The sequence below is a fragment of the Anoplophora glabripennis genome, unplaced genomic scaffold (assembly GCF_000390285.2).
Source record: "Anoplophora glabripennis isolate ALB-LARVAE unplaced genomic scaffold, Agla_2.0 scaffold1007, whole genome shotgun sequence".
In the NCBI taxonomy this organism is placed as follows: Eukaryota; Metazoa; Arthropoda; class Insecta; order Coleoptera; family Cerambycidae; genus Anoplophora; species Anoplophora glabripennis.
Genome location: NW_019417082.1, coordinates 2478 through 74566, shown reverse-complemented (window position 1 = coordinate 74566; position 72089 = coordinate 2478). Strand labels below are relative to the sequence as shown.

The 72089-nt window shown below is 32.4% G+C and overlaps 1 protein-coding gene across 1 annotated transcript; it reads right to left on the bottom strand.

Annotated features, from left to right (window-relative positions):
* Window positions 1-35676: 35676 nt before the first annotated feature.
* On the bottom strand, window positions 35677-70494 carry LOC108913108 (sodium- and chloride-dependent glycine transporter 1-like). The gene is made up of 6 exons (XM_023455906.1): window positions 70470-70494; window positions 54164-54302; window positions 41849-42127; window positions 39216-40369; window positions 36435-36590; window positions 35677-36383 (listed from the first exon to the last, which is right to left on the bottom strand). Exons 1-6 carry the CDS (start codon window positions 70476-70478, stop codon window positions 36252-36254), a joined length of 1869 nt encoding a protein of 622 aa, XP_023311674.1. The 5' UTR covers window positions 70479-70494; the 3' UTR covers window positions 35677-36251.
* Between the last annotated feature and the right edge of the window lie 1595 nt (window positions 70495-72089).

Below are 72089 nucleotides of genomic sequence, written 5' to 3'. Positions count from 1 at the left end.
GAGCTAGTGAGGTGGGGATCGAGACGGCAGACGCCAGAAATGCTATTTGATCGGGGACGGCTACACACACGACTCTCCCGGGGGTTTACTCAGACGAGCTAGCGAAGAAATGGCTTGAAGAAATGGCCCTTNTATTGCACCCTTTGTTCACTAAGTCCGCCAAAATTAAATTGGCTGATATAGGTTGCTGCTTTATAAAAGGCTGGCCGATACATTAATAACATATGAGGCACGTTAACATTGCATATTTCATTTCTCTAATTAAAATAAGTAATCATTTGTTAGAAATGTTTCTTGTACGTATGTACGTAAATATTTAATAAGTTTTACATTTATACAGAATGTAAATTAAATGCTTGACCAAACTTGGATGTAGATTCTACGCCTTATTTTTATATCTAAACATAGCGACATCTTCTACTGTAAGAAGACTAGAATCATCATGTTGCTTTAACCGTCCGTTGTTCTATTGGTAAATCGTGAGCCATGCGCAAACGATTCCATCCTGACTTGAGCTAGTGAGGTGGGGATCGAGACGGCAGACGCCAGAAATGCTATTTGATCGGGGACGGCTACACACACGACTCTCCCGGGGGTTTACTCAGACGAGCTAGCGAAGAAATGGCTTGAAGAAATGGCCCTTACCGGCTGGACCCAGCCAGGACAGGAGGAGGCCTAACGAATTGATCGAATCCGACTGCGTTGACAGTCTGTGACGGCGTAGAATGGTCCTGCCTCTACGAGGCGTCCGATTCTATACCGATATGGGTAAAGAGCGATAATCCCGCTCGACATATATCCAGCCAAGAATATTGGCACGCTCAGAAACGATAGTTCGCGACAAGAACTCGAAGTCACCAGCACCAAGAGCCACTATCGATGATCAGGAACCAGCTTCAGTACCGAGCAAGGAGACAGCAATAGCAGCAAATATATTTTTCTGTTTTACTTGTCCTGCCACGGTATGTCTAGCCTAGTTTGAATTCTAAGTGCTGGATTGTACGGCAACATCATTGTCAGCGGGAGTTTGACTGTGAATAATACCGGCCCTGTTTTACGAACGTGGTATAGCACCTTCCTGGAAACCGCTGATTTGGCTGTGCATAACATCGCCAGTAGCAGACGTGAAGTGCTGGTCGTGCAACGACGGATAGACCCAGCTGTATAACACCGCTTCCAGGTGAAATCTGTCACCCGCTACTATACCGAACGTGAAACTCCGACAGACTGTACCTCCTTTTAACCGAAATATAATTTCCACTTGCTTATTGATAATGTTGTTGTACTGCACTGTTTACACTTTGTCCTTGGCTGATAATAAATCCGCTTAATTTATGTTGTTTATTAGAAACCGCTCATTCATATGTAGATTTAGAATAACTCATAACTTCTGTTTTCATTTTGTTTGGAACAGCTATACACAGGGTGGCCAATTTTGGGGTGATGCTTACCCTTGCTTTGGGATGAAAGTGGCGGAGTCAAAAATACCAGCAAAGAATGTTTAATCTAAAATCGACGGGTCTGAGCGTTTTCCAAAAATCTTGACGCAGTTCCTGAAAATGGTTCTGTTTCGTTTTCATTTGGCCACCCTGTATATTGCTTATTAACTACTGTGAACTATTAAATGTTAAATCATAATTCTAAGTTTTATTTCTAGAACCGACCGAAACTAAAACCGAATATTTTGTTTATTACTTACCGATTTTTGATTATACAGCCCCACAAAAAAGAAAGTTCTGTACCAGATACATGAATACATAAATTTTGTGTATTTTCTGATGCTGAATCCGCAGACCTAAAACCGATATAGTAAAATGCTAAAACCACCTCTAAAATAGGGTAAGGATCAGGTAAAGCTTTATAATGAAATGCAACAATTTATAAATATTTTAAGAAAACATATTAAAATAATATTTTGAGTTTAGAAAGGAATATATGCAAATTAGATTCACCTCTCAAAAAGTGGGCAAACTAATTTAAACAAATTAAACAGAAAAAATGTAAAAAATATTATCAAATATACAAAAGGTATCTGATCCCACAGACAAGGCTCTTAACTGCTGATAAAGCGGGAAACAACTACTCTATGCCCCGCCCAAATATCATTGGATTACACCACGCTAATACTCAATAAAGAAGTAAATAATAGTTATCCAAAATGAAAAGTAAAAATTATATTTGTAAATATTAGGCTATTGATTATATACAAAAAAAAAAAACAGGGTTAAAGGGAACTATGACGTTCAAGCAATTTTATTGCATGAATCGTTCAAAGGGTAATGATTAGATGAAAAAACCGCGGAGTCCTATTAAATTAAAGGGTGGAAAATGCACCCCTTTCAATTTTTTTATTGTAGCTCGAAAAGGAAACAAAATTTGGCTATAGTTTATAGAAAAAATTATTTAATGAATTGAATTTCCCATCAAATGGCTTATTTAAAAAATTTAAAAGGAAAATTTTATGCAAAAAATCGTTAATAAACAATTTGAAAAAAAGCAAAAAATTTTCGATTTTTTTATTTTTTTTTTACTTTTTTGCCTCTAGTTTTTTTTTGAGTAAAGATAGGTATAAGCATTGCTTCATAAAAAAAGTATATAAAACTTCCTTCAAAATAAGATGTAAAGTATTTTTGGATGAAAATTGACTGATATATGGCCACTCAAACTTCGCCAATTTTTCGATTTTTGTCGCGTTTACCCTTATACGTTTTAATTCTCATTTTTTTGCAAAAAGGAAGGAAAAAAGACGTTCAAAGATTTTCTCACGACTTGTTCGAAGGGTCATTAAAAATTAAAAAATCGCGGGGTGCTATTAAATTAGAGGGTTGAAATTGAAGAAAAGCGTGCACTTTTGCAGTTTTTTAAATATAGCACGAAAACGAAGCAAAATTTCGGTATAGTTCATAGGAAAAATTTTGTAGAGAATTGAATTTTCCATTTCCCGAAATGGTTTATTTAAAAAATTTAAAAGAAAAATTTTATGCAAAAAATCGTTTATAAACAATTTTAAAAAATTCTAATATTTTTTTTGTAGAAATACGCAAAGAAAATTGCTGTACAAAAAACTAGATGAGATTCCCTTCAACATGATGCTATTTCAAAAGTTTTTGGACTAATACTGACTGAGTTATAACCGGTCAAACTTAAATATTTTTTATATTTTTGTCACTTTTAACATAATAATGATTATAATTCATGTTATTTTTTACAACATTGTTTACTTAATAAAAAATTATTTCAAAAGTTTTATTTGTTAATAATAAATAAAGATTTTCACAACTCAAAAAATCGAATTTTTTGCTTTTTTCAAATATTTTATTAACGATTTTTTGCATAAAATTTTCCTTTTAAATTTTTTCAATAAGACATTTCGACGGGAAATTCAATTCTCTGAATAATTTTTCCTATGAAGTATAGCGAAATTTTGCTTCGTTTTCGAGCTACAATTAAAAAACTGAAAGGGATGCATTTTCACCCCTATCTCCAATTTCCACCCTCTAATTTAATAGCACTCCGCGGTTTTTTCATCTAAAATGACCATTTTAATGATTCATGTAATAAAATATCTTGAACGTCCTTTTAAAATCCTATAATCAATAGCCAATAATTAGGCAATACAAAAGCACATATCCGATATATCGAAATTGTTAAATAATGCAATAATTCAAAGAAAAATCCTGTATTCTTGCTCCTTGACAAAGCCTAACCACGTAAACAGCTAGAAACTCTTTTTGTTTCCACATAAAATAGTAAATGCGAGAGGTAATAATAAAATAAATGTTTTTTAAAAAGAAATCCCAGTAACACTGCAGTAATCTGTAAGAAAATATGACGCAACAGTGGTTTAAATTTAACTTCAGATTGAAGACAGACTAATAAAATCCTTTAACGTTACTGTTGGAAATGCTGCATTTTATGCACGTTATTCAAAAGTTATTCAAAAAAGTTAATATTGACTCATTAAATAAGAAAAAAAATTAATTTTTTCAGGGTATCATTTATATTAGGTATATTCAATTTTTATGACTGGGGTAGTTTAGTAATGCATAAAGCAAATTTTTTGGAATTTCGTAAACTGAAACGATTGAAACATTGTCGGTGAAAAAATAAGGAAAATTGGAGGACTAAATTTATAAGTTTCTTAATTAAAACAGTAAACACCTAAATTTTCATAAATGAATGCAGAAATCTGTATACCTCCGAGCGTCACCTCTGTGAGTGCTGTAAGGTGCTATTTTAGGCCTTTAGTATATTCTCTATATAATTCCATTTCACCATTCTAAACACCGTTTTGTGCCGAGGATTCCCGGATATATTGTTTTTTTTTTTTAATTAGCTGAACACGATACTGACTTCAATCAATAAACAGTGATATTGAGAACTTAGTCATTACGTCAAAAAAATTGTATCTACAGATTAATCCTAACAAGTCTTATATCCTCCGTTTTAGTCCTGAGAAAGACAGTAAGAAAACGTATAATGAAATTAAAATTAATATTCAGAAATATGTAAATATTGCCAATTCTATTATACATATTGATTATAAGATTAAACTTAATGAACGTGTCAATTTTATGATTAAACGCTTATTCCCTAATCTTAGACTATATGATTGTCGTAAAGAGCTATATTAAGGGTCAAAGATTAATAGATATTTTTAATTTATTGGTATTATTTCATTTTAATTTTGCTCATGTAGTATATTATTCATATCTGTCCCCTTGGCAAGCTTACCGCGTACATAAAATTTAGAAACATTAGTCTGATGCATCATCGGACTAATTTTTGATTTGAGATGCTTTTCTCATGTAACATCAAGATTACAAGAGATTAAACGGATAAATATGAAACATACGTATTTAAATCACGTATATCCCAACAGTAGATGTGAATTTAAGTTACATCATCATTTTCTTATAACGTCACAAGTGTAGAAATTAAAAGTGATGTGTTTGCGCAACTACGTGCACCCAATCCACGGACACACTGTATATAGCAACCTGTTAGGGAAGTAACTATATCATTCGTGAACTTACCCCACTCACTGTTAACGTAGCTTGTGAACAAAAAAACTGTAAATTCATCTCGTGTTGCAAAATAAATTATTCTTCTTTTGTAGTATGGTCATGTTTAACATATATCGGAAATTCAATCTACTTGATGATTAAATTCAGATCATGAGACAACCTAAATAAATAAGCCATTAGGGGGAATATAAGAAAATTTATATGGAGAAATATTAGAAATCGGCCGTTACAGATGGTCGGAGTATTTACAATTCAAAGAGAAACTTTGTAGGTTCACTCTTCACTAGCAACACGTTGGCTAGACCGGAAGAACAACTCGGCAACTATTCACCAACTGTTACCATAAATCTTTATTCCCTTTGCGACTTTATGGCTACGTAAGATTGATCTTGAGTTAACTCGTTATATAAGAACGTTATTGCTTTACTGCTTCCAAGGAATTATTCATCAAAGTAGGTACTCTATTTTTGTTAGAGAGATATTTTATGTAGCACTGTTGTAATATTGAAATCGGCTACATATTATACATTTTTAAATAGTGTTAATGTTTTTCTATTCATTCATTAGGGCAGCTGTATTTGCAACCCAAAATGCAAGAATATCGATGTAATTTCAGTTAGAAATTTTCAGTATCATTAAAAATTGTAAATAATAATAATCCAGTATTAAAAACTATAACATTCAGTTGAGGAGTCGATATAATTTATATTGCTAAAATGTGATCTTTCATACGTAATACAGTTATTAAAAATGTCGATTTTTATGGGATTTCAGCAAAAATTTTGCCACACTTAAAATCAAAATGATGATATTGAAAACCATCTAACATCTTACATACAGGGCTGGAAAATCCACATGGTCCATCTGCCTTTACATGAGAGCGACAAAGTAAAGTAAATAAATCCGTTTGATAGACAAGGATGGCTATAGTGAAGACATTTCATAATCTGAATAGTCACCGCCCGTTTCGGGTTAGAACTATTCAGATTATGAAACGTCTTCAATGTAACCATCCTTGTCTATCGCACGGATTTCTACGACTTACTTTATCGCTCTCACGTAACGGCCGATGAACCATGGGGACTCTCCGAACCTGTATATTTCACGGCAACGAAATAAAGTACCCCTGTTTTATAGAGAGACACTAAATAGTCTCTTAATTAAAATCTCTATTTTGTAAATATCAGCAACAAGACATATTTAATGATTTTCCGTTATAAAGACCGTTATAAACTATAACTAATAGCATTTAGTTTTTGTAGTTACCTTCTTTGTACCTTCTAAGCATTTCGCCATATACTTCACTTTGAATAACTACCGATAGCGAATGATAGGCAACCAAACATGCAATAGTGTTAAATATTAACATAAAATTCTCTAACGATTAATCATTAGAGCAAGCCAGTGATGTTGCTAAATTTAAAAATAATTTAACTGTATGAAATATATTAAAATAAACTGATTAGGGTATCATTTTTTTAGTGCAATGTGGACCTCAGTATACAGAGTTTCCCACAAAGATTGGGACTGGTTCGATCATAGGCTCTTAGGTCGAAATAAGTATACAAAAGTTATTATAGCCCGCTCAATGTGGTACCACCACGCCATATTTTGTAATATTGCTGTAAAACTTTTTAAGTTAGAGGCTCCTTAAAATAATGTAGAAGGTGTTATTTTTGGAGGTTCTCTCCTCCTTAACCATCCATTTACTTTTTATAAGCACGTCTATGTATATCTAATTTATATTTTTTGATACAACGTTGGTTTCTAGAGATAATATATTGTTTCTGGTCAAATTTTGAAATGTGCTTAGAATTTCGAATATCTTTAATATGAAATATATTGAAATACACAGTGTGTAGTTATATTTGTAGGAGCAATTCTACACATGAAAATAAGAAAAAAATTGTATGACTATAATTTCTAAAATGCTTTCGAAGTATTCTGCTGCCAGTATAACATATGGAATATAAAATAAAATTAAAATTAAACATTTTGAACAATCTTTAAACGGCCATAATACCGTTAGGAACTTTAAACATGAAAATAAAACGAATTTTGTATATACAGGGTGTCCCGAAATTCATGCAACAAAATTTGGCCACAGATTCTTAAGACAAATTTAGTGGACCCGTATTTTTTATTTTTGCCAAGTGGGCCCCTCTTCGGAGTTACAGCCCCTTAAAGTCCACCCCTAAGAATAATGTTTTTTTTATATCTCATAACTCTGTTGTACGAGAATCACTAAATTTGGTACATAGGGTTTTATGACATGTGGAATCTGATGGTGCTACGTTTTTTGGCGAGGAACCCCCTTAAGACAATTTTTCGTGGGCCCCTTGTCTTTGGAGCCAAAAAAATTTGGTCGCATATTTAAATTTCTTAAAAATTATCAGTCCACTAGAAAACCATTAAATTTAGAAACTTTTTGTCTCTTTATACTTTTTTCGTAAAACGCAATGTTTTCGAGAAAAATTTCAAAATGTGATCGAATGCATATCGTGATTCGCCATTTTCCTCGAAAACATTGCGTTTTACGAAACAAATATCAAGAGACAAAAAAGTTTCTAAATTCAATGGCTTTCTAATAATTAAAAAAAAAAATTAAATTTGCAACCAAATTTTTCTGGTTGCAAAGACACGAAAAAGTGTCTTCAGGGGATTTTTCGCCAAAAAGCGTAGCACTGTGAGATTCCAGATGTCATAAAGCCCCTGTGTACCAATTCTCGTACAACATGGTTTTGAGACATAAAAAAGACTTCTTAGGGGCAGATTTCAGGGGGCTGTAACTCCGAAAGAGAAAATACAGGTCCCATAAATTTGTCTTAAGATCTATAGTCAAATTTTGTTGCATGAATTTCGGGACACCCTGTATTAGTATAATCCTAATTCCTAAGTACATTGCTCTCTAGTTGAAATGGTAATACTTTCAGCGGGTTATATCTCAGTAGGCATCAAAGTTTGTATATACATGATGAATTGTCTAAATCGTCTTGTTACGATTGAAGTTTATGGTGATACAACCTTTCTGGAATACCTTGTGACTAAAACTGTTTCTGTAATAGTATCCTTCGAATTTGTCAAATATATTTTTTCTTTTTTCTTTTATGTGATGATATAATAGTGTGACTTCAAAATAATGACCATGTAGTATATATTTTTATCATATACTGAAATTTTACCCAACACAGAAACTAAAAGCAAGAGATATAAGTCTCACCTACACTGATTCAATGTTTATAGTTAAAACACCAAAATAGTCGGATCATTCGTCAATTGTCCCACCTATAATTTATTAAAGAAAACTAATAAGTTCGAAACCAGTGGATGGATTCAGCTGACAAATGATCATAGCTGTTTACTATTATTGTCGGTATAATTCAATGATGATAGAGGCTTTAATATGGAGAGTAATTATTTCCGGCAATAGCATCAATTAAAAATTGTTTCGCCTGGTGGTCTTTGCTTTCATAGTACCTGCAAAGAAGTAGGTCGCTCTAAATCAGTTTAGCCGTTTAAAGGTCTAGACTTTGAATGGCAAGAACCATTCATATCTTTTACATCTCACCTACAGTCACTACATGTTTGTAGTTAAGATAAATAAATCAATCATTCATCGGTTGTCCTACTTGAGGCATACTGATTAAAACTGATAAATTGAAACCAGTGGATGTCTAACGGACTCTGGTGACGAATAACACATGCCGACAAAATTTGTCCCACCCTATAACCCAAAAGGCACAATGTACTTTGCCGAAGGATTTTGGTGCACTGAATTCGAATCCGAGGTCCAAACTCAATTGGCTCTGGTTTTCGAGATATCCTAACCTAAAAGTGTCAAAATTGCGATTTTTTGACATATTTGAGGTTATGTTACATGGATAGGCAATTTTTTTTGCTAAAATGGTGTCCTAAAGTACTATACTTACTCTTTAAAATGCACTTGGATTTATCCCGATGTGATTTTTCGTCTTTGAGAAATCACTTGTTGAAATTTAATAGTTTGACATTTCTCGATTTTTGAATATACTGACAACACAACACCACAAACCTAAATTAATCAATATCCGGATCTTACATGTTTTTGGGGTCGCTGATCATGAATCTAAACTCCAAACTACTCTATCACGTCAAATATTGCAATAAACTTAAAAAATGTCTAAAAATTCGATATATGGCCGATATTTTATATAATTTAATATAATATAATTATTAATAATAATAATAATAATAATAATAATAATAATAATAATAATAATAATAATAATTACTCCTTATTTTAACTACGAGAGTTAGCCCAGAAGTCGGAGACTTGTGCGGGAGAGGAGGCGGCATATTATTATTAAGTAGGCCGCATTTGCGTTCAGGAACGACTTATGTTGGTAGGCCCTAACCACCATTCAGTGCAGGAATCAGGGAAACCTGGAAATCGTCATTAATTAGTTGGGGTTGTCAAATGCTAACCGGTGTCAATCTCTCACATTGACCCAAGCCAACATTCTTCCACCCTACCACACTTGCACAGAGGGTGCCAATCCTCCGTACAAGCATAGCTAATCTACGGTCTACCGGCCGCGGGATTCGAAACCCGGGCAGATAGCACACATCGATTGAAGTACTGACGCCTTAAACCGTGCGGCTATCGACCGATAATAATCAATCTGGAAATACATTTACACGCAAAAGAGGCTAATACGCTCAATCCCGAAGTCATAAACCCTAAGCCCACTAACCCATGAGGTTTATGGGGCTATATATTCAAAAATCAAGAAATAAGTCAAACTACTACATTTTAAAGAGTAAGTAAGACGCCATTAATGGTTTCAGTAAAAAAAAAATACCTTTCCATGTAACATAACTGTCAAAAAATCGCGATTTTGGCACTTTAGGTTAGGATATCTCAAAAACCAGAGCCAATTGAAAAATTTGGACCTCGGACTCAGTGCACCAAAATCCTTTGGTGCATTGATATTTGTGTTGTTGGCCTGTGTAATTCTTCTAACTGTTTATTAGATATTGCTGATACAAATCAACCCTGTTTTATTTAATTTCCGCTCCTCGGACAATAGAGCAGCCTCTGAGTCATTTCGTAGTGGCCTGTGTAACTGTTCGCATCCAAACATAGAAGCGACGCGACGCCGACGTGGGCTACGGCATAACAACCAGAAGAACCATTAGGTATATGTTTAAATGTTTTTTGCATTGATAGAAGACTACGATTTGAGATCAAATAAATAGATTAATAACAGTTATTTCTGAATCTTAACAATGTCTGTTCCATTCGAGCATCACAGTTACCATTTGAGTTAATTTTAAAATTGTACTTGGCAATTATAATCAGATACTTTTTAGTCTCAGTTTTAGCACTTGAGGATTTTACAGCTTTACAGTTTTACACATCCATCATGCACATCCCCGAGCTCCTGCTACCTCGACGTCTTATTACGCACATTGTATCAATAGATACACTCGGAGAGCATATTCATTTATCTTTAAAAAATGGACATTTTTTGACCCTAACATCAAAAATCTGCTCTAGAAAAGAGTTTTAAAGATTTCAAATTATCTTGAGAAGTCGGTGATTGGGAAAACATTCGAATTCATGATCTCATTGCACCATAACTTCGTATCTTCATAACGATGAAATTCTAAGACAACTTAGACATCACACATCACGTATCCGAAACTACATACTTGACTGTGAGTTAGCAGGTTTTCATAACCCCATAACCCCTAACCCCATAACCCTAGGTGTATAATCACAAAACTGCACGGAATTGAGTCTGTAGTCCTGTTGTAACTCCGTAATCCCCACCCGGACTGAGACAGAACACAGCCATTCTAAGGAGCTCATGGTGTATCCTTCGAAGGAAAGAGCAAACGATTTACTGAGCTTGAACAAAATCCGGCTCAGGAGAGTGACAGGACTCATAACGGGTCACTGTCACTTTAGGAAACATCTACATTAAGCTAAAACTTGTAGACAGTCCGGTCTGTCGAGGATGTGAATCAGCGGATGAAACTTCTCTGCATATCCTGGGCGAGTGCCCGGGATTTGCACCTAGTAGAATGGCGCTCCTGGGGTGACCGTATTTGGAACCCAAGGAACTGAGAGAAGTGTCAGCAAGGAAGCTTTTGGACTTTGTTAAAAGGGCAAATCTACTTGCTGAATAAGACTAGTAGTGGGCCTAATTAGGCCGCGGTGCTATGGGACTTATTAGGACCAACCATTAGGAGGAAGAAGAAGAAGAAGAATCCCTACCCGAGGCAAGGAAGCGTGTGCAAACCCATGATGCAGATCGAATAAGTTTCTTACTCAGGTTACCGAAGTTTCCCTTTTTTCTCATTGTAACTACAATGAAAAAGGATAGCAGTACTTTATTGTCTGAACAATCAGTGTTTTTGCGATCAAATTCGTTCAAATAACAGGTTACGGGAATATGAGATAATAGGATGATCATAAATCAATGAAAATATGTGAACATAGGTAGTTTCAATGGCTCAAGAGCAGGGCACTAAAATTTTATCCATTAGGTTGGATTTTAAACGTGACTTACGACTTTTTTCGGTCTTCTCAGCTGCAGAGGGCCATCCGTCTTTACTCCGGTAATGAGAGAAGGATACACCCAGAATTGTGGCACACTGAGATTTAAATTTGGGTATTTTACAGCAAAAATGTATTATATGATAGATAGTTTCTTACTGATCTGTGTGTGTCAGTCACAAGCCTGTATCACGCAAGTACCTACAGTTTAGGAAAAATATAGTTAACAAACATACATTTAAACTGAACACCAATATTTTTCCAATCACTAACTACTCAGTTTCTTGATGTTAGAGTTAAAACACGAACTGATCCTGGAATTTTAGACTCAAACTCAGCTGGTTGAAATACTATGGGTCACAACGATCTAATTCAGCACTGTGCAATTTATAGCATGTTTATAAACTCATCAGAAGACATAACATAATTGGATATCTACCATACCAATGATATTTATAGCGTACCAAAGATAAACCTAATTCCCAATAATAATTATGATAGTACTCGTACATATTTCCCCCTTTTACAAATATTTAGTTATTATAGTTTCTTTTTCTGACACATTTTATGATCTCGAAGGTACTATTAAAATTAAGTTTTCTTTAGAAATTTAAATAAAATCTTAAAAAACAACAACATTTTGATTTGCTATACGTATTTGTAATATTTTCTTCCCCTTCATTTTGATCAGTGTTTTCGGATATTTCTAAATAACTTTGAGAAAACTAAATTTTTATAGATAAATGCAACTCTCCTTGCGACAGTATGTAATTAAGCTATTAAAAAAGATTGATTTATAATGGTTCCTAGAGAACGAGTTACGTGTTCAGTATAAATAACGAACTTTAGCTAGTTTTCGATTATCAAAACTTTTCCGTTTGAAGTTTCAAGAAATCCGTGGTAAAGTAATTTAACATTGTGCCGTTGGCTTTAGCCCGAACTTCCAATCAGTCACGAGCTGATAAAGGGTTTAACGATTACAAAGCTCCCTTCATGTTCTTTACATGAAGTCAAATAGTCCTTATATATCCGTATTCGAGAACAGTGTTCGATGGTATCTGTAGTTTTTTACCTATAAAGAATGTTCTTATCCTAGTTAAACGTATCTACCACATATTAACTTCATTTTCAATTCACTTAATTCTTAATTTGACTTTAAATCAAGTCAAGAACTATTTGTATAAGTAAAATAATGTAATATAAAAAAATAACATAAAACTAATGATTTTCGTTAACAGTAATTATTAAAATGGATAAAAAGTTTTAATATACATCCCAGTAAAACCTATATTTTTATGGCCTCATCAGCAAAAGCTAGCTCGTTAATAAGTTTATAACTCTTTTTCATCAGTATATAAATAAATATTTGGTGGTTTTGATCGCATCGAATGCTTCCAAACATTTCGCTGTTCTTCATGGTCTTTATCTTCAGTGGTGCTTGTGCAAACGCTTCGACGCGGCTGAGGGATGCCTTAAGCGTGCGGTAGCTTTTAATTAATTATAGAAGCTACCCACTATGTATCAGAGGACCACTATTATCTGAAGAACGATTCCGTCCGTAGCGACCTTAGAACCAATAAGATAAGATTTGAAGATCGTAAAGGTTCTAATAACGGTTCCGCTCTCACAGAATCTAGCCCCAGAAAAACTACGGCTGGTAAAGGATTCTAACTAATGCTAAAGAAACCAATGTAAGTCTGAAACTGGCGGCTACCAGGAACATAGGCCACAGCATAATAACCCAAAATGCTGTCTTTCAACAAAAGCACAAAATAACGACTTTAGTAAAGTAACAATAATCTTATTTTTCACTTAGGAGATGTAACTTTTTTATTACTAGGAAATGGAATAGGAAAAAAAAGTCATATCACTCTAGGGCGAAATAAGTGGACCTAAATATTATTGCCCGCATTTTGACCCTATTTTGTACCCTTCTTTTCAAGTAAATAATAAATGTGTCTTGAATAAATGAAGCAGACAAATGAAAGTACAAATTTTATTAATATTAATATTTGATATATAACAATAATTTGCTTTAAATTAATAACAAAAATCATTTACAACAGTCTTTAAAAACGAAAGTTAATTTGAGAAAGAACATTTATCAGTAACAACAGAAAAGCTACCTAAATTTTCTTTGACATCGATTGTTGTTCATTTTCCCTCACAATCAATTCAGAAAAATTGTCATCACTAATTCTTTCGACTTCTGCTATTAAACGAGATATTTTGTTCTTGGACGTTATGCTATCTTCTACATATCCTGATCACATCCATTTTCCATGTCTTTTCAATGTTTTCGTATCTTCACCTGCATATACGACAAGAGTTGCCGATGTACGACGCAAATAATGACCTGGGTACATTTTAGCATCTGCATAGTCGTGACGTTTTCCAAACCCAGACGGTATGCTACCGAAGGTATTTTTACCTACTGATTGCGCAGTACATCGACCATTCCGATATGTCAGAAAGTAACGCCGTTCTTTAACTTCTTTTGGTCGCAAAGATATACTCGTATACTGTCGATACAATTGGAGAGCGTGCGTTTCATTTTCTTCCACAATAGTAAACGATTTTGGTTTTTGTATCGTTAATTTTTACTACAACTACGATTGCTTTGTCATCTATATCATCTATCGAGAGCTTTACCAACTCATCTCTTCCTAATCCTCCAAGAACACCTGTTACTAGAACAACCTACAATAACAAAAGCCTACTAAGCACACGCAATAAGATGTCCTTTCCATATTTGCTTCAAATAAGCCTCTAATCGATGATATTCTCCTATATTTTCTACGAACTAATAATGAATTCTGAACATTGAATACTTTGTCCGCAATGTGTTAGGGCTGAATTATTCTGACTAAAAGATATATAAAAAATATAAATTATCAAAAATTATAAATATTTATTTAAAGTGATAAAAGGTAATACACACCAGTTCTTGGAAATATCTCATTAATATAGTTTCACTAACAGCTGTCACTGGATTTGTGCTTGTCCAAGAGTCAAAACGTTTATATTCTTTATCATAAAGAAATATAAAACCCAAACCAGTTTCCAAGTCCTAAGTGGAAACTCTTATAAGTGTAGTGCTCCAACGCGACGGCCTGTTTGCTCGAGCAACAAATAAATTAGATCGCGGAATCTCCTCTTGAGTATAGTCGAACTCAGGACTATGTCGGAGGACAGGAAGACTCACCTCCCCTGGATGATGACCGCAGGGCCGTTTATAATGAGGGAGACGACAGAGGTACCAGGAAGCCCTCTAGCCGCCGAGATAGCGCCCACCACGCTAGCACCGGAGGTGAAGAGGGACCCTGGGCTACCCAACCCTTCGCATCCCATCATACGGGTATCGAACCCGTTGAAGATGCTCAGGGGAGAAGCTGGCCTCACCAGCCGAGACTACTACAGGAAGCTACCATCCCTGAAGCAAGCAATACACAACTGTGACATGGCGCCTAACGTGGGGCTACGTCGTCATATGAAACGGAAACCACGGTTAGCGTTCCGAGACATGGCGCACAACATGGGGCTATGTCGCCACCCGAAATTGAAACCACGGCTAGCGTTCCGCGACAATATCATACCTACATATTTTGCGATGTGTTAAAAGTGTTTCGAGATAACATATATCAAATAAATTTAGACTTAGCGCATAGGAGTACAGATTTGTGCAGTATTATTAAAATCATAATTGTTGCTTGAGGGGTAGTTTTAATGTTGGAAAATTATAATACCCTATGAAAGCAATTAGGAATAAAATAATTATTATTTCATATCCATTTTTTTTTAATTTTAACCCACTTTAATGATGCTTTAAATAACATTAATACCTTAAAAATATAGATAAAATCGTCCCATTTTTAAAAAATGCTATTTAAAAAAATTTGTATATTAATAAAAAAATATAAATATGTTTTCATTAAGTATCGGTATTTATGTTATAGCCGACCGTTCACGTAAGAATTTTATATGAGCACGACATCAAAACCGTATAAATTTCAACGGAACGCTAACAATTCTCTTTATGTGTTTCGTAACTCATCAAACACTTAGCAGCTCGTTATAGGCGACTACTGCGTAGCTGCGACGGCGCTTATAATCCGGGATTCAAGTGTTCCCGGTGACCGGGGCATCGCAGGAATGGCGCGTTGACAGCCACATGCCAATTAAATTTATATCACCGAATATGAGGTAATTTCCTGAAGTATCGCGGACAAAGCACAAAACGGATAAATAAAATTCATATGTCTGCTGCACATGCAGACAAAAAAATCTACGAGTTTTCAGGGAATCATGTAGATTGTAGAGTATAACCTGCATTAGTTTAGAGACAAGATATACACTGATAAAGATTCTAGAAATTCATATACGATTTTTAGATATTTGTAATGCTGTTTATACCCAAAAAATGTAAATGAATTGAACATACAGATACATTGTGTAGAATGACACGTTTGAGTGTATATTTTCTTTTTGGATGTATTCTTACCTTCTACGTTGTACTTTTACATTTCTAACGTATTATCCCCAATCCGTTATGTGTTTTTACCATATTTTTGTAAATATATGAATAAAAGTGTGAATTTACATGACCTGATTTGCCTCATAATGTGATCACCCTAGGGATCACACTAGATGCAAAGCCCGCGAAGATGTAGTCAACGGATCAAAAAGGAAGGAAGGTGCAAGATGTGGAATTTATTCTAGATCCTTGCATATTCAATAACAGGAGGCAATGGATAGGCATGCTACCGTTGTACAAACGGAATTAGCAGATATAACCATAGCCGCTAACGAAATCACCCGTAGGCATACTGCGGGTAAAACCATCAGAATCTACACAAATAGTAGACAAGCATTACTGATCTTACGTAATCATAAGATAATGACTAGGTCAGTATGGAAATGCCACCAAGCACTGGTCGTGGCCTCAGTTTCCAACAGCATATCTGAATGCTCGGTCAAGGGATACGAACTGTGCAATGACAATAAAGAAGTGCATCGGGCCTATTTTTGGACCCGGTCATTCCATTGTGCTTCCGCTGTCTGTACTAACTGAAACTATTAAGGAAAACACACACAAAGAATTTCTGAAACGGTAGGATGATACAAAAAGTAGTCACTTTGCTAAAGAGTTCTTAGAATACCCTAGCAAGAATACAGCCAAAAAAATGTCTATGTTAAATCTTCACCTAGTGACAGATATTCAAACTGGACACTGCTGGCTAAGGAAGCATCTTCGCAACATGAAGAAGTGTGAAACATCTTTTTGTAGGAGTTGTGAAGACGAGACAGTACAATCATGTACTATGTGAATGCACTGCCGTTTTGTCAACAAGAGAATCCGTGTTGGGAGAACATTGGCCTTCTATAATGAGAGCCTGGCCTTCTATATTAGAGAGATTTCCCTGAGCAACGTCACCACTTTTTTCTCTGTAATAAGTTGGTTAGCGGCTCAGGTTGATTTATCTCCTAATGGGGGCTTAAGTGCTGTAGCTTTTTAAGCTACCCTCCCTAAAATTCGAGATGCCAGATTCCACCCGGTGTGGTGTTACCGCGCGTGTGCAGAGAACTGTGCTAGTTGTTCACTAGGCATGTTAACATTCATTTGTAGTGTAAAAATATAGCACATTGTTTTAACTAAGTACATGAATACTGAGGTATGTAAATAATCTGACTTTGTTGAATTTATATAAATCTCTCCGTATATCTATCCAAAGTTGTTGAATAGTGTGAGAAATATCAATAATAACCATACTGAACTTTGCCTAACCTTTACACACAGACATCCATGTTGTAACTTACTGTTTAAGACCTGTTTTACTTATTTTTTTACTTACAGTATATTTTGTTTTCAGTTTAACCTTAAATGTAGTGGTCATTGCTCTTGAAATGATTCGAAGACTGCACCTCAAAATGCACCTGGGCGTAAGAAAAATTTTCGTCCAGAAGAAATCACAGTAAAACTTTTCCGATAAAATGAGTATAATATGATCAACAGTGTATACAGTAATATTTAAATATTCTATACAGGTCACTTAATAGGTCACTTCTTGATGCCAAAAAGATACTTTGTGCAATTGCAATTAAAATGTGATCTCACAATTAGTTTGTAAACATATTATTGTTACAGAGACTCACCTACCTTGTTAATTTCTTAGTTGATTGTATAACCCGAAAAGGACAAGGGCAAACCGCCGAAATTACAGATATTCTGGGAATGCACTTCTATGGTTATGATAACCTCAAATAAGGTGGGATATTGGATCAAGAAGAGTAATGTTAATAATGAAGTACTTTACCGACACGATAGATTCTAAAAAAATTGTTAGTAATGCCACGCCATCTATACAGAAAGATTTGAACTAACAGTTCTAACTACAATTTGAAGCTATGCGGGGAACCTAACAACCCCAGTTTCCAAAACTAAAATAAATTTCTTAATTTCGGAGATATTGGCAACGGAAGTGTTAAATGGCACACCCTGTATAGAGATTAAAGATTGATAAAAACAAAATTATTATTAAACTCAACAAGTTTCTACAGATTTTTGAAAAAAGAACATATCTTTCCTTTTGGGAAAGGTTATAATTTTAAAACACTGTAAAAATCTCACCCACCATATTCAGTCCGTTCTGCATTCTGCAGTCCTACAAACATGTTCCAGTTTTACTCAAAACCGAAACACTGCTAAAGTCGAAACATCTGTTGCAGAATCTTGTTTAAAAATTGTGAAACAGAAACGTTAATATTATACAGGGTGTTACAAATTAGTAGGTCAAGCAGTTAACCACATATTCTTTTGACTAACATAGTAGGACTTTGTCTTATGCCACTTTTCATTTCGGAGCTCCAGAAAAAATAGTAGATCCATGGTTACTAAAACCCCCTCCCCTCTGTTCGCGCTTTGATATTTTAAACCAAAATTATACAAAAACTGTGCCGACTTAAGATCAAAGTATGTGCTAAATTTCAAATAAATATCTCTATAATCACCGGAGTTATCAATAAAAATCATTTTTTAAATTTTAATTTTGACACCCCATATTTTGAAAATGGAGCTCCGAAATGAAAAGTGACATAAGAAAAGTCCAATTATATGTTTACGGAAGACATCTCTTTTGCCTATTTACTGACTATTTGCTTATTTGCTCTTCTATACTGTTTTCCAGTAGTAATAAACATAAAATCTTATCCAAATCCAGATATTGAAACAGTAAATGGTCTTGCAAACTTCTCCCGTATGTCCATTGTAGAGGTGGCCTCATCTAGTTTGTGGTGGCCTTACAGAGATATTTACTATTTCTGTTTCTCTAGATTTTTGACCAAAGTAAGAGAAAAAACCGAGGCAAACTAAACCTTGCATATTTGTCATAAATTAGTTGCAAAAGCACGCTACCTTCTGTAGGGAAACATTATTATTATTTATAATCTTTGAGTGCTTTCAAAGTAAGGGAGAAAGGGAGAACTCATAAATATAGTATCTATGCTGTCTAGTCCTTAACAGAAGTATCAGTTGCAAATAAACTCTGTGCCACGATACACATCTTTCACATTCATAGTTCACATTAGAGGTGAAGATCAACTTCCAAAGTCTACCAAAATTTCTTCATCAGTCTTTCCTGACAAGAGTCATCACAAACTGCTATTTTTCTAATCACATATAATTTTATGGTGAATTAAATCTAAAATGAGCACATCAAATAATTTTTTTTGTTTAATGCCTTCCATAGCACACATTATTTTTAAAAATTTAGTACAGTTTAAATAATTTAGTACAATTTAAATTATGTAAAACAAATATACAGGAGCTAATAATTTATTAAATACTTATTTAAAAACATTTATCGGGATTTTATTCCAAAATGTCTATAGACTTTTTTTTTAACTAAACAAAATCATTATTGTGTCTGAGATCTTGGTAACACCTTAATTCGGATCGTGAACTATACGTTATATTAACAGAACAAACTAAATTGGAAAAGAAAAATAAAGCACGGGAAATAAGGGCTGACTTATCTTGCTTCAGCAGACGTTTATTTTCTGCGATGTTACCTGAGTAAATCAGCAGGAGTATTTAAATTAAGTTGTTCATATATTAAATCCACGAACGGCTTTAGTACAGCCCCTTACTTAGGATACGGAAGTAATAAAAATTTGTTTCAGTAGGATTCGTCTTCCTAAACATATACCTAACAACTGTTTGCAATTTCCATCCTTGGGTTTAAATTTTATTAAAGGTTAAGAGGAAACTCTGTTGATTTAAGTAAATGGAATGTCTTGAGAGAATAACATTAAAATTAAATTTAGTAATTGGTAGGTAGGTAGGTATTGTAAAAAATATAACTGACAAGGAATATACCAAAAACTATTTTCAGGTAGATTTGTTTTGTGAAGAAAATTGCAAATTAATAAAAATTAATACAGGATCAAGATCAAGAATGATCGGAACCTACGTAACCAGAACTATCAGACAACCTAACTTATAATACAGGCAATAATTAACACAAAATTCCCCAAGACACACAATGGTCCAGTGGAATACATATTACATTTTTTTACAAATATTGAACATTATTCTGCAAAATATCTATTTTAATTATAAAAATCATTTTAAACAGTTTCACTTATAAAATAATTATAATTTAAATTGAAAACGTATTTTGTTTGAAAAAGATTAACTTAGGTCTTTTGTAATCCACTTTCATTCTAAGGTAATATAAATGTTAAAACTACAAAAATTGGAGGTAACAGTTTTATAATTTTTTTTTCAGTATTTAAATATAGATTATTTTGTAACTATAACTTACGTCGGCCTATTTCTGCTACTGTAGCTAAACACAGACGTGAGGAGACGAGCAACACCCAAACCTGGATATTTTGCCGAACCCCACTTTGTCGTGGGGCAGGGATCTTTTATTTGCCTAACATTGTTTAGATCAACGGTTTACAGCTTTCCCGAGTGATCACACTCGCCCTTTATTCAAATTTATAATAGATTTTCAAAATGATCTTAGGGCAGTACTACCAAATGCTCCTTCAACATGCACTTAAAAGTATATCTTTGTACCCCAGTACATACTCAACTTTGCCTTCTGCACTGACTGCTTCCTTAGGATCTCCTGAGAAGGGCGTTAGATTTTAGAAAAAAACAAGTGTCTCCTCCATTAAACATATTTTGTTAATTTCCGCGTTAGAAAAAATTAAATAATTCGAAAACCATGCACTTATCTTCTTAAAAATAGAATAGGAAACATATTTTTTCTTAAAAATAAATAATCAAAATAGGGAGTTATCATCCTAAATCTCCGCAATATACCGTTTTAGTAGTGACGTCACATACGTCAAATAACAGGCAACCCCATCAGTGCACATTGTCATGAAGAATTTCTCAATATTTTTACGATCGATTTTCGACCTTATGTACCTACTTTGGACATAAGTGCCAAAAAATGACTTCTTTGTCATTACCTTAAATATCCCGATATTCTGGCAATATTAAATATATTTAAAAAGTTTCAAACCCCAATGACAATGTAATATAATTATAGAATTTATATATATTAAATTTATAGAACAATATTGACTTTTATAGTAATTGACAAATTAAAATTATATCAATGTTACTGAGCATGCGGATTAAAGATAATTTCATGTAAGTGAAGTAGCCTCGCAATAGGATATCATTCAAGAAGAAGTTTGGTTGTGGTTAAGAGTACGTTTAATAAATCATTTGAAGAAAAAACACCTTATAAACACACTGACACCGTACAACACCTAGAAAAACAATAAAAATACTTAGTAGAACTAGAAAAAGTCAAGATTAAATAAAACAAGAGAAAATACGCTAATGATAACAGCCATGATATATCAACAAGATCTCACCTGTGTATGAGGCTATTTTTTCCGAGCATGAGCATTAGGAATATCATGGCTAATGTTAAATTTTTACTTTATCTAACTTTAGAAATATTCTCTTATATCGTTTTTTGTACGTTTTTAAGGTTGTTTTTAAATACTGCCAAATCCTTGTAAAAATAAATTAATTTGAAGTTGATCTTTTTTATAGTATCTATGTAAATAGTATCTACACAAGGATCAGATGCAGTCTGTATAATTTTAAGTATGACAATTTGTTGTGGATTGCCTAAGTATGTGACGTCACACTAAAAGAGTCTATTGGTACATAATATATCACTGAGCACTGGTATGTCATAACCTAAATCATTATAGTACAAAAAATAGTATAACTTTAGACCTCACAAATTTAGAAATTTGTCTTAGGACATAAAGTAAACTTAAAGATTTTATTTTCTTGTTACGAAGAAACAAAATACAAAAATAAATATTTACTGATTGCTTCGATTAGGAATAAATTCTATTTTATCCTAAAAACATTAATTTTCATAATTCCCGAAAGAGGATGATGAGATTATTGATAATTGTTTTCTCACAAAGAGCCCAATTGAGGCGAAAAAATTGCATTTCCTAAACAATTCTTGTTAAAAAATTATTTGGTATCTTCATTAATAATTCAAAAATATTCTTCAGTCAATAAATACATGAAACAGCATTAAATTAAATAGGGCCTAATGACAACAAGAAAAATTCTCATTAAAACTTATTGAGAACATGTGGATATGTTCATGGGAATATAATTGTCCATGACGTCATAACGCCTATTTTAAAAATTCTGGAGAGGAATATTTTTTATGTAAAATAAACTGAATTTGCAACCATAAGTTACACTTTAAATTTTCGTTTTTTGTTTCCCCATGCAGATTTCTATAAGAATTGAACAAGTTATATAAAATAAAAATATAAACGCGTATATAAAATTAAATGTAGTAACAAAATGGCTTAAGCGCGAGTAAACTATTTTATAAAGGAAGATTTTTATTTAATTTATGCATAAGATGCAGTAATGAGATATTGAGCTGATATGGGGCGCAATAATGAGATATAATATTGATGTCATTTTTTTATTAGTTTTCTTTTATGGGTATTTCTGACACACTGGAAACAAATACATTTTAAATAAATAATCCCTTGCATAAAAAAAAACAATTTTGGGACACATTGTAATTACCTATGTCATATTTTTTATTATTTTGATCAATTTTAGCAACATTAGATTTAAAGTCATTATTTATCGTTGCAATTTAAATGATCAGTTAAGAAACATTGCTGAAAAAATATTTTTTATTTATTCCATGAAGTAATTCCAGGTCGCCTGAATGGCAACCGCCTCCATGTGATTTATTAAAAGTCCTATACGTAGAGCGCTAAGTTAAATGTTAAGCAATTAACCAAACGTCAACAACAAATGAATCATGAAAAGAGGAATTGATGACGTTTCCTCCTTACATAAATTTGTAGTCCCAATCACAATGGGTTTTCTCATTTATTTATATACTCTCTGTCTGAAATGGAAGCCTTCACAGCTAAAATCGATTGGTAAATCTTGACTTGCATTGAAAATGTTTTCCAAGGGAGTGTTTTCCATCAATTTGGAATTTGCTGTGTTTCGCTTAGACATAGGCTATCGCTAAGTTTGAAAAAAATACTGGGAACAAATCGCTGTCTCTTTTAATCAGTATAGACCGCGATTATTTTATTAAGTGGTGAAAGGCGCGCTTTAGATTTTCCTGTGATTTTAGATCCTTGTTGCCTAAAAAACTAAAAGAAGCAGTAATAGAATATGCATGTCTGCCATGGACACAAACAAATAAACAAATTTAAACTCCCAAAAGTAATTTAAAACGGAGCAGTATTCCAGGTTTTGAAAACTAAAATAAATTAAATGACGATTTGATGTTTTTACTCTTTTTTCTTATTCAGCCGAATCACTGTTAGACATCTTAAATTAATCCAAAATAATTAAGGCAGCAATACAGTTAAACCCTGAATAATACGAACGAAATGAAAACGAGATACGATGTGCTTGGCTCAGTGAGCGCCAGCAGTAGTTTCGCTGCAAACACTGTGCAAAACCATACTTATCGTATCAACTTCGACGTCACCTGTTACATGGGTGTTGTATAATAATGAAAACGTAATATTGACAGTTGGTAGAAGGAAGCGCAAAAACAAGCACTTATAGGTGGGGAATTCTGGAAGAAACCAAAATAGTTGAAGTGAGAACAGTGTGAAGATGGGAGCAAGACGATCGGTGTACGGTGAAAATATATATGTAGTGAAAAATTAAAGTTTTTAACCGGTATTAGTTAACAGGTAATATTCTCTAAGTACTTTGCTGTTAATTGTTCTATGTAATCTTATGATTGTGATGATTATAGACGTTTCATGATAAAAATTCTGTGTATGTTTAGCCTTCGTTGTCTTACGCTCAAGGGCGTATATTTTTCTAAGATAAAATTGTTACAATTATTATTAACGATTGCTCATTATTTATTACATGTTAAAATATGTATATATATTATCGTGACTGCCCGGATATTGCAATAACAACTCATTTGTTTTACATTTTTTAACTTGTTTTGTCATGATTACGTTGTTCTTTGATTTCTTGTGCTCACTTTATGTCAAGACGCATATAAGGGCCTTGTTGAATTCACTAACATTTTCGCCCGTGAGGAACGAATCTGAAAAAAAAGAATAATTAAATACAAAAAAAGAATTGCTAAAACAGATCTTCCGAAATCTCAACTATAGCTGGATTGCCTCCCGTACCCAACTCCAGTACCTTCCGGCCCTGCCGGATAACTAACATCAACCCTCTTCAGTTTTACTTGGAAGTGTGTATGTATGATTCGAGTGAGGTGACATTTAGTGACACATTAAATAAGTCAGGTCTTAATTGTCATTAGCAAAGGATCTTAATGTATGCCTTTTGTTATCGGTTGTTTTGTATTTATATTTGGGTAGTTAGAGCAACGATCGTGGGTTTCTCTGCCATGCTCTTTCCCCACAGGAGCTCTAGGTGAGCCTGGCACTCTCATTTTACGTTAAATGGTTGTTAATGTCTTTGTTGTTCTTTCTATTTGTCACATGCTTAATTTGAAGACTGTTGCACGCAAATAATAAAGTTAGGTGTATTTACTCTGCTTTTGTTTTATAAAATTAAACCATACATCCCCTCTTTAAAGTTAGTAGCCAGCGCCTTCCGGTCAATTAAAAAAATAGATGTATACAACGTAGGTATTCCTTATGACGATCACATATTTTTGGCCACAACTATGTTTATATTTTCTTTTTTTCCAGTCATACTACAACACGTGCTTGATCATTGTTTGTACAATTGAAATATGAAATTGTCCTTATACTGGGATTGGTATGACAAGGAATGTTAAACGGATAAATAAAAATCTGTCACGATATTCGATGAAACGAGAATGGTCGAATACCTCGTTACCGCATTATTTTGTTACTTTTATTTTAGTTTGCAGTTTATCGGTAGGCTATTCTGCCACTTTGTTATGAAGTGTCAGTTTTTACTGGAATGGGAATAGAGTTTGTATAGTATAGTATCGTGTTTTATTTTAGATTAAATTGATAGTAAAATTTAAACTAGTAATTGGTGAATTGTTTTTGTGTAGTGTAAGTGTATAAGTTTATAGTTATTTTTTTCAGCGTTTATGCACTATATACATTTTTTGCGTTTTTCTTTTCAAGTTTAGTTTCATATTTTATGAAAAAGCTCTATAAAAATCAAGAAAAAGTTGATATAGTTAGAGTCTACGTTTTGTCAGGAGAAAATGATGCTGCTGCAAAAAAACGATGTAGATGAGTGGTGACATCATCGATATTTCCTTAAATGGGATTGTACAAACTTTTTTGCACGTTTTGATTGATTTTTTCATTTTCTTTTCAACAATATAAAATTTGCGTCCTTGCATAACGAAAATTTTGAGAAAAAAATGAGAAAACTTTCAGCCTTTGACTTTAGTTTACGGTGCTCACTTTCTAAATCATATCAAATAGAAGTCATTGGAAAAAAATTTTTGCATACGGTTATCTGTCACTTACTTATCGGATTGTTTGTAATTGTTGTCACCTTTCAACTTATAACAAAATGAATGATTTTAATGAAAAAGGTTTATTATGAATGTAGAAAAAACAGTGTTGCAGCTTTGCAATTGCATCAACATTATCCCCTATTCCTAATAGAATATCCCCTAACAGAAGAAATTTTAGTAAACTTGAAGCAAAGCTAAGACAATATAAACAAGAAAAGAGTTTCTTTAGGATATGCTTGCAATGAAAATCAAGAATTAGATTAACTATTAAGTGTGCAAGAATACAGTTTTGTCGCTGGTATTTAAATAATGCAAATTATAGTCTCATCTTTCCACAAATGATTTTGTGGATAGATGAGAGTAATTTTTCTAACAACGGCATGTTTAACCGCAATACATCATACCATTGAACCATTATATTCCTAGAATTATAAGAGAAGTAGATTTTCAAAATCGATTTCATATTAATGTGGTGTGGTATGCTAGGTTGAAAAATATTAAAGCCATACTATTTTGATGGTTCTTTAATTGGTGAACGGTATAACAATTTTTTGAAATCAGTTACAAGAATATTTGGAAGAATTAACAGTTAATGAGTATGTCCATATTATTTTCCAACAAGACGGTGCACCTCCACATAATGCCCAAATAAATAAACATAAATTATTTGAATGCTACATTTGAAGACCGCTGAATTGATACAAGGAGACCCATACATTGGCCGCCACGTTCTCCAGATATTAATCCATGGGATTCTTTCGTAAAAAATGAAGTTTATCTAACCCCATCAAATACCATTGATCAGTTGAAAGACAGAATTAGTACCGCAATAAATAATATTCCATATACCTAACGTTAAACTTTCTTCTCTTAGAAAAAAAATCTATTAGAATAACATCGATATAAATGTAAAGACGCTACACTGTTTTTTCTACCTTCATAATAAACTTTCATTCATTTTGTTATAAGTTAAAAGGTGACAGCAATTACAAATAAATCGATATGTGACAGATAGCGGTATGCAAAATTGTTTTTCCAGTGATATATTATTTAGACTAAAGTCCAAGGCTGAAAGTTATCTAATTTTTTCTCAAATGTCGTTATGCAAAGGCATACAAATTTCATATGGTTGGAAAGAGAATAAAAACTATGAAACATGCGAAAAAAATATATCGATAACACCCCATTTAAAAATATACTTTACAGGTTGTCCAAAAATGGGTAACTGAGTTCGAGGTCTTTTAATCAAACAGACTATATATAGCATTTATAGTTACGTGCAGGAAAACATTCCTTTTTTGGCGAAACAAAAAAACTAATTCGAAAATGATTCATTTTACCAATAAAGTACAAGAGATATTTTTTCTTTTAAATACATTTGCATATGAAATAAACTTAGAAACTCTGGATTTCTTTGTAACGGTGTCTCCTGATATCTCCGTTAGTGGTTAATAACGAATTCAGCGAATTTTTATTTTATTTAGCTGTCTTCGGAACAAATTTCATTATTTTACGTCAAACGTCTTCAGATATTTGTGTTTCACTTTTCAATTTCTTTGGAATCTCTGTTGCAATTAAGACATAATTTCTGAATTTTTAATCTGTAAATATAAAAATAACTTCGTAAAATCCCAAAAATGTTAGTTATTTTTTCTGTGCCCCCGAGTAAACAAATAAATATATGTGTATTATTATCTGTCGTTTTATACAAGACAAATAAATAAATAAGTAAAAAAATAAATATAATTACGTTTAAGACATAAATATTTTACAAATAAAAACGTCGTTAACAAATAATTTAACAATTGCTTTCTTAATATGGTTTTAGTTTAATAGTCGTCGTGCACAGAAAAAGCTTTTTTTTGTTATTTCATACTTTATTTTGTCGCACATTTTACTTCAAGTTGCGAATAAAATGTGAGATGGTTAACACGACGTTTGTACGCCATAATTCCAGGCTATAAAAAAAAGAAATAAAATTCTTGATAACTTGAACATGTGAAGTACAAGTACATTAAATTTTTGTGACGTCATTCATGAAATAAAGCTGCCTCTTTTCATAATCTCCTGATAAATAAGATATTCGCTTGTCCGTAAAATCGTAAATACCTACCACAGTTTTCTTTTCAATCCATTAAACTGTCACCTAAAATCATTTTATTATTAAAAAATGAATAGAAAATTTTCAATTTTTCTAGTATATGAAAAGCACTCGAAAATTTCTTTCCTTAACAATATAATTAAAAATGTACCTAAATTTTTTTTCCACATTTTTTGCTAAAAATTCTACATATTTGTGTCTTAATTTCGCCAGTAAAAATATAAGTAGGTTGAGGTTACATAAAATTTACTTGCTTTCATTTTTTTCGTTTTTCCTGTAACCTTATTATCCTTTACTTACCATTCAAATTGCAAAAGCAATTAAAAAATTGAAATATATGTTTGCTTGTATGATAATATACTTCATAAATCAGACATAAGATGGGAATAAATAATAAAATGTAAAAAATGCAAGTTTTTGGTGTTTCCATTGCGCCTATAAAATTTTAATTGAGATAATTGAAAAGTTGAGAAAAAAATAAGTCAAGTCAAAATAAATTAATTGCCGTAGGACCTTTACTTACCGTAAAAAAGAATTTGCAATTAAGGTTCACAAAATCTCTTTTTTTTATTAATGTTTTTTTACGTGCATTACAATGCAATTTGTGGCGATTCCCAAAATTGAAAACTCGCTGAATTACGGTCCTGGCGACGGACGTTTGTTGTTAAAAATGTTGTTAAAGTCCAATTAAAAAAAAATCCCTTATCAGCATTTAATAAGTAAGATCATAAGCTAACAATTCCAATTGGTTTCATCAATTTATTTAAAAACCCGCCAATTTCGTAGCTGCTTGAAATTTATGGACAAATAATTTTGCAATAGGCCGCCATTTTGAGATAGGAAAATAGCCTTGAGATTACATGTTCTAATCAAAATACATCCTCCAGTGCAGTTCTAGTAACAATTAAGCATTTTTTTGTACTTACTTTCTCGATATACAGGGTGTCCGAAAATTTCACTGACAACGTTTGACTGCATATTCAGGACGATAAATAAAAACGATCTACGAAAAAAAGTTAAATAAAAAATTTTTGGTTTTTGAGTTAAAAACTTTCAAAGTTGTCAAAAATAAAACTAATTTAATTAATAACTTCATAACCCTTCTGCTGATCACGTTAAAATATGGCACGTTTAATGGGACTATTATGGCGTATTATTTCTTAAAGCTTTAGTAAAATCGATATACTGGGTGATAGTTTTCTCCGGTTACCTTCCTCCCTTTTAGAGGTCAAAACTTCTACAGTGGTCGTAAATTTTTAAAACGGGGAGCGACATTGAAAAGGTCGTTTTATTTAAAGAAAAATATTGTCTCATTAGAAAATCGCCTACAGAAAGTCATTCTTGAGAAAAATGGCGTTATTTGAAGGTCTGTAAGTTTCAGTTTGCGTAGCAATGTCACGGATTTAAAACTTTAAGTTCAGTAGGCGATGAAAACAAGATGTTGATTGCTGTGGTTATCAGGTAATGTTATTATGGTCGTGTTTCTTTAGAATTCTCATCACTCCACACATGCAAATTATGAAAATTTACAACTCCGCTTCTTATAAAACAGGATTTGCCGGTACAAAACTATTTTTTAAGCAAATTATTATCTTCTGCGAAGCCATTCACCAACCAGTGGCAAAATTATAAACGTGCGTTGGGATCTAAATGTTCAAGTTCTTGACCAGGAGTTAAAAGAAATGTCCGAAGAAGTTAAATTTTTAAAGTTTTTTGAACATTAGTTTTACATACATTTAATCGTCTTGATACACTGTGGACACTTCATAATTTGCATGTGTGGAGTGATGAGAATCCTAAAGAAACACGATAATAATGCCATTACCTGATAGCCACAGCAATCAACATCTTGTTTTCATCGCCTACTGAACTCAAAGTTTTAAATTCGTGACACTGCTATGCAAACCGAAACGCATAGATCTGCAAATGCCATTTTTCTCAAGAATCACTTTCTGTAGGCGATTTTTTCAAGGGACAAAATTTTTTTTTAATGATATGACCTTTTCAATGTTACTGCCAGTTTAAAAAAACGACCACTGTAAAGTTTTGACCACTAAAAGGGAGAGGTAACCGGAGAAAACTATCACCCAGTATATCGATTTTACTAAAGCTTTAAGAAATAATTTAACGCCATAATAGTCCAAATAAATGTGCCAAAATTTAACGCGATCGGCAAAAGGGTTATGAAGTTATTAATTAAATTAGTTTTATTTTTGACAACTTTGAAGGCCTGCAACTCAAAAATCAAAAAATTTTTATTCAACTTTTTTTTTCGTAGATCGTTTTAATTTATCCTCGTGAATATACAGTCAAACTTTGTTGGTGAAATTTGCGCACACCCTATATATATTTTTCAATTTTATTGACTTTATTAAACAATTTCGCAATTGAAAAACAAAATTCAACTTTAATAAATGAGCCTATCTTGCACAAAATTTAATTCTGAACAACTTTTATATCATTACGTTTTTTCCTAAAACTAATATTAGAAGAGCTATTCAAGAAAAAGTAAAAAAAATGCATGTTTGAAATTTATTTTGCAATAACAACGACCTTCTCGACCTCCCTCGTATTAGAGACTTTATGGTTATCTTAAGTATGCCATTACCTACCGATTACAACAAAAAAATTATATATTGCATGAACATCCAACACAATTACCCTGACTCCCCGACAATGTTAATAAGTAGTTATTTTATGTTACACTGCCGTTTTTTTTTTATGAAAATGGAAATATATTATATTATTAATTCTTAAACAGTTTTAGAAAGCATTTCTTTGAATTTTGAAATGCTATGAATTAATTAGGATAATTTGTTAAATACATTATAGGGAATTAAAATTATTTTTTTACTAATCGATCTAATTTCTAAAACATTTCCTATAAAATCATTACCTTTTCAATGAATGTAATCAAATCCATTTTCGATTTAATATTTAACTCTGGTAATGGTAAATATCAGTATGTAATATTCATGATGTTTTAATAAACCTAATATAACCATTCTCTACTTCAGTTATCTAAAAGGCAACTTTTTTTCCATAAACAAATATTCAGATAAAATGAAACACTATCTTAAAATTAGGATTAACTGATATTATCTTCTCAAAACCTTCGCTTTTACAGCCACTCCAAGAACGTTGATTAATCCACCTAAAATTATGCCACCGATAATTTTAAATAATACCTGTGTCATTCCATCGCCGAACTTTGCTTTACATTTTTCTTATAAAAAGCAAGTATTAAAACATGTACGGCCCAAATCCCTAGGGATCTAAAATAATTTACAGGGAAAACAGGTTCTGGAAAATTTACCTCTGTATTGAACGGAGCTTAATTGTAATTTAACGAACATACTGCGACGTAATCTCCTCATTCTTCTTTTTATTTTTTCGCAACATCACCTCCTATCTGATTATTAAAGAGAATTATTTTTAATTATTTTCCAAAAACAATTAATTATTAAATATGAAAAAATAATTATACACAATATGTTTATTTAGCAAAATGTTTCTTTATATTTACAAATTTATAATTATTTATAACTGACAATATGCAAAAAAATGTAAATAGTCAATGAATTTTTAATTTGTAGTAGATTACTGAATCCTTATATCAAAAATTACCGATTCCATTGTACTTATACAAGGTAGGTCATTTAGGAGGTACATACAGTGTCTTTGACTTAAAGTAGGAACACCTCCGTATTTAGGATGGCGTTGGCCGATTTCCAAAATTCTTGTTTTTATGTGATAGTACTCAAAAAGGCATACTTTTTGATATTTTTTGACATGTGATCATTAATCATCATCATTTTGATAATTAACAAAAAAAAACTCAAAAATTAAAAAACATATGAGGCATTTTTTTAAGAAAAAAATGGATAGTATTTTCGATTTGATCACACCTCAAAACCATAAATACAAAGTAGGTGCAAGCTTCGTAAAATTTCACACATTGCAGAGTGTCTTGTATTAACAGTGGAAAATATTTTCAAGATGTTTTTCCATAATTCTATTAACCGTAGGTATATCCATGCAGTTTCATTGATTTCACGGATACAGGATGCTCACAATATTATAATTTTTTTTTATTGTACCAGAAACGAGTTTCACAACGAAATAATATTTAAATATTACTGTTTTATATTAACCCACCAACATTTTGTATGCACTGTTCAATTCGTTTCCTCTTATTACTAATAACTCTCCTCAACTGATGTGGTGTTATTTGTCGACATGCTTGACTAATTCTTAATTAAAAAAATTAATGTGTTTTGTGGGATTTTATGTGATCAAACAATCGGGTTCTTCTTTTTTAACGTTTATCTAAACGCAGAGATTTTTTTAATTTTTTTAAATACCTAAGATTTCTGGGATTCAGTACATGCACTTCCTTTTCATGTAAGACAGAACCTCTACCTTCAACTAGATGGAGCACCTATTCATGATGTGGTAATAGTAAGTCATTGGTTGAATGAGAATTTCCCGAAAAAGTGGATATATCGCAACAGTCCGTTAGTTGAGTGGCCGTCAAGAGCTCCAGACTTGACCGCTCTTGATTTCTTTTTTAGGGAACTTTGAAAAATAAAGTGTCTTAAACAAGACCCCAGAAGATTGATGTAATAGAATTAGCATGTCCACAAATAGCACCACGTCAGTTGAGCAGAGTTATTAGAAATAAGAGTAGACGAATTGAACAGTGGACTCATAGAAAACAGTAATATTTAAATGTTATTTTCTTGTGAAAGTCATTTCCGGTATTTATAATAAAAAAATATATATAATTTGGCTGTCTTATTGTGAACACCCTGTACAAACTGCATGGAAAAATTAATTAGGACAATTCAATGAGTGAAATTTTTCGAAATTTTCACCTATTTTGTAAACACCCAGTAAAAGCTATAATAATGAAACTTTGTATTTAGGATTTTGAGGTGTCGAAAATGATATGCATTTCTTTCTTAAAAAATGTCTAATATGTTTTTTAATTTTTGATGGTCTTCACATGTCAACAAATATAATATCAAAAAGTATGCCTTTTTGAGTACTACCACATAAAAAAAAGAATTTTGGAAATCGGCCAACGCCATCCTAAATATGGAGGTGTTCCGACTTTAAGTTAAACACACTTTATATTGGCAAGTGACTTATTTTTTATTTCTACGTATTTCTAAATCTATGAACACATTATTACAGTAACTTTTGGCAGAGAATTTCACAAATGAAAAATTGTAAGGAACTGATGACTTCTCGGAAGCACAACATTGAAACAAAGATCTAAGTTCACAGGGATATTATTTGCAAACTGTTTTTACGAATTAAGTTTCTTTTTTCAAAATTTCTAGAAAACCCAACAGCTGAAGCTAGTTTCCATTAAGTTAGTAACACAATTAATTATTTTATTTAAATATTTTTCAATCTGCTATAGTTTCCGAGATCTCAGTACATGCATCAAAATGGTCCATTCGGTATACCAAACCATATATAATTTGTCTATCTAAAATTATTTGACACTTCTTGACTTCCGGTTATGTTAAAAGTAAATGTCGTCTAGCTTACTTTAAATGGAGTATCCTATACATTTTTTGGGTTATTTGTGTACGATAGCTAAAGTTAGTTATTTTACCAAAAAAAATGGACTAATGTTTTAAAATTGATTCAGTTAGTATCGCAATAACTAATCTTTATAAAACTAAAAATTTATAATTTACAAATAAATAAAAAATACAATTATGATTAGCCCTGTGCTTTCTCTAACGTAGTTATGGACTCTCTCGAAGTTCCAACTTTTGCTAAACTCAATCTACTATCAGTAACTCCAGATTGTGGCTTCCATTTCAGTGTTGGCTTCAACAACGACCAACCTCTCTGAAATTTTTTCAATTGATTAAATTATTTACACTTATACCCTTCACTTACATATTTCCCCTTCCACAGCGTCCAAATTCCAAAAATGAGCAATGGTGCCAATGTCGATATACCAATCATCCATCCAATGGAATCCGCCCAAAGAGGAAACCTATAGTCCTCGTAATATGTCCGTGAAAAGTTTGACATTTGAAAGGCAAATATACCCTAAAATCGAAGTTTAATATAAGTGACAATTTTGAAAGAGAAATTAATCTGTTTAACAGTGGCCCATCTCTATATTAAACACAAAAAATTATATAGGTTCAATACATTTTCCATAGTAAGCATATGAGAGTGAAATCAACTTATCACCAAAATATTATAATCTTAATTTGGTTTATTTAAAATAAGGGTTTGAACATGTGGACCTTTGTTAAGAAAGTATGCATTTGCAAAGCCTGATTTTCCTACTAGGACTGTAAAAGAGTACCTAGTTAACTTTTGCTCCAANTCAATGAATTTTTAATTTATATTGTGCAGCGTAGATTACTGAATCCTTATATCAAAAATTACCGATTCCATTGTACTTATACAGGGTAGGTCATTTAGGAGGTACATACACTGTCTTTCACTTAAAGTAGGAACACCTCCGTATTTAGGATGGCGTTGGCCGATTTCTAAAATTGTTGTTTTTATGTGATAGTACTCAAAAAGGCATACTTTTCGATAATATATTTTTTGACATGTGATCATTAATCATCATCATTTTGATCATTAATAAAAAAAAACTCAAAAATTAAAAACATGAGGCATTTTTTTAAGAAAAAAATGGATAGTATTTTCGATTTGATCACTCCTCAAAACCATAAATACAAAGTAGGTGCAAACTTCGTAAACTTTCACACATTGCAAAGTGTCTTGTATTAACAGTGGAAAATATTTTCAAGTATTTTTCCATAATTTTATTAACCGTAGGTATATCCATGCAGTTTCATTGATTTCACTCATACAGAATGCTCACAATATTATATATATATATTTTTTATTGTACCAGAAATGAGTTTCACAACGAAATAATATTTAAATATTACTGTTTTATATTAACCCACCAGCATTTTGTATGCACTGTTCAATTCGTTTCCTCTTATTACTAATAACTCTCCTCAACTGATGTGGTGTTATTTGTCGATATGCTTGACTAATTCTTAATTACAAAAATTAATGTGTTTTGTGGGATTTTATGTGATCAAATAATCGGGTACTTCTTTTTTAACATTTATCTAAACGCAGAGATTTTTTTAATTTTTTCAAATACCTAATGATTTCTGGGATTCAGTACATGCACTTCCTTTTCATGTAAGACCGAACCTCTACCTTCAACTAGATGGAGCACCTATTCATGATGTGGTAATAGTAAGTCATTGGTTGAATGAGAATTTCCCGAAAAAGTGGATATATCGCAACAGTCCGTTAGTTGAGTGGCCGTCAAGAGCTCCAGACTTGACCTCTCTTGATTTCTTTTTTAGGGAACTTTGAAAAATAAAGTGTCTTAAACAAGACCCCAGAAGATTGATGTAATAGAATTAGCATGTCCACAAATAGCACCACGTCAGTTGAGCAGAGTTATTAGAAGTAAGAGTAGACGAATTGAACAGTGGACTCATAGAAAACAGTAATATTTAAATGTTATTTTCTTGTGAAAGTCATTTCTGGTATTTATAATAAAAAATATATAATTTGGCTGTCTTATTGTGAACACCCTGTACAAACTGCATGGAAAAATTAATTAAAATCATGAAAATATATCTTAAAAATATTTTCCACTGTTAATACAGGACAATTCAATGAGTGAAATTTTTCGAAATTTTCACCTATTTTGTAAACACCCTGTACAAGCTATAATAATGAAACTTTGTATTTAGGATTTTGAGGAGTCGAAAATGATATGCATTTCTTTCTTAAAAAATGTCTAATATGTTTTTTAATTTTTGATGGTCTTCACATGTCAAAAAATATAATATCAAAAAGTATGCCTTTTTGAGTACTACCACATAAAAAAAAAAGAATTTTGGAAATCGGCCAACGCCATCCTAAATATGGAGGTGTTCCGACATTAAGTTAAACACACTGTATGTTGGCAAGTGACTTATTTTTTATTTCTATGTATTTCTAAATCTATGAAAACATTATTACAGTAACTTTTGGCAGAGAATTTCACAAATGAAAAATTGTAAGGAACTGATGACTTCTCGGAAGCACAACATTGAAACAAAGATCTAAGTTCACAGGGATATTATTTGCAAACTGTTTTTACGAATTAAGTTTCTTTTTTCAAAATTTCTAGAAAACCCAACAGCTGAAGCTAGTTTCCATTAAGTTAGTAACACAATTAATTATTTTATTTAAATATTTTTCAATCTGCTATAGTTTCCGAGATCTCAGTACATGCATCAAAATGGTCCATTCGGTATACCAAACCATATATAATTTGTCTATCTAAAATTATTTGACACTTCTTGACTTCCGGTTATGTTAAAAGTAAATGTCGTCTAGCTTACTTTAAATGGAGTATCCTATACATTTTTTGGGTTATTTGTGTACGATAGCTAAAGTTAGTTATTTTACCAAAAAAAATGGACTAATGTTTTAAAATTGATTCAGTTAGTATCGCAATAACTAATCTTTATAAAACTAAAAATTTATAATTTACAAATAAATAAAAAATACAATTATGATTAGCCCTGTGCTTTCTCTAACGTAGTTATGGACTCTCTCGAAGTTCCAACTTTTGCTAAACTCAATCTACTATCAGTAACTCCAGATTGTGGCTTCCATTTCAGTGTTGGCTTCAACAACGACCAACCTCTCTGAAATTTTTTCAATTGATTAAATTATTTACACTTATACCCTTCACTTACATATTTCCCCTTCCACAGCGTCCAAATTCCAAAAATGAGCAATGGTGCCAATGTCGATATACCAATCATCCATCCAATGGAATCCGCCCAAAGAGGAAACCTATAGTCCTCGTAATATGTCCGTGAAAAGTTTGACATTTGAAAGGCAAATATACCCTAAAATCGAAGTTTAATATAAGTGACAATTTTGAAAGAGAAATTAATCTGTTTAACAGTGGCCCATCTCTATATTAAACACAAAAAATTATATAGGTTCAATACATTTTCCATAGTAAGCATATGAGAGTGAAATCAACTTATCACCAAAATATTATAATCTTAATTTGGTTTATTTAAAATAATGGTTTGAGTATGTGGACCTTTGTTAAGAAAGTATGCATTTGCAAAGCCTGATTTTCCTACTAGGACTGTAAAAGAGTACCTAGTTAACTTTTGCTCCAAAACTATCAAAGACTAGTTGTAGATCACCCTTGTGAACTAATATTTAATATTTACTCATTTTTCTTAATTTTAGACTTGTTGAATTTTGCTCGCAAGCTACAGATTTATGCAAAATGTGTTCTCATCTTTACCTACACGAATTACGCCAATTCTAACAAAATGAAATTGATATCTCTTACTCCTGACTGGATTTTTTCATCATCTATAAATTTGTGAACTAATTTTTAAGACATTATTTATTTTTTATAAGTTGTTATTTCTGATAACAAAAAGTTTAATTATGATACGTTTACATAAAATACAATTGTCATGTTAGTTATTGTATACTCTGATTACTATTTAGATGGACAAATAGTACATACATATACAGACTAGTACATAATTTATGAAAGGTATACGTTTTTAACGGTTAATAATAGATGGTACTACTACTTACTAATCATAAAGACTATGAGTAATGGTATTAAGGTTAATAAACAAAGCAAATAATAATTTATTATAATGAGTTAGTGAAGACTGTGAAAATTCATTGCAAGTACGGAGAGCGTGTAGGTGAGACTGTGCGCAAATACGTAGAATTTTCGGTAGACCGACGCCCCGAATTAAACAACTGTGAAAATATTTGTTGTCAAATTTATACAAACAGGTACGATTGCAGACAATAAAAAAACAGGTGTCGTACTGGCCGTTCAGCCGAAAATATTGCAAGGTGAGGCGGAAATTCCCGTAACCGTAACAAAAGATCTGCATATGCATCCATTTACCCTGGTGAATTGTCCGTTCTTTTTTGAAAATATGGCTGGACACGCACATACTGTCAATGGAAAACGATATCGAGAGACGCTATTAAAGTTTTTGTGGCTTAATTTGGATGGCATGGATTTGGATGGCATGTGGTTCCAACAAGATGGTGCCACCTACCATACGGCACGTGAGACTATCCACACGGCAGAAATTTAATGGACGACTCATCTCACGTAAAAGTGAAGTGGCATGGCTACCAAGATCATGCCATCTTATACCATGCGACTTTTTTCTGTGGAGATTCAAAGTTTATTCTGCTCAAATGCATGTATGCGAAAGCAGATTTTTCTTATAAGAAGTGTTGAGTGTATCAAATGAGTTGCGGCGGACATCTGTCCGATATCTTCTGTTATATTTAATGGCAACTTTTCAATTAATAATTTTGTTTCTCATAATATGAAATCATTAGTTTCTTTTGGGACATCCTTTATATACGGTAGCTATTATTACAATAAAAAAATATTTTTGCTCAGTAGTTTAAAGTAACCATCAATATTTTTCAAAGCAAATAATTTTAATTATAAACATAGCAATACCTTTGCGCAATAGATATATGAAATATTTAATGAATTTATTCACCAGTTCATAAGTAATATATGCCCACCACAATTTAAAAATTCACCGAAGTATTTCTAGCTACACATTTTACTTTTGCTTGATTAGTATAGAGTGGCAAATTTTTAGTAAAATTTTACAGAACTCTAATGGACTCTCTAATTTAAAGTACCGTAGTTTTCCGGTTGTTATACCCTGCCCCATGTATCTTGTCTCCGCCACTTACAAATTTGGAACGCACTTCTTTAGCCTTAGCTAGAAATGCTTTACCTGACCTTGTTGTTCCCGGTATATCTGTGGGAGAGGACTCACTGTCAGAAGGTCTAAGCCGCCCTGATGTTGATTCGAGTCTTGTTCCTTAATGGCCTCCGTAAGTTGCCGCATTCAGTGGTGCCAAATGTTTCACTATTGTTGACTTCCGGCATCTTCAGTGATGACCTTGCAGAGAACTACCATAGTCTGAGGAGTAGGTCCATCCTTAGTGACCTTAGAATCAACAACAAGAACCGAAATCAACATCGAGGTGTCCCTAGAGGTTCTAAAAGAGAGCCCACCCACACAGAACCTAGCCCGACATCAACAAGGGAAGTTCAAAGATTCTTAGCTAAGGCTGAGAAAGTGCAATGTCCGTTCTGTCTGTAACTGGCGGCAACCAGGTAACAACGATGTCAACAATACTTTACAACAATATTTCTTAGTGACACTCTTCGGTATTTAAAAAAAAATGAGTGCTATTGGACACTCTTAAATTTGTTAAAACAATAAACACCCGGTATGTAAAATCAAGGAAGTAGTAACAGATTTAACAGTTTCAGAACAAGCAAGAAGTTTTATAGAGAATATAATATAATATAAAATGGGCCAGTGTTACTTATACAGATTCGTTACATTTACACTTACTCAAATCACATTCATTATCAATTCATTGAAAATCCATTTGCACGTGAATATTAAATATTTTCAAAGAGAAATGGTACCTACCAATAACGTTAATGGTGTTATGATCATCCAAGACGTCCACCAGTAATATCTGAAGAATTTTGACAGATTCATTTTCATGTCAGCCATATTATCCAAAAATTTATTACAGCCGTAGACCCAAGAAACTATAATTGCCTCGCAAAATCCAATTAACATAATAGCCCATGACGCTGTGTTCCATTCCATTAAGGTAAAAATATAAATACCCCCACTAAAACACATTGGTATAGCTAATACAAAACAGCTTACACATATTCCAAGCGTCACATATATCTGTTTCTGCCTCAGTTGCGGCCATTTGTCCAAAATTAGACAGCTTATGGCTTCAACTCCAGCAAATTGGCAGCCGAGTCCAAGAATGAAGAGCATAAAGAAAAAGAGAAGGGACCAAACAGTTGGGGCAGGCAGTCTTAAAATAGCTTCTGGATATGCGACAAATGCTAAGCCAGGACCATCTGACGCGACTTCTGCTACAGGTATATCCATTTGATTGGCTAAATATCCAAGCATGCCGAATATCGCAAAACCCGCATAAACTGATGTGAAGGCGTTGGCAAAACTTACTATGAGTACATCTGTGATACAGTTATTATGAAAATCGTTATAAGAAGCCAACGTTATCAGAGATCCACAACTAATCCCAAAAGAATAGAATGTTTGCGATGCTGCTTGGGCCCATACATCGATTTCAAGTAGCATTTCCCATTGCGGAATGATGTAAAGGCGAATACCATCAATCGCGCCTTCTAAAATACATCCTTGTACAACTAAAGCTGTAAGTATGACATAGGGAAAAAGTGATGTGAAATAGACAGCTTTTCCTGAGGTCTTTACTCCCTTAATCACGCAGAGATACCCTATAATCCAAGAGAGCAACAAGCATCCAACAAGTTCCCAACGAATGCCACCGAAATTATACCAATCGGCGTCGCCTATACCAAGTACATAGTCTCGAAAATATTCGGCAGTGGCTAAAGTCCGATTTACAACGTGACTTACGTGTACTGCATTTCCATTTCCATCATTACAGTACGTTCTATTAAACGCACCTGTAAAATTAAAATGCTGGCAAAGTGTGTTCACGTCCATACAGGTGCGGTTAAAGTAAGTTTCAGTTATTGCACATTTTGCATCTTCTGTAGCGCTGAAACAACCTAAAATAAAAAGTGAAGATTAACATTTTTGATATAATATGGACCTAATAATTAAACCAAAAAAAAAGTCGTCCAAGAAGTACACAAATTATAAAATATGTCCGATTTGGAAAAATCATCTGTTTTATAATATACGAGTAGGTGTACTTTGTTTCAACTAAAAGATCTCATACTCTTTCTGTTTTTTTTTTGTCAGCAACACCTTACCTCACAAATGGCACAAACTTCAAATTTTGCGTGAATTTTGGGACATTTTATTATTTATGTTATTATTTATATTTATTGATCTACCATGTAAAATACCATCAGTCAGTTTGAGCCATTAACTATTTTCGTTATTTCTTTTTCGTAAACTTTGCAAGTTATGAAACCATGCATCAGGAGTATCTACCCCTGGATCTCTTGTTTGTAAGTTTAGTTTAATGCTAAATACATACTCTCAATGCATACATATAAAATTCAGATTCAGATAAAAAAGTTTAAAAACGAACTAAGTTGCAAATCTGTTATATGACATGCTGGGTTCGTTATTTATGCCTTAGTTGGCCTTGACTTTGTTTGCCATTGTACGTGGTTGGAAATAAATTAAGTTATAACTGTAATTTTCTTATAGTTTTTGGTTCAATTTCAGTAATCATTCTATTCTGTCTGTAGAAGGTTGATATATCGGCAATTCCGTAACATCTTACTATGTTGTTTAAGTAGCAGTATCAACAACAGACAATAATAGTAGTTAGCCGTTTAATGGCATCAGGAGTGTAAGTCAAATTGCACTTGCTCCAGCAAAAAAGTTGTATACAATACAACACAGATCATAAACGATTCAATTGCAGCAGCTTAAACAAGATTTCTGATGGCCAGTCACAATTGAACTAACGTTTATCTGAACATTACTTAACGCTAATCAAAATTTCTTGTATTAATTAAATTATATTGCTGTGATTATTAAAATGTCAGTTAAACATAATTTGATGCGCTGAATGTAAGTGAACTGGATATTAAAGGTTCATAAACTGCAATATTATGTAAAAACATATATTAAAAAAGAAAAATTTACAGCAAATATTTTATTTCAGATATACAATAGCATTAAGTGAGGTATTGTTAAAGTAAGACATTAAGTTTTTAATTGAAAGTTACTTTTATTTGTGTCAGAACATTACTTTTTATCTACCTGTTATTCTTTTATGTTTCTAGCAATTAAGATATCAACAAAGGAGCTTTTTAGCCACAGAGTCGAATTATATTCATTTGTAGTATCCGAGATATGGTTATGAAATGCAAATTGATCTGTATTTATTATATTTATTATTATTATTGACAAGCTATAGATACTAAAAAATGTATTAGGTATTATTAAATTATTACTATTCTTACCCTAGTCTAGAAACAAAGGTAGATTATTATTTAAACTGCTCAATTGTTTAAGAATTCACTCTGTGAGATCCTTCTGCTAAAATTAAGATTCTGCAAACTCACCCTTTGTATTAAAATCGTTGTGGCAGTGTCCATATCCCAGATCTGACGTAAAAGAAGCGAAAAAGTAGAACACTGTCCATGCTATTATCACCATGTAATAAATTGTAACAAGAGTTATGACAACTATATTGCAGTACCCTAAACCACTGAATAAAGGCGCCATATTTTTAAATGCTTGATCAGGACCCAATCCAGAGTACTGTCCGACTACCAGCTCTAGAAGGAATATAGGCATTCCCATAAGAACTAGCATGATCAGATATGCCAAGAGGAATGCTCCTGGAAATAAAAATAAGAAAATACGATCAAGACGAAAACGAAATTTTATTTTGTTCAGATAAAGCTAGATCGTCACAATAAAGATATCTTATGTCTTTTAATGTAATTGAACAAATATCTCTAATAAGTCACCTAGTTATTTATTATATTACAGTTAAAATTATTTCTATATCTACGATACTGGCAGGTATTAGAGCAAACTATACTGTATTTTCTGCGATTTGTATCAGTTGTAGTGTGCAGTTGTTGAATATTAACGTAACTCGTTACCTATATACATTTTTTTAATATTATGTTAATATTTTGCTGTATTTATTTTACTTGGTGGAATTTTAAAATACAATAGGTGGAAAGATCTAGATAAACCTCCGAATGAAGCGCGTAGGAAGAGACGTCCTTTCCCTGTGGCTTTTTCACAAAATTCACAAACCTATCAAATCAGAAAGTATAATTACTTTTTTATTGTTTTTAATAGTTTTCATAGCTTAATTTACCTTGTTTCACCCTGACAAATTTTCTGCCATCGAATCAAAATATTTGAAAATGTTATTAGATATAATGACTGGCACTTACGCCATGAAAACACCCAGTTACATCATAAATTGTTTTGTTAAACAAAATTCTGATTTTTTTGTACGTCAACTAAATACAGTACTTTCTGAATATGAATTTGAAAAAAAATATTCTGAATGAACCCATTGTCTGCGGGCACCTGCGGAAAAGATACTCTGTTAACAATGCTCGACGGATATGATCCGTTCTTGAATTTACATATTTTTATTTGTTGAATTATACAGCGTGATTCATTTAAGGATGTCTACACTGGAAATCTCAAAAACGGTAAGAGTGCAAGGGTGACAAAGATAACGATAAATTATGGAATGATGCCTTTAGTTTACTTTCAAAAAAATAATAATAATTTATTTCTTTTTTAAACTTCATAACGATATTGGAAATTTAAAACTTTCCGGTATTACATAAATTAACATCCTGCATGGTGATATTAGAATTTTTGTTGTAACAATATACAAGGTGTTAGTAAATAAGTGCAACAAATTTCAGGGGGTGATTCTACATGAGAAAATAATGGCAGTTTGCTTATAAACGTATGTCCGCAAATGATTCGTTCGAGATACGGGGTGTCAAAGTTTTTCTTAAAAACTGACGATTTAATTTATTGCTCTGAAACCGGTCGAGATGTGCAAATGAAATTTGGTGGGTTTTAAGAGGTAGTTATTGCGCATTTTTTGACATGCAATTAAGAATTTTATGTTCATCATTGGCGCGCGTACGGGTAATAATCTCAATTTTTTTAAAGAAAAAAATGGTACGCCACTGAGATATTACATTTTTGAATTCCTCGTTCAATTTGTGACAAAAAATCTCTCTTGCTTTTTCTTCGTATGGGGCGCCGTTTTGATGCAAAAAAATAAAACATCTTAACGCGTATTTTTTATTTCTTTAATACATTACCTATTATAGTAGGCTACTGTCAACATTTGTCTGTTAAATACGAATATTTTTAAGAAATGTCAAATTAGCGTTTCGTCATTATTAATTTATTAAGCTTTTAGTTTGCTATAACATTAGTGTTAATAAGTAATTAATATTTTTTTTTATCGAAAAGAATGGAAAATTTTACAAATGCGGAATTGTCAGACATGCATTTTGTCTATAGTCGAAGTAATGGAAATGGTCGGCAAGCTCGACGATTATATGCTGAGTTGTATCCAGGACGTAGGGTACCTCATCACACAATATTTGCTCGTCTTCATCAACGTTTGCGCGAAAATGGTTCATTTAAGAAACAAACGGTTGACTGTGGGCTCCCTCGAGAAGTACGAACTGTGCAACTAGAAGACGCAGTTCTCGAGTTAATTGCGGAGTCATCTGAAACAAGTACTCGAAAAATTGCCAACATATTGAATGTAAGCAACTTGTATCCGTTTCATATTGAACGTGTGCAAGCTCTACTACCTAGAGACTTTTTTCCGCGCCTATTTTTTTGCCAATGGATTAATCATCAAATCGCTCAAATTCCTAATTTTTTAAATGCCGTTTTGTTTACTGACGAGGCTACTTTTGGACGACAGTGTATACGAAATTTCCATAACAATCACTTATGGGCTGAGGAAAACCCCCATGGAATCTTTGAAGCTCATTTTCAGCATCAGTTTTCCGTAAATGTATGGCTTGGGGTAATTGATGATCATTTAATCGGTCCATATTTCCTCCCACAACGACTAACAGGCGAATCTTATCTTAATTTCCTACAGGAAGAGTTACCTGTTCTTCTTGAAGAAATTCCTCTACAGCTGAGACAACACCTATGGTACATGCATGATGGTGCACCAGCCCATTTTAGCATTAATGTACGTAATCACTTAGACACAGTATATCCAAATCGTTGGATAGGTAGGGGAGGTACGGAACATTGGCCTGCTCGATCGCCGGATTTAAATCCTCTTGATTTTTGCATTTGGGGTTTTCTTAAGTCATTAGTTTATTCCACTCCCGTTGAAAATGTTGATGACCTGAGGAATCGAATTATAGTCGGCTGTGAGACAATAAGAAATATACCAAGAATATTTGCGCGAATACGACAATGAATGAGGCGAAGAGTTGAATCTTGTGTCACGTCTGAGGGAGGTCATTTTGAACATTTGTTGTAGCTTTGCGCCTTTTCAAAATTTTATTAGTGTTATTTTCTGTTATTGTTCTGGTTTAATGTTATTGTTTTTAATTTGTAATATTTCAGTGGCGTACCATTTTTTCCTTTAAAAAAATTGAGATTATTACCCGTACGCGCGCCAATGATGAACATAAAATTTGTAATTGTGTGTAATGTAATGTACAAAGTAGTTTATACAAATAAATGCTAATTAATGATATTAAAGATTAAAATTTAGTTTAATGTCGTCAACCAAGATCTAGAAGATTTAGAAATAATTAAATAGACCCTTGTATGGGGAATTAATACAGCCTATCGTTCCATTAGAATATTTCAGACTGCCTCGATTTAAATTTTGTAAATCTGAGGTTTTCGGGGGTGCTCTCTTTTAATAAAATAATGCCATTGTCCGGATATACCGGAAGTTGCCATCTACTAGCTTATTTTAAATGGAATACCCTATATATTCTTGCATTATCGACAAGATAAATTAAAAATAAGTAAAAAATAATGTAACCATTTTCGAGATAATCGACATTTTATAAAAATTTTGATAGATGCAAACGTTTCGAAAATTCCTTATATCTTTCTTTGTTCTGGTAGCTCACTTGTTTTTCGGAACACGCAAAGAACATAAGATGCACTACTCTCCACAATAAAAATTACCTGAAGAAAATTATATCCTATTTTTTAAGTTACATTTTGGCAACTTAAAACCAACAAAACTTCAATTCAAACACCTTGTATTTTTTGCGTCATATTATAGAAAATCAAATTCTCTATTCACCGATATAGGCATTGTAGGGGTCACAGTGTCGATTTTCTCAGATATTTGGGGTTTTCTTCCATTCTCAAGAGTATTATATCAAAAATACAATCAAATGAGCTTTGAAAAACAAATATCGGTACTGGCATTCAGTATTCTACAAATATCAAGTATTTAAAATTTATTTTATATCTATGGAACATTCACCTAGAATCAGAATTATTATCTGAATTTCTACAAAATAATATTTTGCAATTGAAACAGAACAATTAATAAAATGATTTCGGTTCGTTTTCTTATAATTTTTCTCTAATATTTGATGTAGCCATGTCAGTTTTTAAAGAATAGCAAACTTAAATAATTTCAAATAACTAATAAATGATTATCAGGTATTTTAATGAAGTTGAAAAGAATATTTATAATTTAAAATTTTGGTTGCTGTTTGTTTGCTGGTTCACTGTTTTCTTACTGAATATAATCTTAATAATGCGATAATATATGGTGTGTTCGATTTAAAATAACGAAGTTGACAGCTACTTCCTATATAACTGGAGATACTACAATAATGGCATTATTTTATTTAAAGAGACCACTCCCGAAAACCCCAGAGCCTAAATTTTCAAAATTGAATGCGAAGTAGTCTCTGAAATATTTTATTGGGCCGTTACTGTAAGACAGCCTGTTTATACGAGTAGTAATTTGTATTTTCATAAAAATTTTTGTTGGTCTATGAAAGTTACAGAAGAACTGAATCCACTATACAAGAGAACTTATCGTTTCACAAACTTTTTGCAGTCTAAAACTGCGATTTTTTTTAAATTTTGCTTCAACAATGTCAACTTACAATATCAGTAATAAACCTTGGTACAAGTATTTTTTTTAATATGTTTATTATTAACAGCGTAAAGGCATTCTGCGACTGGAGCTTTCTGCCAATAATGTACGTCAGCAGAATTTTTAACAACCGAAGCTTAAGCTTATGTTTTCTGTCGACGGTAAACAAGAGCAAAGTAAGTTAAAAACTTAATACATTTTAACCATTTATGTTCCAATTATTATTTGCAGCATTTCCAGGGTGTACACCCTCAAACGAATCAGGTAATAAATGTATTTTAAATGTGCAACAGATTTAAAACAACACAGAGTATGTAGTGTTTTCTTCTTCAAGCTTGAAAGATTGAAATAGTATTTATCTTAATGTAAAGACAATAGTGTTTCATCATTCTCTTACGTGCCAGATACACGTCTTTTTGTTGACTCCGTAGTTCATGTTACTTATCTGTGGTAATTTATAAAGCAATTAGTGAGGGTGTCCTTAACAGAAGCCACAGTTATTATTCCCTTATTAATGATCTTTTATCGGTCATGAAGTTATTAATGACATTCGTTAAATGACATGATTGGTCAGTTGGCGAGCAAGCGTTGGTTTAGATTTTACCGTAAATCATTGTCCGGGTTGATTTATAGACCAGTGCAGTGAAAGGAAGTGGACTCCAAGCCAGCAATTCAAAAAAGACCAAAAAGGACGTCTTGAAATTGGGAGTTCAACGCGTTCAAGTTTACGTCGGAGCATCTATTGTCATCGATCGCTTTATGAAAATACGCGTATAAAACCTCCCAGTCAGAGCATAGTTCCTAACATTTATTTTTCAAATAACAAATTTTACTAAACTAGGCATATTCTAATTGTTTCAGAAGAAGTACAACATGATATTGAAGTTACAATACAATATTGGTTTATGGCATGAACTAGTAAAATGTAAGTGCAGTAGTTTAAATATATGCACCCTCATTTTTTGTTATAAAAACCAGTGACGTGCGCTTACTATCATGAAACAGTTATTTGAGTCATAAAACCACTTTTTGGCATAGTTTTAGTTAAATAAATTTAAAAGTATGTTATGTGCCAATACAGGGTGTTAAAAAAAGAGTGTAAAATATTTCAGGAGGTAATAGTATGAACCAAAATAAGCAGAAAAGTCGTAATAAACATGGGTCCGCAAAGTAACGGTTGCGGAGATATGGACCACTATTCGTTATTCAAACATTTTATTTTATTAGGAATAAACCGACAAAGGAAGCTTTTAACAAACAAAAAACAAAGTTACAGAAGATGTTCAAAGTGCCCTCCGTCCATTTCCAAGCAGGCACGACATCTTCGTCTCAACGATATTCGAACTCTTTCGAAAACACCCTCCTTGGTTTGGATTTCTTGACACTTTTGATTAATCCGTAGCTGCAGCTCTTCCAGGCTATTTACAGGAGTACCATACACATGTCTTCAAATATCCGCAAACAAAGAAATCTAGAGGGTTCAGATCAGGCAATCTTGGAGGCCATAAAACAGGTCCGGCCCTTCCTACCCATCTATGTGGAAAAGTTTGGTGTAAATGCTCTCTAACGGCCATGGAAAAATGAGCTGGAGCACCATCATGCTGGAACCACATTTGTTTCCTCTGATTCAAAGGAAAGTCTTCCAAAAACTCATACAGTGTGTTCTGCAGAAAGCTGAGGTAAGCAGTGCCTGTTAATTGGTTTGGTAAAACAACAGGACCTAGAAACCTGTCACCTACAATACCCATCCAAATGTTTAATGAAGAACGTGCCTGATGTCCAGATTCTATTATAGCATGAGGATTTTCGTCGGCCCAAATATGCGTATTGTGAAAATTAAACACTCCATTTCTTGTGAACCCGGCCTCATCAGTAAAAAGAATGTTTGCAAGAAAACGAGGGTCTTCAGCATCATGACGTAGAAACCAGCGGCAAAAAACCAAACGTGCTTGATGATCATTTATTGGATTTAAGGCCTGTACTCGTTGCACATGGTATGGATAAAGCAGTTGCTCGTGAAGGATTCTTCAAACAAGAGGACCACTAATTCCTACCTTGGCTGATATTCTCCGCACACTCGTACCTGGATTCTGCTCTACCAGTGCTAGAATTTCTTCTTCTGCTCTAGGAGTGGATACCGACCTTGGTATTCCGGATAAATGGCACTGTTTGCTCAAGGAACCGGTATCACGCAATCTTTGGTGAATTCTTCCAAACATGCGTTGTGAAGGAATCTGGCGATTTGGATAAGCGTCAACATAAAGACGTCGCGCTTCGGTGGCGTTCCCATTAGCACGACCATACATGAAATGCATGTCTGTTAATTCTGCGTTAGAGCAGCCATAGCGAAAGAAAACTTGTGCACTGAGAACAACTGTCAAATACGTACTGTTTATTTCACTAAACATCAACCAACTATTATAAAAAAAATACACAACGTTTTTGCAAAATAAAAAAAGGGGCTAAAAAACATAAAGCATTCAATATCTCCGCAACCGTTACTTTGCGGACCCATGTTTATTGAGACTTTTCTGCTTATTTTGGTTCATACTATTACCTCCATAAATATTTTACTCTTTTTTTAACACCCTGTATATGGTTGTATGTAAAATAAAAATTTTGCTGGCTAAGAAAAAGGTATATTACTTTCTTGAAAAATGTGCCATTTTTAAGTTAGCTTTTTTTAAAATTAGTTGAATAAAGGGAAAATAATTCGTTTCATAAAAAATATGTATAAGAACATTAACTAATCTGAGAGATACCAAAGGACATAGTTACCAAAACAATTTTAAAGAAAAGTATCAAGGTCTTATGGGACTTTGGACCCACAAAAGTGTACGAAATTGTAGTACTTGGTAGGTATAGCAAATAAAAAGTCAATAACCATAGCCCTCAAAATTGAGCGATTTCTAATATACTGTTTTTCAAAGCTGCTAAAGTTCAAAAATTACACTGATCCACAAATGAAAAAAGTCGTGCGCAACTAAACCATTGCATTTCTATGTATTTTGGTCCGCAAAACCGAATCTGACCTCAGTTGGCTCTACTCATGAATTTTTCAAATATTCCAAAAAAGTATATTAGTCATAAATGGTTACCACCCAGGGTACTCTAAAGTTTAATATCATTTAGTAGCGCTCTAATGGGTACCTCGTATTTTTTATTAGTCATCTACATCAGAATACTCTTGCAAAACTTATTGTTTTTTAATATTGCCCATGTTCTAAATATCAAATAACTGTCATGACATTGACAACAGTATAGTCTTTCCGATTTCAATCGAAGAACCAAGAGGTTGGCAGTACGTACGAGGTTCGGTCGCTGACGCAGCAAGTCGACATTGAAATATTTAAAAAACTTGTTCCCATATTTATTTTACCCCATATACAGGTCTGGTCGAAACGTGGAAGTGGTAGAATGGGCGCGTGAGCAAATGGCGTATAACACAGTCGCACTGGGCAATAAATCTCAGTTGTTGATAAATTGCTTAGCGATGCGGAATTTGCGGTGAGGTAATTTTAATTTACGAGTATTATAGGCACCTTTTATTCATATTACAATTGCGAAAGGGAGAAATAAGAGGGATATTTTGTTTACTAATATTATTGTAACAAGGCATTTTGGAGACCTTTTGAAACAGAACAAAACGAAATTTACCATCAATATAATAAAATTGTTCGAGGACATAAATAATTAAAATATGTTGTTGGCCAAATGAACATATAATAGAAATTTTCTACACATTATATACAAATTATTATAATTTTTTACCTTTAGCAGAAAACTTTTTTTAGGGACGCCTATGAAACTCATTAAATTTTATTGCTAGACGTTTTTATACATGTTCAACTGACTTCGGAAAAACTATAACCACGAATGGCTTCTGGACCTTATAAAATAATATAAATATTTGAAATTTTTAACACCCCCCTGTATCTCCGTAAGGAAGCGTCCTATCAAAAATTTTTATAGGGCAAACTTTGATTATTTTCATCCGTAGAATACTCCATTACAGTTTGGCAAAACTTATCATTAACACCCTGTATATTACATGAGTATTTACTCTTCTGCGCCTATTTTTTAGTTTTCATTAACACCCTGTATATTACATGAGTATTTACTCTTCTGCTCCTATTTTTTAGTTTTCTTAAAATTTTTTCACCAAACTGTTTTCTATTAGCAAAATGTCACATATCGAACTGAAAGACATTGTTCTCAACTCGACAAACTATTTGCTACTAAAATTATAAACGAAACGCACGCTGAGTTTTGTCATATTCTAATTTGCCACCTCCGCATTTCCCGCTAAAATCTACGTTTCGTGCAATGTCCGCACCGCCCGCATCGCACGGTCCCGCTAGGATACAGCGTAAATCTATAAGAATATACAGAAAATATCATTCCTCCTGTGGGAGCCCCTTCTAGTGAGCACGTTCTGTTTTTCCTCTCTATTTCTGAAACGGCTTTCGGTAGTTACGTAATATTTAAAATTGTATTGTTAGAAAACAGTTCTACACATTTGGTTTTATGAAACAAATAGTTTAAGTTTTATTCAACCCTATGACAAGCTGATTTTAAAATTAAAAAATAGTTAATCTAAAGGAACATTATTTAATTAAATGATATTGTGGAAAACAATTACTCTGCGGACTACATTCCCATTCGGCACTGATATACATTCTTGTAAAAATATCTAGTGAACAAGTAAGATCTTTGTTAGCAAAATCTCCAGACGTAGACCAGTAGAGACAACTAACAGTGTTACTTGTTAAAAACTTTATTTCGCATATAGTATGTCTTGATTTCATGATATCTACAGATTAGTAGGTCGCTCTCTATCAGCAAGTACAAAGTTTTGTGCCAGTACCTATTTTGTACGTTCTTTCTCATTCACACTCAAAGTACAGGGTGTCCCTGAAAAGGATGGACAACGCTTGACATGTTCCTTGGATGAAAATAAGATTATTTAGTGTAACTTACCTATATATAAAAATGCACGCCTACTGAGATATAGCCTTCTAAATATAGAACAGATAACCTAGTTTTTTTCAATTAATTTGAAAACTGTTTTTCTTAGAAACTTCAAATTGGGTATACATATTTTTTTATATAAGTCAATGTATACAGGATGTTTCTAAAATAGGGTTCCAAACTTCTGCTGCGTTTATAACTCGTTAAAATAAGCCAAAAAGTTCCTATTAACATGTGCCCTAAAACGCACCCTTAGGAAGTTATATGCCCTTAAAAGGGCTCAAACAAAACTGTTTTTTTTTTGTTATTAACAAAACGGTCGCAAATAAATAGAAAAAAATTTATGGGTCTTACATAACTTTTTACGTTAAATAACATGGGCTACTCCGTTTTTCGACATGCAAATCATATGCGTCCCATTTAGGTTGGTGAAGGGGGTTTTCGGCCCGTAATTTTTTTTATTTCAATTTTTTTACAATTTTCTCTACAGATTTATAAAATCTTAACAATTTTACGTAAAAAATATTATCTTTGTCCAAATCGATATTTCCAATGGTTTTCGAGTAAATTGAGTTTGAAAATTACTCTGCTCTTTAAGTTATTAGGCCAAAAATTACAAAAATCTGTTTACCATGGCAAATAAAAGACTGACGTTGCCACAACGCTTAACAATTTAAGTTATTGATAAACTGTCAATTCAGCTTTGCAGTGTTTAATTAGTAAAAGTGGTGAGTGGAAAATTTAAGTTTTGTTTGAGCCCTTTTAAGGGCATATAACTTCCTAAGAGTGCGTTTTAGGGCACATGTTAATAGGAACTTTTTGGCTTATTTTAATGAGTTATAAACGCAGCAGAAGTTTGGAACCCTATTTTAGAAACACTCTGTATATAGAATTTGGTGAGAATACATATACAGGATGTTCTCTTTCTAGTGCCTGTGCGCTACTGGCTATCCCGTAACTTTTTTTGGGTGTACGCCAATGACGGCAGAATTATATTTTTAAAAATAAGCACTATTTTAGAAGATATTTTGCCTTTACAAAATTTTGATATCGTTTATGGATCGAGTAAAATTGGCATTTTTACACATTAAATAATATAAAATCAGTTTAAGATCATTAGAACAGTCTAGTACGAGATGCCATATAACAACTGATATGTTATTAGTTCTGGGTTATTGTGAAGGAAACTGTTGTGCTACTGTTTGAACATATGCTGAAAGATTTCCTAATCGAACATTTGCTAATGCGGAGAGACGCCTTCGGGAAACAAGACGTTTTTTTTACATGTAACATTAAATCGTGGATAACGTACGGCCGGAACTATTCAGCTAGAGGAATAAATTTTGGAAAGGGTCGAAGAAATTCCTCAAGTAAATACAAGGCGTTTAGCGGCAGATGTTGGCTTTCAAAAAGTTCCGTTAATAAAGTATTTAAATACTAGTTATTACAGGTTACTATCCTAACAGGTGGATAGGTACAGGAAATAATGCCCCTTTAAAATGGCCACCTCGATCCCCGGATCTAAACCCCTGTAATTATTTCCTTTGGAGAGCCTTGAGGACCACAGTTTATAACTTTTCAGTAAATACAGAAAACGAATAATGGGAAAGAATAGAACATGAAATTAATGTTATGAGAGGTAATGCACAATTATTGGATAAAATTCATTTTAATTTCCGAGGAACTAATGTTTGCGTTTAAGAAACACTTTGAGCATTTACTGCAATATTATTTTAATATGACTACAAATATCAATTTAGGTTTATTTAAAATGTTAATGTTGACTTTCTTACATTATTAGTTGATATTGTTTATTTAAAATATTAGTGTTGATTTTTATTTTATTGATTGATAATACTAAGACTAAAAATGCGTAGTTATTTTTTTAATGTGATGTTTTTTCATTATTATTCCCTGCTTTGAGGCTGCAGTTATAAATTATTTTTTACAAATCGGAATTTTTGCCTATACTTAATGTATAAAAAATGCCAATTTTACTCGAAGTCCATAAACGATATCAAAATTTTGTAAGAGCTTATTTTTAAATATATAAATTTTGTCCTTACTGGCATACACACAAAAAAAATACGGGATAGCCAGTGGCGCACAGGCACTAGAAAGATAACATCCTGTATATGTATTATCACCAATTTTTTTTATTTACGTTGCGCTTATATAAAAAAAATAAGTGTACCAAATTTGAATTTTCTAAGAAAACTAGTTTTCAAATTATTTGAAAAAAAACTAGATTATCTATTCTATATTTAGAAGGCTATATCTCACTAAGCGTGTGTGAATATAGGTAAGTTAGGCTAGATAGTCTTATTTTCATCCAAGGAACCTGCGGTCAAGCGTTGTCCATTCTTTTCAGGGACACCCTGTATATTTTTTCTCAAAGGATCAATATGAGAAATTAACTGTCCACTTCTAATTTCTAAAATAACAAATGGTATATAAATTATGGGCTTGTTAATAACAGTGCATGCTGCTATTTTAGCCACTTGGTTGATGGATTTATGTTCAATTTTTGCCCTTAGCTATATCATTTTCCCAAGTGTCATCGGTGAAACATCTCAGAGGTATTTTTTGTCTAATTTTAATCAGATACCTAATACTTTATAAGATGTAATAATATGGATCTCGCACTTATTTTTATCTGTTATTAATAAAAGGTATGTGTAATTTATGTAATTTATAGCAACAGATATGGCGAAGCATTCTAATAAAAATAATACAAATTCCGTGGAGCTAATAAAATATATCCGTCTTAATTGAATTACTTGAACATACATACCTCCACCATTCCTGTAACAAAGATATGGGAATCTCCAGACGTTCCCTAATCCCACTGCATAACACAGACATGATAGCACAAATTCCAGGGGTTTATTCCAACTAGATCTTTCAGGTACGCCCCTATTAGCGTCGTGGTCCTGAAATACACACCAAAAATATTTTAGCACATTGCTATCAATAAAAATTAATGAGCTAGTCGATGGGGCTTTGATTTGAAATAGAGAAAATAAAGAGGATTTACGTTATAAGTAATATGTCTACCCATATCTAACAATAAGTCTGATTACATTGCATATGCAAAATAAACTACATAATTAACTATTACTAAAATAAATCATGAAATCAGATAAGATAACGTATAATGTTTTAAAAAAATAAGATATATCTTTGTCTTTATTCTTTTTTTGACTGCTGCTGTTCAAAAACAAGTTTTTATTTATGATGTCCAAAAATGCTTTGTAAAAGACCACAAATCACGTACATTTATATTTTCCTTTTTTGATTGAAGAGATCTTCTGTCTTGGTATGAAATGAATATAAGTCGTACTTTAAAAAATGTTAGAAAATTTCAAAAATTAACTATCTTAAAATAAAAGTGCAATCAAATTTATTCATATATCATATACGAGTACAATACTAAAGAAGAATATCGTTGAGCACAACAGTATTTTGAAAAAAGTACTATATATTTGGCGACTGACAGATCGATAATTAATACAACTTTTTACTGGTGACTTCTTTATTTCCGTTTTTGCGCAAAAAATGCTTTTTTAAATAAAATGTTCATATTCTTTAATAAAATCATGTGTTGTTGAAATTTAGTACAATTAAGTTTTTGAAGATGAATTTAAAATTGAATGAGTTATAGCACCGTAAAATCCATTGGGCGAGATAGCCACTAAACGTATACATACAACACATTTATTTGAATATGTTGCCAACAGTGGAAAAAAAATAAAAAATAATGAAATAAACCTTTGTGCTAAATAGATGAATAAAGGATTATTTTTTATGAAAATAGGTTTGCCTTACCGAAAATCTCACAAATCACTATATATCGCGGACTTCAATAAGTTGTTGCGAAAATAAAACTGTTTTCGTTATCCAAACTTGGACTGATACTTAGTTTTAAATTGGTTTTGAGAGTTGAAATGTGTTTGTTTCTCTTTTCATAGCTAGAGGTATCATGTAATATTTATTACAACAAACAAAGATCGAAGTTCACATTGTAATTGAAACACATCTTTCACCATGTAATAAAATAATCGTCCTTTTAATATTCTTTTAACGGTATTATTTTCCTTCTCCAGAATTTTGTCCAAACCTATTGATTTCTATGACCGTTTTCCCAAGTGTGGTCGCAAATTTTTGAAAGGTCGACAGGTGTTCCCAACATAATGTTTATTGCATTCACAAGATAAATACAAAAAAGCCCAAAAAGTATCAGTTGTCTGTTAAATTAAAAATATATTACATACAATAAATAAAAAAGATCTTCCTCAATATTTTGAGTAAAACAATGTCAATTCTTTAGAAATAAGTCTAGAAAACCAACTCGCACTAACACTAATTTTAATTCGAATCATTATGTTGATCTAATGAAAGGTGCACTTAAACCTTTGTGTGATAGAGCCAAATTAATTACTTCAATAAATAAAATTTTGTAATGAATTCAAATTAATAAACAATAAAATTGGAAAATGTCGAATGAAAAGTTTTTAAAAATATTGAATTTTAAAACAAATTCTGTCCACAAACAAATTACATCCACAATAAAAATTACAAATATTCCGGTATTATCGGAAAAATTAAGGAGAATATGAAGAAAATTTGACAATAGGACAGTTTTTCAGACAATTAATACTTTACAAACTTTTTTGCCAAAGACGCGCTCAAATAATTATGTTCGAAATTCAAAAAGAGCGTATTTGGAGTATACCTTATGAATACAATAAAAATTTTGTTGGAGAGACCAATCATCCATTAAATATTAGCATAGATGAGAACAAAGATTATAATAAAATTATGATACAAGAAATGTAAATTGCTTATATTTGAATCATACAAAAAGAGCAACCGCGAAAAATACTATTTTCTATAAAGGTTTCAAAGAATTTAACCCCTTGTTAAGTAATATTAAAAATTCTGTCTTTTTAAATGTATTTAAACATAAACTTTGTGATTTTCTAAAATAAGCAAGATTAGTAGTATACAGCAAATTATACCCATGTTAAATTTTATGTCGTCATATAATAATTGTATATTGTATTTTTAATAGAATTATAGATATATGCTGCATGTGATACTGTGTATTTTAGATATTTCCTATTTAAATAAAATTTCTTTCTTTCTTTCTATTCTTATATTAAAATTAATAAATTAAATACTTCTTCCCTGTACGCCAATGTTGTTAATTAATTATAACCAGCTATGAAAGAAAACATCGTCAAAAATGATGCCAAACTATTTTCAGCCACCTGCTGCACTATTAGAATGCAAATTTACACTTTACTCCAAAATTCCGATATAAGTCTATACGTATCTCCCCACCACCTATCTTTATTTAGTATTTCATTTGTTTTACCTTGGACAATAAAGGAATCACCTCCCCTGAAGCATACGCTATTTGGAATAAAATGCACATCACTGCTGTATTTGAAAATGGAATTTCTTACCGTTTACCCTTTTAAAATAAGTATAAATAATTATGGGGCACTGAACTGTGCCTTCTCTTAATGTAATCTGTGAAATTAGTCTTCAGCCATGTTGACTTACATCAAGAACTAATTATATATCTATCACAGTTTTATTTTAAACATGAAATGAGACTGTGATTCGCATAGTTATCAGTGGTACACAATTAGAATTTAAAGTACATTACCTACACACCAGGGTTTTTAGGGAACTGGTAATAAAATGCTTATATAATGAACAATAAAATATTGTATTTTGGTGAAACTGTCATGTGATCAAGAACATAATGAACTTGAAGAGCAAGAACATTTCTTTGTAGAAAGGTTCTTACCTGATTTCATTTTCAGATTTACTGAAATATAGAAAAAAAAGGTATTAAAATGCACTGTATTATATAAATTTACTTAAAAAATATGAAGCAATGATTACTTTTCCTTGTTGAATATACAGGGTGTGCCATTTAACACTCCCGCCGCCAATAACTCCGAATTTAAGAAATTTATTTTAGTTCCGGAAATTGGGGTTGTTAGGTTCCTCGAATAGCTTCAAATTGTAGTTAGAACTGTAAGTTCAAATCCTTCTGTATAGATGGCGTGGCGATACTAAAAAAATGTTTGATCCCTGGAACGTGGAAATGCAGTCCATCTGAAAGATCGTTAAATTTCGAGTAATTTTTGTAATATAAAGTTTTTCCCTATACTTATTTACTTGTTTTCGAGATATGTCGACTTTATAGCCATTATAACAATATTTTAAAAGAATATTTGTCTCAGTGTGATTTAGATAAAATAATAGATTGTCTTGTTACATCATACATTGCATATTGAAGTCGACATATCTCAAAAACAAGTGAATATAGGGAAAAACTGTATATTACAAAAATTACTCAAAATGTAACGTTCTTTCAGATTCCAGGGATCAAAAATTTTTTAGTATCGCCACGCCATCTATACAGAAAGATTTGAACTAACTACAATTTGAAGCTATTCAAGGAACCTAACAACCCCAATTTCCGGAACTAAAATAAATTTCTTAATTTCGGAGATATTGGCAGCGGGAGTGTTAAATGGCACACCCTGTATATTACACTATGTCAATTTTTTTAAATATATTCTAAATAAAATTATTTCAAATAAAGTTTTTCTATGCAGTTATTTTTGTTTAATAAATTTAAATTATGCTTTTAAAAATGGTTAGATATTTTCAGTTCTGACAGAATTCCCTTCAGTGAAAATATGTGTTGCAAATGGAATGCTATTTTGATACTTATCAGTATTTTTGACGCATGTTAAGAGAACGTACTGATAAATAACTGTCTAGACTTAGAGTTCATATATCTTGTAAACAACGATAATAATGTTTTCACATTATTTATTGTTTTAACCGGACATTCTATATATTATTACAGTTGTATGACAATAATTATATAATCATAAATATAAACATGATAAAATATATCCCTATACTGGTTCGGAAAGTCCCCATGGTACATCGGCCGTTACGTGAGAGCGATAAAGTAAGTCATAGAAATCCATGCGATAGACAATGATGGTTACATTGAAGACGTTTCATAATCTGAATAGTCACTCCCACTTCTAACCCGAAACGGGCGGTGACTATTTTGATTATGAAATGTTTTTACTATAGCCATCCTTGTCTATCGCACGGATTTCTTTACTTTACTTTGTCGCTCTCATGTAAAGGCAGATGGACCATGTGATTTTCCAGCCCTGTATATTTATTAATTTAACTAACCCGAACAAAGAAGACGATATTTGCTTCATTAACGTGGAAAATTAAAGTAAGAAGACAAAGAGTAACAAATACTGTGTAGTTAATATTCGACGTAAAAATACTTTTTCAGATTTAAATTACAGTCACCAGTATGTCAAAGTTACTTTACATTTATCATATTAAGAAGAATAAGTCATTATTAATTAGTTCATATACAGGTTGATTCACAAACAGTGGCCAAAAATGAAACCTTGTATTCTTTGGTGAATTTTAAGGGGAATCTTTCCTACAAAGTTTTTATCTAGGACGCTTCATTAAAAAGATACAGTTTGTTAAACTTCAAAAAATATTTTTAAAATTTAAAAACTAGTAAGTGAAATAATTTGAAATTTGGCACATGTATTTATGTAAACAATGTCCAAAATTTCCTAAAATTTACATGCTCCAGTGGCGGAGATATAGGGTATCAGTGGCATATTTTTCTAAATAAAATAGTATACCACTACTTTACCGTTACAACCATGATATTTTCGGATTCGTCTTTCAATTTTCTATAAATTACGACTCTCTCATGTTTTTAAAAAAAAGCCTGATTTTCGAGTAAAACTTAAAAAACGAACTGAAAACATACTTCGATATTCGAATAAAATGCGGTTTAAAATTACATAGTAGACTGCGATAGCAACATTGGCATTCTGAGTAAGAATATATAATAAGAAAGAATAAATAATGCTTTTCATAAGATTCATGCAACAATAAATTTCGAACACATTACATTTTCGTTACTAAAAAGATTTCGCGTCTGATTTCGTAGAAATGGAGGTATTTTTGAGCATTTACTCAAATAAAATCAATAAAATGATGACTAGTGTTATTAATTTCTTTATTCGAATAAATAACCAAATGATTAGTCATGTTATATCATTTACTTAAGTAAAACTGTTGGTTTTTCAAGTTTTACTTGAAAATCAGGCTTTCTTCGAAAAACATAAAAGAGTAGTAATTTATAGAAAATTGAAAGACGAATCCGAAAATAGCATGGTTGTGGCCGTAAAGTAGTGGCGTACTGTTTTATTTAGAAAAATATGCCACCGATGCCCTATATCTCCGCCACTGGAACATGTAAATTTTAGGAAAAGCCCTCAGATTTTGGACAATTTTTCCATAAGTACATGTGCCCAATTTCAAATTATTTCACTTACTTGTTTTTAAATTATTTAAAAAAATTGAATATATTTTTTGAGGTTTAACACCCTTTATCTTTTTAACGAAGCGTCCTAGATAAAAACTTTATAGGAAAGACTCCCCTTAAAATTCACCAAAGAATACGAGGTTTCATTTTTAAATCACCCTGTATAACTATGGATTTTACTAAAATGCATCTTAAAAATAATTTTTCTAGTTAATAAGGTAAAAGCGAGAACGTTTTAGCTGACAGTAGCAGAACCATTTTGCATAGAATAGATAAATCAAATGATTTATATCTTCTTCATGAGTTCTGTAGTAAAGATGCACGTACTTCTTGCCCACATGAATGCAAATGAAAATGTGAATGTAAAAGCTGTCCCGACAAAAACGTAAGATTTCATTTGAGGAAAAAATATTTGATTATTTAAAAGTTGGCAAAGTTTTTACGTGTACACATTGCCATTGAATTGCCGTATGGCAGGTAGCACTATCGTGCTCGAACCACATGTCATCCAAATCCATGTCATCCAAATGAGGCCACAAAAAGTTCAATAGCATCTCTATTGACAGTCACTGCGTTTCCAGCCTCATTTTCAAAAAAGGATAGGCGAATTACCCAACCAGCGTAAAATCCACACCATACTGTCACTCTTTGGGCATAAAGTGGTAGTTTTTAATGACTCAAGGATTATCTCTGCCCCAAATTCGGCAGTGACCGATGGTCCGCTGAAGTTACGGAAATTTACGCCACACTATCATTCACCGGAGCAATATTTTCGGCTGAGCGGCCAGTACGAAGCCGGCCTGTTTTTTGTTGTTTGCAACCGAACATGTTTGGTCAAATTTGGAAACTAATCTTTTCAGAGTTATGGGTGTAATTTGCGCACAATCTCAGCTACACACTCTCTGTACTGGTAATGAATTTTCACAATCTTCTCTCGCTCATCCATCATATAGCTCTCCATTTTGTCTAACCGCAACCTGTTTACTACAACATATCACCCTGCACAATGCTGCCAACTCTTCGAAATGAAAATGGCGCACAGTTCAAATCCTGCGTTACTTTTGTATATTACTGATACTTGCAGTATAATTTACTTTTATTTCTTTTATGTAAAAACAGTTGAATATCTAATATATCTTAATGTTCATAAAATGTTTCCGTATTTTTATCAGTAATGTATTTGAGAGAAATTACACTCAAGAGGCTCTAATCTAAATGAAATCAAAATATTAGATACCTTAATGAAGTAAATTGAAATGAAGTAAAACGCCATAATCATTTTAAACTTGATACTAGATGGAATTAAGGTAATATTAGAAAATGAACAACATATACTATTTTTCACTGATGGGGCACTTTACGGGACTTCGCAGCCCATTATATGTTACCAGCCCATTACGTTAAAAATTGTAGATAAGGAAATCAGTTCTATAAATGTTATTGGACTATAGAACCAATTTGAGTTGGATAGTTGTGATTATGTTATTATATTAACACACTTGCAACTGAATAAAAATAGAGGTATTCTTTGCTACAGTTTCTGATGATAAAATTTAAATAACTTTTGGATGAGGTTCTAATTTTGCCCTAGTAAGAAGGTAAAACTCGTCACTCTTGTTTATTGAACAAATATCTAGTTATTTCTGTACTTTAACATTTTTATTGATATTCTCCTAAGTGTACCTAGTTTCTTTTATAAAAAAAGGAAAGTGCTACTATTGTTTTGTTACTTACTAACAATTTAAAACAAATAGGGTAATTTGGCTAATTTACTTATTTTTTCTGTATTATCTGTGTTATTTAAACTATATTTTTGAGAAAAATGTAGATAGACGGAAGGGATCTTGTAGGTCTAATTAATTTTATAATAGCATGTTTAAAACGGCTTCAAGATATTAGCAAGATATACCTTTTTTAAGCAGAAAAGTTGGAGGAAAACATTTTTCCAGCCCAAAGTGAAATATACCATGGCACAAAAAAATTTTTGGCAGTTTACATGCGTCCTAATGGTGGCTTGTGGCGCCCTCTAGAAGCTACAACGAAATCGTCTATAAATTCGAATTTCTCTTCCAAAAAAGAAACCGGATACGAAATTTCACGAAATTAGAAAGATATTGAAGAAAATGTTATTTATTTCTTCGACTTCAACACCCTGTATATCGCCAAGGAAGTACTTTAGGCAAAAATTTTATATGAAGTACACCTACTAATTTTAAGTGTTCTGCTGGCGAAATTTGTAACTTTACTTTTGTTACAGCCTGTAGTGTAACATTCAATTTTAGCGAACAATCTCCAAAGCTCTGAATTACATTTACACATTTCATAATCCGAAAAATCTTTCTGTAAATATATATTTCAATTTCAACTTTTCTTCAAATATCGAACAATTAATCACAAAACTTGGTACGAAGCTGACTCGCACTTCCGTAATGTAAAATCCCAATTTACCATTGCAGAGTTATACTGTATACTATAATTCAATTATTTCCTGGAAACACTTCTCCATAAATCAACGTTTGTCAAGTTTTCAGTAAATTTAATTTTATATCACTCGCCAGTTTTTTCAGCAGATAATTGGCCAGTAGGTATTAAAATAAAACGTTTTCATATCCAATAAAATTTTAATATGATGGTACATCTATATAGCCGCACTTTATAGTAGTAATATTAATTACAATCGATTGTTATTAATTAAGCTATAAAAGTATCTATACAAGATGGGCCAAAAGTACCGGAATGGCAGGATATCTGGGAATATTCAAGGGGTAGGGTAAAAATAAAGCACTAGGGGTTTAAGTTTTTAGCCTGGCTCTTGAATTTGACCTGGACCATGACCTTCAAGGTCATATCAAGGTCACGATTTTTTTTAATGGAATCCTATAATTTTGACCCCGGAAATGGAGAGAGCGGAAAATTTTACGTTCTGATATGACCTTGAGATGACCATGAAGCAATATCAAAGTCAAATATCAAAAGTTCCAAAGTGGCCCAATAGTACCGGAATGGCAGAATAACCCGCCAGGAAAATTGTTCTCCACAATAGTTCTAGGATTCTCGATGGGCACTAAACCGGTGACCTTGGAATTGACCTCCGCCTTGACTTCAAATTCCTTATCCTCAAGTCGTTTCAAGGTCAAGTTGGTTATTCTGTTACTCTCGATGACTACTATTGACCACCCTCGATGACTACTGTTGATCTGCCTTTTACCTTTGATGACCATTAATGACCAACTGTTGCCTTTAGTGACCTCTAATAAGCGACCGTGGCCGTATGTTGCCATCGGTGCCCACTATTGACTAACCGAGAACGTATGTTACCGGTGATCACTATTGATCAACAATGACCTTCCATTATTATTTGATATTTGACCTTGATCTTGTCCTTCATGGTCATTTCTAGGTCATATCCGAACATAAAATTTTCCGCTCTTTCCATTTCCGGGGTCAAAATTGGGGTCCTATTTAAAAAAATTCTCGTGACCTTGATATGGCCTTGAAGGTCATGGTCCAGGTCAAGTTCAAGATCACCATCGGATAGTCTGGGAAAAATATTAAACCCCTAATACCCTACCCCTTGAGTATTCACAGATATCCTGACCACCCTGTATACTGATTTAGCTTATGATATTGCTCGTTGTATACATCAAAAATGTATTTAAGCATTAAATGAATAATCAGTTTAAAAAAGCTGTAACAAGAAACTATTAACAGCTATTAGGCTAATTCAAATAAGTTCAAAATTTGTCTAGATATGTAATCTTACAGACAATATTTCTAAAGCTGATATTGCTGGAAACAATTACTATGGTCTACATGCCCCAACTAGCATTGAATTATACCAGCAATATCCGGTAAACATATATCATGTTTAATTTATTAATAATATACAGGGTGTCCCTCATAAGAACCAACACAGTGCAGGTGCAAGTAGGGGTGTCCAAAATATTGTAATTTAACCAAACTTACCTATATACAAAGTTGCGCCCCAAAGTGGGGCCCTAAATTTCGAAAAAAAAATTAATGTCTGCAACACTTTACCGCAGAAGAACCAAATTTAGTACATGATTTAGGTTTATTACTGGTCTTTGATTATGATTTAAAGTTAATTGAAGCACTACAAGGTGCTCATTGGCGATAACTCACCCCTAAAATTGTACCGTACTTTTTTTCATTGACCGAATTCAAGAATAGCTTTCTGAAGGCGATTTTCTCAAGATATTTTTTTTTAAATAAAACGACCTTTTCAATGTTGCTGTTCGTTTTAAAAAAATACGACCACTGTAAAAGTTTTGACCGCTAAAAGGGAGAGGTAAACGGAGAAAACTATCACCCAGTATATCGATTTAACAAAAGACAAGAAATAATACGCCATAATAATGCCAAATTTTAACGCGATCGGTAAAAGGGTATTAATGAAATTAGTTTTATTTTTAACAACTTTGGGGTGGTTTTATGAAAGCTTGGGGTCGATGGAATAATTTGACTACGGAACTGAATTTAGCTCCTCAAAATGCATAAGGATATAGTTTCCTAATCATCCCTAATCGTTTTCCACGATTACACCCCATCAGCATCTCATATATAGGAATTTACACAGTTTTTTTTTTTAAACACATAAAACACACCACAGAAATGAGACAACCCCCAAATCCAAAAGCCAAAGGCTTGTGCGGAAGGGGGCTACACTTGAAAAAACGGTTAGGGGTGATTTTCTCAAAATTGGTGGGTGACTGAGCAATTCCGACTTCAGATTTGAGTTCAGCACATCAAAATACATAGCAATCAGTAGGGCCTCTGTAGTTTTAGTTATAATAATCATGTTAATTAATTGATTCATTAATTAATTAATAATTGTATTTTTAAGTTGCTTGAGAACTTTAAGATATTTTTAGACATGTACCTACCTCAAAGAAATAAAAATATTAGTAACTTTTTAATACAATTAGGGCCAGCCTCTTGATAATCTTAAAATTAGTTTACTAATCTGGCAATTGGAATGAAAATGTAATACTATGTACCTATTATATTACGATTACATTATATTTGTTTTTTTTTATTATAATATAATGCAACAATTATTTAATCAGCTTTAACCATTACCAAAAGTACCCACTCTTAGTAATATAAATTAAGTTCTTAATTTCGATATTAATAAACAATGAGTTGTAATAAATACAAAATAAGATTACACGTACGTTAAAGTGTCACAAAGCTGTATAGATAATATATTTTTTAAGAAAAAATGTTGCAATCCTCAACTTATTGATACTTTAATTTACAATAAGTATAAAAATATGTATTTCAAAGCCTCGAACAATAGTCATTGACTGTAATATGTCCCGTGTTTTTTAAATAAGGAATGATTATATACATATCTATCCCATATATATTTTCGTTATTTTACTGACTGTTATATCTTTGCAAACTTGCATAGGTCCCATAATACAGAAACGCATACACTCTCGTGAAGTCTTCAAATGTTGGGTATGTCAATGGAAAGGTAAAGTAAAAATTTTAGTACGTTTCTAACATCGGTAGCAAACTGAAACGGAATATAAAAACGTGACTGTAAACAAAACGTTTGTGCAAATGTCTTCGAAGACTCTTAGTAAAAAAGTTACAGGGTGGTAAATGTGCCGTCAAAAATACATTTCTTCTATATCTTTTAAATGGGTATCTCATTTTGAATTTAAGAATTTCCTATTATATTCGTGACTGGCGACTTTGAAAACCGCCGAGTAGAATTTTTCAGCCATAATCTTAAAATTTTGTATGCTATTCCGATTTTTACATCCGCCATATTGAATCCGAAAATTCCTGAATAAAAGATTCAGGAATTTTTGGATTCGGACTTCAGGTTCGTAGTCAGAAACCCCAAATACCCGCAGTAACAAAATTCAGACAAGACTGCTGATTTGCATTTTTTTGCACTAGCATTTGTTATTTGATCTTACGAGTGGAATTAGCCCCTCGTTGGGGTGGGTGTGGATTTAATTTGCATATATTTCTTTCCAATGCTCAAAATATTATTTTAAAATGTTTTCTCAAAGTATTTACAAATTGTTGCTTTTTATTATAAAGCTTTACCTTATCCTTACTATTTCACCCTATTTTGGGAAAGTTTTAGCGTTTTACTAAAAAATGGCCTGGTAAATCGGTTCTTGGCCTGCGGATTCGGACTCATGTTTCTTGTCCAGAACTTCCTTTGTTGGGCTGAGTTATCTACCCTGCCTGCATTTCATTCAACATCAAGTGTGCTCTTTTTTTTTTACCCATGTCAAATTTGTCCAGTTGAACTTTCTTGCCTTGTCAGGCAAAATAAAATTTACAAAATAAGTTATTTAATTAAACATATTTTTCTTTTCTGTGCCAGGAATACCCAATTAAATAAAAATAGTAAATATGTTTACGAATTTTCAATAGCCCTAATTGCAACCTTTTTAATATTCCGTAAATGGAAGCATGACTATCTTTCAATCAGCATCCCCAATTCACCTCAAAATAACCAAAAACCCTACGTAAATAATTAATAACCACTACCTGCTAACCCATTCAGTCCTAAACCGAGAGGTTCGTTAAGTATTTCCACTACTATTTTACAATTTTAAATTCTAAAAAATTGGGTAATGTCCCATATACCTGATTAAATAAACATGCTCAGCAAATGCCGGGGAATTAATATTCCTTCAGCCATTATACGGTGTCTTTCACTTTGAACATCACCACCTCCGTATTTACGAATGAGGAGACAATTTCCAACTTTTTTTGCATAGAGTATTCAACGTTAGATCTCGTTGATTATTTGTAATTTCTGTCTTCATCCATATTTCATGGTATTATACATGTTTTTAAAAGAAAAACTAAAAGCTTAATAAAACTGTATGTATCCCTAATTGAGAATCCGAAAATTTGAGTCTACGAGCTCTGTTCAGAAATTAACCAAACTTTTTGAATTACGCGCTTACGGACATATTTAGTAATATGCGGTTGGCAGCATTGCGTTGCGCATAACCTCCTCTGTAACCACATGTTCTTGGATTGTTGATATCTCATTTAGTTTTCGTGATAATGTTATTTGAGTGCAACATGTTTAAGTGTTATTGACGATTTTTGAAATACTTATGCGATTTTTTGGAACAACGATGCAACGTAAAACGTTTCAACTTTTGAAACAAGCTTACGGAGATGGTGGTCTGGGTCATACACAATGTTATTAATGGTTTTCACGATTTAAAATTGGTCGTCAATCAGTAAAAGAAGATCCTTGACCAGGAAGGCCTTCAACTTCACCTGATGACTCTGGAGACTGTCAGATAAATTGCAGAAGTTAGAATTTTAAAATTTGTTCCTCGCTTGATGATCACACAGCAGAAAAAAAAACAGTGTGTGCATTTACCGCCATCCCCTTGAACAATCCAATGACGATGAAACATTCAGTCAAAAGATCATAAACTGGGTTTACGGCTACGACATCATCACAATGGATTAGCAAAGGATCTCTACATACCAAGAAAGCACGCCAGTCTCACTGTTTTTTTCTTTTCGACTTTAATGGAATTGTGCATTTTGAATTCTTGCCTTAAGGTGAAACAGTGAACCATGTGTACTATCAAGGCGTTTTACAACGTTTACGTGAAAAATTCCGCAAAAAGGTACAAGAGTTGTGGCACCATGACAATGCGCCCACACACAGCTTTGTTAATTAGTCACTTTTGTGCCAAAAATTATATAACTGTCCTCCTTACTCGCCAGACATGGCTCCTTGCGATTTTTTCTAATTTCCGAAATTAAAATCATTGCTGAAATGACGCCGCTTGCAGACTATTGATGCCATCAATATAAATTACTACTTAATACTTTGAAGGCGACAAGGACCAATAATGTATAAAATTAACAATAAAATTTAAAAAAATAAGGTTCGGTTCTTTTCTGAATAAACTTCATATATAAAACCTATAGTTCGTCATGTTTTAGGTTAGAGTTTGGAATTTGGAGTTTGGATCGTGTTAGTACAAACCAATAAAAACAACACTCTCTTACTCGTCCCAATTATATAAAAGATGTGGGAGTAACTTTTGATCAAAAATTATCTTTTCATGAACACATACGCAATGTCTCTTCATCATCTTACAGAAGCCTTGGGTTTGTGATCAGATATTGTAGAGATTTTGCTGATCCTTCTACATTAGTAAATTTATATAATTGTTATGTAAGATCTCGCTTGGAATATGCTCCAATAGTTTGGTATCCTCAGTATGCAGTCTATAAAAATAACATTCAAAGAAAATTCTTAAAATATATGCACTTCAGAACTCAAGGAATATATCCCAACATTGGATTTTCCCACAATATTCTTTTGGACATGTTTAACTGTAAGTCCTTAGAGACACGTCGAGATATGCATTATGTTGTTTTTTTGTATAAAATCATTAATTATGTGTATGATTGTCGTCAAATTTTGGATCGTTTTAACTTCCACGTGCCTCGCGCCAATCTACGCTACTCGAATATGATGTACCTCGCAATGCCTAATACTAATTTATTATTGTCATCACCAATTTATGTCATGTGTGAAAAATGCGACAGCCTCCAACATAATATTGACATTTTTTCTTGTACCATAAAGTCAATAACGAACCTATTTTAATTGGCTTTTGTTTGTTTTGTTATTCATTTTATTTTTATTATGGGCATTTTTCATTTTAGCTTGTGTATACGTATAATGTTTATTGTATTTTACTAAAGCATATTACTGTTTTATACTACTGTATTTTATTTAATGTAAAATAGTTTATTAAGTTTTATCACTTTTAAATTTATTTATAGTTTTTTTTTGTCTTCGAATTGTTTTAGCAATTGTTATTGTCATCTTTCTTTTTTTTATATCACATATTGTGTTCCCACCCATTCAGTAATTGGATATTTTCTATAGAATGGTGTATCAAATAAATAAATAAATAAAATAATAGACATGTGGACAAACTAATAAGGAAAATAGACACATTAAACAACAGCAATTAGACACATGTATAATTCAAATATGCTATCATCTTTTCTTCTAAAAATACTTAGATGAATTTTCCAGTTTTTCCCTCAAGTTTTTTTTTAACACAGTAGGCCATGAAATTGAAACAGAATCAGTATAACGATGTATACATCATCTAGTATAGAGAAAAGAAAATTTAATCGAACCATCCATTCGAAAATTCGAAGACACTAATCCTAAATTATATTTAAACTGATCTGATTCAATGTTAGTCAACAACAAATAAAAAAATATGTGTTCATATAATATCCAATTTTAAAAATATATAATATCCAATTTTAAAAATATATAATAAATAAATTCTTCTAATTCTGACGAACCATTAAGCTTCAATACAATTTGATATATCGCTTTCTTAAAATTACAAGATTTAATGGTTCTATGCCTAATGCATGGCACATATGACTAAAATAATATGTCATTAGGGTAATGTTTCTCATATCATGAATTATCACATACATTATTATAATAAAAACTCTTCTACGATAACATACTGGCAGTGTCTGAATCAATGACCTCTATTAAAAATATGGACCGTAGCTATAGGTACTAAATGTTCAACAAGTTTACTAATTACGGGCTTTTGGTATTACGATAATAATACGAAAATTAAACCATACTACGAAACTACTATGAAAAATATCAATAGTCAACTCTCAATTACCAGCTGGACTAATGTTTCCAAGATGCACATTACGCCGATTGCTAAGGAATACGCTACTCTTGCTTTTAAAACAGGCCAATTAAATCTAAATTTTTTCTTTCATTTTAGAAAATTATTAGTTACTGGCTGTTTATTAGCTATTGTTGGTGTAATTCCATACTATTTTGGCGCATATAGTCGTTATCACCCGCAATATCAGCAATTAGGAATTTTGTTGTAAAATTAGATAACTTTTTAATATTTAGATTTTTGTTATTATATAGATTATATTGTCTTCATTTGTTAAGAACTTTTAGTTTTTTTATTTTAATTGAGTTAGGTTAATACCTTTACAATAAAGTAAAAACTCACGTTATCTATAAATGAAATAAGAATATTATTTATACGGTTTTTCCTCAATTGTTTTTTCAACTCCGAACACCCTGTATCTTGAAAGTTAACCATTTCCGTATACGTTTGTATAAGATATTTATGATAATTTGTGAGTAGCATCCGTCATTAATATATTAAAATTTTAACTATCCATGGATATCGACGTTATTCAAACTTAATAATTTAATTTAATTTCCAGTTTGTTTCAGTAGAAATATTCACATCTAATTTACAATTTCATTATGAATTATTCTAAAAATAGTGTAACAATATGATGAAATTTAAAAAAAGGAATGAATTTGATGGCGTGATTTTATGATTCTATTGATTTTTTCATGATTTATTTTAGCAAATTCGTCTATATTATATCTCAATGACAATGTAATTTAGTATATCTGCAATGTAGACATTAAAAAAATCACGTATAATTTTATCCTTGCATTTTTTCGTGGTACACAAAAATTTGGAAAAAATGTATGCTAAACTATCTGTTTAGACTTGTAAATATTTAATTCGACATGGTAATTAAAACTAATTGATATCTATGCAGTTATATGCATTTCTTTGCAATTCGCGATCTTATGAACAAGACAAAAACTTACCGTTCCCATCCCAAAGATGAGACACCGTTACACTAAAATTTTCGTACAAAAAACTCATTTTGCTTTATTGCCCATATTTAGATTAGAGATAAAAGTGATAGGACTTCTTAATATCGTATCGATATGAAATATCTATACAGTTCTTTGTAATTTGCCTTAAATGATTATATAGGATAAAGGGACTATAATACGAGATTATAAAAATATACTGAAGCAGACATTTGGCGTATAAAGTTTGCCTGTATCAGGCAGCATAATTTATGGGAACTGTAAAAAGGCTGGTATCAATTTGTGTAAAATGCCCCGTAACGTAACACCGAACATGTTACATTACAGCTAGAGGAGACGGAAAATTGTACGTGTAACAAATTTAACACGCGTAAAGGCGGGTATCCATTTGTGTCAAATACCCCGTAACGTAACACCGAACATGCTACGTCACAACTACTAGTGGAGACGGAAAATTGTTGCATGGTACGTGTAACAAATTTCACACGCGTAACTAATCCGGGACGAACCATCAGTTGTCGGTTTTTAGTCGTCGCATCAAAGGAATGCAACAGTACTTTCTGTCACATGTTGAGACGGGGTTACCCTTTTGGCCGTAACGTTGCCTGTTGCACATGTGATTTTGTCTTATTTTTTGTTTCGTCAGTCTTTTGTATATGGTCTGGGGTCAGTCTGTTTTCTGCAGTGACTAGGAAGAGTGTGTTTTTCTGTGTTTGTGCCATGAAGTGGAGTAAAGAAAAGATTTCCGGAGATTTCCGTTTCATATTCTTCAAAATTGTATGATGAATAAAAGTATATGACGCTGCTGCTAACTGCAATTGCAGTGACGAATCCATTATTGCAGTCAGGTTCATACTGCGAGTTTATGTTCCTGTGTCGTCACGTAACCTTATATTGTTACGTTACGGAATGAATGATACGACCAAAACCACACATACTTTCGCAGCGAACTGTGTCACCTTTTGCAACAGGCCGTAACATGTTTGTTGTTACGTTATGGAGCATTGCCACAATGGGATACCCGCCTTAAGGTAAACGTTTGTACATTTAAGCATTTATACATGGTGTTTTCGCCTAGGAATATTCTTTGATCAAAATTAATACAAGCTTTATAGAGTTATGTCTCTTTAGAGGACATGTATTTCAGTTTGAAAATGACTTGCTTTATTAGATATTTTTTAAATCAGTTGAAGCGTTAGTACCAAATTTGGTTGACTTTAAATAAAATACTTAAGGTATCACTCCTGTAGGTAATAGTATAGCTCTGTACCTATGGTCGACTCATATTTAAATAGATTCACAACTAAGTAAAAAAAAATCCAAATATTGGATCTACTGTAAAGAAATACCAAAATCTCTGGATCTGCTAGAAAATGTGAATTTTGAGATTGCAGCACAAAAGAGTAATAATAATAATTGGAAAAATTATTGCTCTTGAAAAATTTTGCTAAGGGACGTACCATAAAAACAGAAATAATATTTGTGAAAAGACAACATTTATTGTATACTAGGTACTTTATATTTATGTGGATATATCGATACTGTTGTATACATATCTACAAGTATCAAGCAATGTGCAGTATCTTAAATGGTTATCTTTTATATTTCGAC

What these genes read in the sequence shown, in the direction of transcription:
- LOC108913108 (XM_023455906.1), bottom strand. An exon ending in CAACGATTTTAATACAAAGG is followed by an intron (nt 40,370 to 41,848) that starts GTGAGTTTGCAG and finishes TTTTTATTTTAG; the next exon opens with GTTGTTTCAGCGCTACAGAA. An exon ending in TAACACCATTAACGTTATTG is followed by an intron (nt 36,591 to 39,215) that starts GTAGGTACCATT and finishes CTTCGATTTTAG; the next exon opens with GGTATATTTGCCTTTCAAAT.